The 72,089-nt window shown below is 36.5% G+C and overlaps 3 protein-coding genes across 3 annotated transcripts; 1 reads left to right on the forward strand and 2 right to left on the reverse strand.

Annotated features, from left to right (window-relative positions):
* Positions 1 to 14,413: 14,413 nt before the first annotated feature.
* Positions 14,414 to 23,281, forward strand: LOC141719069 (uncharacterized). The gene is made up of 3 exons (XM_074521452.1): positions 14,414 to 14,887; positions 15,102 to 15,604; positions 22,661 to 23,281. Exons 1-3 carry the CDS (start codon positions 14,527 to 14,529, stop codon positions 22,757 to 22,759), a joined length of 963 nt encoding a protein of 320 aa, XP_074377553.1. The 5' UTR covers positions 14,414 to 14,526; the 3' UTR covers positions 22,760 to 23,281.
* A 17,850-nt stretch (positions 23,282 to 41,131) lies between these two features.
* Positions 41,132 to 41,503, reverse strand: LOC141718871 (uncharacterized). Its single transcript, XM_074521246.1, has one exon. It carries the CDS (start codon positions 41,501 to 41,503, stop codon positions 41,132 to 41,134), a length of 372 nt encoding a protein of 123 aa, XP_074377347.1.
* Positions 41,504 to 48,143: 6,640 nt separating this feature from the next.
* LOC141716855 (patatin-like protein 3) lies at positions 48,144 to 50,359 on the reverse strand. The gene is made up of 5 exons (XM_074519028.1): positions 50,016 to 50,359; positions 49,729 to 49,910; positions 49,229 to 49,385; positions 48,981 to 49,142; positions 48,144 to 48,878 (listed from the first exon to the last, which is right to left on the reverse strand). The coding sequence occupies exons 1-5, from the start codon at positions 50,202 to 50,204 to the stop codon at positions 48,351 to 48,353; spliced, it is 1,218 nt and encodes a 405-aa protein (XP_074375129.1). The 5' UTR covers positions 50,205 to 50,359; the 3' UTR covers positions 48,144 to 48,350.
* Between the last annotated feature and the right edge of the window lie 21,730 nt (positions 50,360 to 72,089).

Consider the following 72,089-nt stretch of genomic DNA (forward strand, 5'->3'; position numbering starts at 1 on the left):
GAGGTTTGGTAATTTATAGTGATACTTCTCATTAGGAAATAGGATGTGTGTTGATGCAGCACAATAAAATTATTGTATATGCATCCAGACAACTGAAACCTTATGAGCAGAAGTACCCTACTCATAATTTGGGACCAGCAGTAATAATATTCATTTTGAAAGATTGGGAAACATGATATGTATGGGGAAAGGTGTAAGATCTATATGGACCATAAGAGTTTGAAGTATGTATTCACGAGGAAAAGCAAATATAGTGGCAAGCGATAAGCAAAAAGGAGAGAACGAACATAGAGACTATACCAGAAGAATTGACTATAGGATTTTGGAAGTTGGAATTGGAAGCTAAAGTTCATAATCCAAAAGGAAGAAAGATGGATAGTATGACCTTTCAATTGAAGTTGTGGAGGGAAAGATAAGGTGTCAAGAAAAGATAATGGATCACAATGTTAGCAGTTAGTAAAAGGAAATATATGCGCCCAGGAGAACGATCACGATATCTCCAGGTTTTCTTTCAGCACTTGGATGCTACAAGTAAAAGAATTAAGAAATGAGATCCTACAGAGAATGCACAATATAAAGTATTTGATTTGCTGAAGAAATTCCAAGATATACGAGAATTTAAAGAGAAATAGTGATAACCAGGTACAAGAAGGAAATTTCAAAATGGATTAGGAAGTGTTGGATATGTCAAATAATTAAGGCAAAGTATCGAAGGCCTAGTGGACAAGGCAGACCAAAGAGTGGTTTTACAAGAAGCGAATCGTAAAGTGTACCAGTAATGTTGATGGAGAAAAGGAATGAAATTATGAGATTATGTACTGATTATCGGGAGTTGGACAAGACAACAAATAAGAATAAGTGACCCCTATAAAGAATTAATTACTTACAAGACCTAATTCAAGAAGTATATTATGTTTCGAGGAGTAACTTAAGATCCTACCTGAGAACATATTAGAGATTACGATTAAAGTAAGTTATGAGCATTGCAAGCTCCGGTAATATCATGTGAAATAACAAGTGTATCAGTTGTTTATAAGAAATTAAGGAGCATGTTGTATAAGGAGTACTCAGATAAGTGAATTGTATTTATTGATAACATCTTCAGCTATTCAGGGAACTATACGTTGAGTCTTCAAGAATGAAATTTTGACTAAGGTTAACAAAAGATTCTGAATTAATCCGTTAACAACTACCTAAGCAAAGCTGTATGGTAACAGATGCCTTAGACCGACAGAAAGGATTGGATGTAATTAAGATCACCGAGGAGTTAATAAACGAATTGAAAAGTGTGGAATCTGAAATTCAAATACTTAAAGGTGATAATACGTGATATATGAGATTACTTTTCAGCCTTAACTGATGAAAAAGAGTAAGAGATGTTTAAATGTTTAGAAACCAAGTTGAAAACAAGCACCGCCTATCATTCTTAAACGGAGAGTCAAAATACGGAAGTGATTTAGGAAATGTAAGATATGTTGAGAGGTTGAGTTTTAAAGAAACACTGGAATGATCAGTTATCATCGATGTCAGCTTTGGAATGCCACTTTATCAAGATTCATGTGAACACAAGTGCAGGTCCCCATTTTTATTGAGATAAAGTTAAAGAAAGAAAGTTGTGAAATCCTACATTAATTCAGCACATCGAGGGCATAATGATATTGATTGAAGCAGCTCGGAGTAGACAAAGAAAGAAGGTGAATTGTATCGAGAGAGAGAGAGTAAGAATATAGAAAGAGGACCAGTGGTGTTAGTACAAGTTTCATCTTGTAAGGGACTGAATAAGTCTGAGTAGAAAGGACAGGTTAAGTCCTAAGATTAGTAAACCATTCGAGGTATTGATAAATATAGATAAAGTTATTCATGAGTTGATGTTACCATCATAACAGCGTGTATATGTAATATATTTGGCCTGTTATGGTTTAAACGATAAGTATCTGATTTGAATTAAGTGATTGATTAGGAGCCAATGGGCTCTTGTCCAAGTTTATTTTGCATATAGTGAGCAATCCAAACTCTTGATCGTTAAAGGCGAGTCATTGAAAATGAGTGTATACCTATAGTAAGTACGCTTGAAATCCTCGAGTAGAAGAGTCTACTTGGAAACTAGAGTCAGATATGCTTGACAAATATCCTCACTTGTATAATTAGACCGGATTCTAAGGACAAAATCTTTTTAGGGGGAAGTATATAACGACTCGTGTATTTTTGAATTATTTAAATATGTGACTATTATGGAAATTATTAAATAAAATATGTGTATTGGTTTTGATCACTATGTGTTGTTTGATTAGTAGCTATGTGTGATTTATGGTGTACCGGATTGTCCGCGTGATTAATCCTGAAGCCGTGTTGAATTATTTTCACTTTCAAAAGTGGATTTAGTGCAAATTTATTTGCATAAATATTTAGAATGTCACTAAAATTTTTTTTATGGTTCTATAATTTCAATAATTATTTTTAAGACTTTATAAAATTGAGAAATCAAATATTTCATTAATTATAAATTTATAAATGATTTTCTGAGTGTGTTTAGTGGTAAAATCCATATTTAATTATGGAAATCTTCAAAAATCATGAAACTTATATTTTAGTAAGTTCGTATTATTTTGAGAATTTTAAAATTATTTTGGGAATTTTCGAAGTTAGTTTCACCCGCACATCGATTCGTTTAATTGATAAAAGCGGGTACAAGTTGCGTTTTAAAAATTGTTTAAAAATTTCAAAATTTATGTTTTTATAAACTTTGGGTTATTTCTAACATTTTAAGACTGTTTTCGTGATTTTCTGAATTTCTTTTAAGTGCAGCTCGGCTCGTTAATTGTAAAATACGGGTAAAAGTTGCATTTCGGAAATGCTTTAAAAATTATGAAAATTTTATTCTATTAGTTTCGGGGTTTTTAGAAAATTTTAAGATTGTTTTCGTAATTTTATAAATTTATTTTATGAGCAACTTGGCTCGATAAAATACGAGATAGCGAACCAGAAAAAGGATTGCAGTATGTTTAGTGATATATATCCCAAATTGAGAGACACGTGGCAGTCAAATAATACTGTGAGAGCCACGTGTTGGCTGCAGATTAGTTAATAATAATAATAAAACAAAATAAAACTGATACACACAACCGTGTGTAACCACTGCCTTCATCAATATGTAGTCTTCTCAATTTATTTCTCCATATCCTCCTAATTCCTCCTCCTCTTTTCTTTCTTGCTGCCAATCTCTCTTTTCTCCCCACTCTTTCCCTGTGTCCACTCGCCGAGCTTCGTAAGCCGCCGGTTTCTTTCTCTTTTTCTGGTCTTCTGTGTTGTTCCGGCCGTGTTCTATGGTTGCAATTCTGTTCTGTTGTTTAACGTATATGTATATGCACTTAGGGGTATTATATATATGTGTGTGATACTGGTGGTTTTGTTGCCTGATCTGTGGTGGTCCATTCGTCGCCGGTTTATTTTCCGGCTTGGTGGCGGGATGCAAGTCCTGTGCGTAGCGCGTGGCGCGTGTGCCATGTTGTTGATCGTTTATTTCATTTACTGAGTTAACTTTTTATTTTGCAGATTCTTTGATTAAAATTTCGTGAGATAAAAATGATCTGTGCGGAATAAATCATATAAATTAATCACAAGATTAATTTAATCGATAAAATTTATTAGGACACCCGAATATTTTCGAGCACCAATAAATCTTATCGCCGTCGGCGATGAGCCTCGGTGAGCCGACGGTGGACCGTGATGATTATATTCTGAGTCCTAATTTAATAAATAAATGTAAAATGCGAATAATAAATAATAACAGTATTGAATTGGCGTTTGAGAGATTGTGAATGTTGGTTGTTGTGAATTGTTGTGGTGAAGTGACGTCAAATTGTTTGACGGGTTAGTCCGATAAATAAAAGAGGTGCTGCCCGGTTTCCGGGAAACTGAACTACGTAAATACGGGAACGTATCCGATGATTATCGGGACATCGAGTGACTATATATATATATGTATGTACGAAACTTGATTGTACGATATGATAAAATATTTTGCCAAATCGATAACCCTGATTTCATAAAATAAAGAGTTTATGTATTTTTTAAAATCGAATACCGAACCGATGTTCGAGATTGTGAACCCTACTTGTTACGTGTGTTATTATAATATACATAATTACGAGTCGGGTTTAAAAATCGTTGGGTAAGAATTAGTATCGAGGATATGTCAAGCATACCTAGACGTCTAACGTAGGGTATTTCGACCCTGTAGGTTATAATCGGAAACCTGAAAGTGGACGATGGACTAGAGATGACCTAGTAGTCAGTCGACGAGCTCAATAGAGTTTCAACATAAAATTTTGAGTATCAAAGTCGAATCCAACGGGAACTAGTGATCGAACGTTAAAGCCTGAGTGACAGAGTCGGCTCAGAATTGATCAGTAATAGTTGTAAAGCCCTGTAAGGCAAGTATTTTTGAACTTTTCTTCAAGATATATTACCAATGTTTTTGAACTGTTTCATAACATGTCGCTATTATTCAAAATAACTCATGTTTTATATTGCAAGTGCTTTAACTATTTAACCTTGAACCCTGATTTTCTTGATCTTGAGCCATAAGCCTTATTCTTTATAAACTGTCCTTTGTTGATCCTCAGACACCAAACCATACAAATATGATACTACTTCCCAAATGTATAACTACCAAACTCCAAATACTGGAAGAGAATTTGTTTGAAAACATATAAAATTTTATATTCCAACCATTCCTAATAACATCAAAGAACTATACCTTGAAAAATCAGTATTCATCCAATACCTGATCATTTTACAGACTGAAAACCGTTTCTTATACATACCTTGATATACCCTTGAGATACCCATGAGTTTCTTTATGTTTTTATGCAAGTGTTTAACCATCATTGATTATGATCTTGTTTATCGAATTATATTGTTTATCATATTGAACTGCTTTAGAATTTGATAGTTTTTTTATATGTGGACCAGATTCATGGTCAGACCATATCTATGGTCAATTTAGGCCAATGTGTGTCTTGGATCCAGTAGTTAGAGCAGTGTTGTGTGCTTTGCTCGGGGTTAGTGCGTGACTGATCAGCAGCCTAACCTTGGTTTTAAGAATTTAAAATGAATGTCCAATTCTAATGATTGTTTAGAAATAAACTTGATTCATTTGAATCATCTCACTTGATCATTGTTTAACCTCAGTTATCGATATTAAGACTTGCTAAGCTAGTTAGCTCACTCTTGCAAATCTTTTTATGTATTCTACAGTTAAAAAGGGGTACGGTTGCTATCGAGGTTTCCCAGTTCAATGTACGAGCTAAGACTCCAGATTGAGTTGAATCGAGCTAGCAGGAGTTTATGGCGGTAGTGAGATAGTAAGATTGTAAGAATAATTTTATTATCAGTTGTAAGTTAAATTAGTTGGGATTTGGTACGTTGTAATAAAAGTTAAGGTCGTGCATGGCTTGTTTTCATACTTAAACCTGTTGCGATCCCTGATTACATAGAGCAGGGTCATTGCAATTAATATTTCATACACAGGTTGATATATTGTGTTGTGGACCCCAAACTTCTGACCCGGGTTTGGAGGGCGCCACACATAAGTTCAATCTTCACTTGGTAATATACCCAGTCTTAAATCAATCTTATAAAAATACCTTGTTTCCTTTATTTGATCAAACAATCATTGGTTCAAGGTAACAAATATATGTTCTTGAGCGTAAACTTGTTGAGTTTTCGCTAGTCAACACATAATCTCACACTTCCATCTTTCTTATTAACAAATCGTGTCGGTGTACTTTAGGGGGTACGCTAGGTCCAGTTGCTTTATCTTCTAATTATCTCCTGCGTTTGCTCTGGTAACTCCTTTATTTTATCTGGGGCCATTATGTGCGGAGCTTTGGACACTGGCTTCATTTCAGGTGCTAAATCAATCTTAAACTCATTTTCTTTATCTAAAGGAAATATTGGTAACTCGTTTGGAAACATATCTTGAGACTATAAAATCTTCAAGTTCGGTTTGCTCCTGACTTTTATTTATAATCGCCATAGCACTTACATTTTGGTCACTATAATCTTAAATCATTGTTAACAAGTTCTTTACCTTCCTTCGTCCTCTCTACTTTTTCATATTCTCATTTGGCATCTTCAGAACTATATTTCATCACGACGGTCTACCCGGGCCTCACACTTGAATAGTTAATCCATTCTTTAGAATAATGTCAAATCCTCTTATCTCAAATGATATCAATTCTTCACAATTTATTGCCAGAAATATCGATTCCGCCATTGGTACTTACTTATTCAATAATTACACGTTCTTAACTTGCTAGTCCTTTAGTCATAATCTCATTAATTTGACAGGAACAAAACCTTGAGAGATATACGATCAAGTTGCTCCCACATTTTTCAATACTTTAACGCATAAGGTATCCGCAAGAAATATCCACGTCATCACATCCATATTCTAAATAACATATTTCTCAGGAAAATCATAAATTCTCGTTCTCGGAGACATATTCCTTATTGAAGTAGATTCCCTTGACTCTTAGTGCATCCCTATCTAGGGCTAGTGATTTGCAATCCTCGCCATATGCCCTTGTTTCCTTTCCATGCAGGAGAGGTAGATGGGACTTTGCCCGCTTGGTGTATAATATATTGACTTTTATTTCAAAAACCCTTGCAAAGAACGACTGCATGATGAAACAACTAGAAGGATTCAGAATTTTAATGAACTTAGAGTTGAAAAGGAAGGAAAAGTAATGATTTGAATATGAATGAGACAACCACATTGGTACTTGAGATGGCCAGTCTTTCATACCGTATGGCATACAGCGCATGATTAGGTGGCGTCCCACCCGACTCTTCGTCATTCCGACAAAGTGTCTCATCATAACACTGTTTGTCCCAATCAGAAAGCAAAACTTGAGGGAAACAATTTAATTTGAAAAGAATGCAAAATCCTCCTTTTTGATATCATCAGAAAGAATTTATTAAGAAAATGAGTTCATACATTTTTAGGAATTAAAAAGGAATATACTCTGTAATGTAGAGGACAAGAATGATACCATTGGTCACTATCCACATTTGACTTGTATTCATCTTTCGAGCTTGTTCGATCATATCCCAATTGCGTCATATAACAACTTTAGAAAGTATGTTGAAATACCTTTGCAACTAAGCATTATGGTAGATTCTTACTTGTTAGGTCTTGCATCTTTAACATCGCACCTATACGTATAGTACTTTAACAATTCGATCGTAATGGCGTCCTTACCAAATAACCTCGAGTTTCCTCTTTCAATTTAGAATAACCCCGAATCATTTAACATAGCGATCCTTTTGTTAATAATATTCTTCTTTTAGGAAAATCTGGAAATCTTCTCAATCTCCTTCAGTCATACTTAGGCTTTTATTAGATCAATGAATTCTTTGAACTTGGATAGTCCTGTAATTGGATGAGTAATTGCTCCATACGCTGATTCTGTTTTTAATCTTATCAAACAATATCTGTACCTTTCTGTTAGGAATAACCAACTTCTTCATAATCGCGGATCACTTTATCCTTCCAGGTAATCCGAGTCTTTTGACAAACAAGAAACTCAAGTAGTAACTTGACAACCAAATGTTTAAAACTTATTTTTATTCAAAAAGGCGTTTAAAAATTTTGTAAGGAAAAAAAATCTTTTTCGAAAACTTGCTAAAATTTTGAAAATCATAAATTTGGTTGTCCTTACTGTATGAGTTGGTTGTTGTCCTTCCGACCTATAACAAAGTACCAAATTAAAGGAACGATCACATAAAGGTCCATTTACTTCAATCTACCTTATCTCCTTTATTGGGTCCATTTGCCTTCCTTAATCGATGATCACTTCAATTGTCGTTACATGTTATTGTATTCGTAGCTTCACATCAACACTTCCATACTAGTAATGCTCTCATCATCAACTTTGCAGTCGTAAAGTAGAACAGGTTATCCAATAGTCAACAAGTCCACTGACGACACATCCCATTGTTACTACAAATATATCACATCGTCATAACACCATTACCTAACTCCTAGGAAAGCTCCAGATCCATAATCTCCTCTAACTCCCTTCTCAATACATATCTAATCCATTCCACAAGCTAGTCATGGATGGCCTAATCACTAATGGCTTCTCTTAATCTAGTAACAGCTATCCTCCGGAATACTTGAATCTTCTTTCTAGACTTCTTCTTACCTTTACTTATATCTCAAGTACTCACCATTTACTTTAACTCTCGAATCCATCCTTGTAGGTACTATTGCTTCATAGGACAGGTTTTAAATTAGGGTATAGAACAGGGTGTAGGGTAAACTGAAAAGACACACTCACAACCAGTGTCTAGTAAAACTAGAATAAACAGATGGAGGTTTCTTAAATAGATCGTCTTATATCAAGAGGTAATAGAATAGCGTGGAATAACTTGGAGAGGCGTAACTGTCATAACAGAAGGTAATACCATTAATACCGATGGAAGAACAAAGTGCAAATCAAATCCGGGAGAAGATAACGATCCTCGAAAGGAAAGCTTCAAACGGTCAGATGATGCAGGGAAATCAGGATCTGCCATTGCCGTTGTTTGGAAATCACGTCGTAATCTAAGATTCCCGAATCGTAACACGAATCATGCCAGAGACCTACTATACATTCGCACTCAACCTCACGATAACTTATCTTTCTATTTCCTATTCCTAATCCTAACCCTCTACCCAATCCCGACAATCTAGGCTTGTTTCAGTGACTTATAACATATAGCTCTGATACCAATGTGTGGCGCCCTCCAAACCCGGGTCAGAAGTTTGGGATCCACAACACATACACAATATATAAACCTGTATATGAAATATTATTTGCAATGACCCTGCTTTACATAATTACGGACCGCAATAGGATAAAGTATAAAAATAAGCCACAACCTTAACTTTTATTACAACGTACCAAATCCCAACTAATTTAACTTACAACTGATAATGAAATTATTCTTACAATCTTATTATCTCACTACCATATGAAGCTTCTGCTAGCTCGATCCAACTCAAACTGGAATCCTAGCTCGCACTTTGGACTGAAGAACTTTACTATCATCCATATCCTTCTTAACTCTAAAATATATAAAAAGATTCGCAAGAGTGAGCTAACTAGCTCGGCAAGTTACAATAGCAATAACCGAGGTTAAACAATGATCAAACGAGATGATTCAAAGGAATCAAGTTTCTTGTTAAACAACCAATAGAATTGGATATTCATTTTAAGTTTTTAAAACCAAGGTTAGGCTGTTGATCAGTCACGCACTAACCCCGAGCAAAGCACACAGCACTGCTCTAACTACTGGATCCAAGGCACACATTGGCCTAACTTGACCATTGATATGGTCTGACCACGAATCTGGTCCACATAAAGAAAACTATCTAATTCTAAAGCAGTTCAATATGATAAACAATATAATTCAACGAAACTGGATCATAATCAATAACAATAAAATATTTGTATTAGAGCAAGGTGAAAATTCATGGGTACCACAAGGGTATGTCAGAGTATATGAAGGAAATGACCTCCAGCCTGTAGGAGAATCGGGTATTAGATGAACAAAGTTTTTACAAGGTTTTAGTTATGTGATGTCACAAGGTATGGTTAAGTATAAAAGTTTATGTATGTTTAAATAATTCTCTTCTAGTGTTTGGTATATGATGGGTATATATTTGTGGAGTAGTATCGTATTTGTGTGGTTTAGTATCTGGTAAATCAACAAGAAATGGTTCATAAAGAATAAGGCTTACGGTTCAAAGATCAAATGATGTGGCTCAGGTTCAAGGCTGAAGGTTTCAAAGCATTTACGATATAAAACAGAGCTATTTTGAATACTTAACAATATGTTATGAGAAAATTTAGAAATATTTGCATTATATCTCGAAAAAGGTTTAGAAGTACTTGTCTTATCACAATCGATTCCAATTTCACTTGTATTCGTCAAATGACTATCTTCAACAACCACTCGTCTACTTTTCCTATGCCTCGATTCTATTTTCTGATCACTTTCTATATTTTTTACATGTCGATTCCATTTTCTGATCACCTGCTTCCCTTTCCTACGCCTTGCTTACTCTGCTAGGCATCATAAGTATCTATCAATATTTAACTCATACGATTCTATTCGACATACACTTCGATCTACCCTTCGTTTCACCCAGATCCGATTAACGGATTGAAAGTTACGCTATAAACAAGTAATCACCGAACATATAGACCGACGGTCAACCAACAAGTCACATATAACACATAACACGTCAAATAATCAATGATATATCATTTATAAAGAAGTCTCGGGTCATAAACAGGCTTTCGGGTATTTAAAATGATTTTTAAAACATTTTTCGGAATTAAAACGGGTCGTTGGATCACTTTAGGAGTAATAAACAAGGTTCGGTTAGCCAAATCTGGCTTCAAAACAATTTTATAATAATTATCGAGCCTTGAAAACAATTTAAAATAATATTTTAAAGCTCGAAACTTTTTTTCGGAATTTTTAAATCCAAGAAATAATTAAATCCAAATTAAATAATCAATTAAAATTAATTAATAACTAATTAAATCAATTAATCAATTAATATTTAAATTAATTGAATAATTAATTAATTAGATATTAATTAAGATTAATTAATCAAATAATTCAGATTTATTTCTGATTTTTTTTAAATAATTTAAAAGTATTTTTGGAATTAAAATAAATAAATAAAAATAATTTTGAAAAAAAATAGAATTCCCAAGGGGTAAAGTGTAAGTTTTCAAAATTTTTAGTCGCATGGTTAAAACCGTACAGTTTGCAAACTTTTGGGGTTTAACTGTAATGTTTGTAAAACCTTGGGGGCTAAACGGATATTTGTCCGCCGCCACCCCCAGGTCGCCGGGAACGGCGTCGGTGGCGTTCGGCCACACAGAAATCACTCAACAACTCCAGAAACGTTCTACAGCTCGCAAAGATCTTCCCCATGGGTCTGTAATGGACTGAAAATAAGTTATATGTCCGGAAAAACCGAAGCAACTTCCCGTCGCCGCCGTGTTCGTCCAACTCCGGCGAGCTCGAACCGGGAACCCTTTGTACATTAAACTGGGATCAATCAATTCCTCTCCTTACGATCTATAAACTGGTAACATCTAATTAAACCAATAACCTTAAAACAAAAATCCCTAATTTCCAATTAAGAATATTCAAAGTATATAAACCCTAGTTTCTTTAATTCGAGAATCAAACACTTATTTGAACATGTTATTGAACTCCAAATCAATCATATAATATATCAAAATCATATAATAGATTTCAGTAGCTTCGTTTTGAGTATATGTACGCCAAAAACGGATATCGATAACGCTTCCGAATTTGTGTTTGATTACGAAGAACAATTTATAATTATAGTATTTTCTCTGTAAAAACTCTGTAAATATTGTTTGCAACTGATTTCTGGTACAAAATAAAATACTGTAGAGGCTATTAATAATTACGGAAAATTAGTATCCCATTGGATCATTCTGGATATAAAATGGTACGTTTATTTATAAAAACTGATCCAAACGGTACCGGTTTTCAGGATAATTATCCAAAATCAGTACAATTTGTACTGCGGTCTTGGTCTCAGCGTCTGGTTACACGTATTACGAGTTGATAATTGTGATAGTTTAATAAAAAGATCATGTTTATCAAAAATATGAGTTTTATTGATTTACCGAAACGAATAATGTATCGAAAATGTTGCGTCGGGACCCGCATAGGACAAACCGTACTCCGGATCGAAAATGTCGAAACATGGAAAATGCTCGGAATATTGCAATTAGGTTAGGAAGGAGTTCTCGGAAGAGTTTCGGGTTATAAAAACGTTAAAACGGATGACGTCGGTTGGTTCCCGATTGTATAAAATAGTTTTTAAATACTGGGAAAAAGATTTTATAAAATCCATATATTTCCTATAAAATCATAAATCAACATAAAAATAAATAGGAAGATATGATAATTATCTATATTTTATTTTGGACATATAAAAATTAAAATACTCAATTAATATTATTTTTAAACATCCCAACACATATAACACTTAACAAATAATTCACAGAATAGATAATGAACATACATAATAATTATTTATTAGTAAAAATAATTACACGATATATCCCGAATATTACAAGTTTCATGTTTCATATCTTGAAATTTTCATGCTTATTCCACAATATACCTACCACACTGTCTATCCTAAAGATATTTGTTGGCTCTTGAATTTACAAATGTTTTCATACTATATCCAAAATTGCAGACAAGTGTTCCCAGTATATCCGACGGTGCAGGCACTCCAGGTTCAGCTCTATCGACTAGCAAACGAGGTAAAAAGGTCAATAGGTTGTATAATTACCCATCATTATATGTGATTTATCATGCATAACATACGTACAGTTTGTTATTTCTTCATATTGCAGTAACATCATATTATATTCCATTATGCAGGAAAAGTAAAATGTTTTTGTAGCGGACTCAAGATTCATCGCTTCCTTTCGAGGAATATTGAATGAACATTATCTCATTTTTTCATTTCAGAACTTCAATAATTTAGTTTGATTTTTATTTCCATTGTTGTTTACTGTTTTGCAAACATAAACTTTTTGCTTTGATACGATGAAGTTGAAACTTTTGGATGTTCTTTATATTTTTGTAAATTTTTAAATTAATGGACCAATAATTTTTAATGGCAGGTAGTTTATCCTGTAATTTGATTATTATCCTTTTCGTTATGTGGTTAATGTTTAAACTATAAACGTGCTTAAACTATATACAAAAAGTAGAACTCTTCATACTATTTGACTACAATATTATACCATTTCTTTATCAGAGATAGAAAAAGGGAAGAGACGTTATCGAATGATTCGTTGTTAGTGTTTACACATGATGATATTGGTATAAAAATGTTGGTACACATTATCACAACTTCATGAATATATATCTTTAAAATATAAAAAAAGATCGTATATAACTAAACTCCGTGTGCGTAGCACGGGCAAGATAACTAGTGAAATATATAAGGGAGAAGATAACCACTTTTGTTCCAAACAGGCACAATGTCACAACAAAATGCAGTTCTGATTTAGGTTGAAAATTAAGCAAAGCAAGCTTGCTCGTGGGTGGGGTCCTGCCGGTAATGGAACTACTTTTGGTTACTTAAAAAAACGCAAGTCAAATATGCGTTTACTGAAAAGCATCATGAGGGCCATATGTTATCTTTTGCCCGTTTGGAAAATTTTAAAATAAATAATTTATGATTTTAAATATATAAGTGACTTTCAAGTAATAAGTATATGAATTATTATAAGTTATATAAGTGTTGAGATAATTTTATTTATAAGTCAAAACTTTTTTTACTTAAATAAATTAAAATAAATCATTAATAAATATAATCATCTTAATCAGTGAATTTTAAATTAGATTAACATTTAAAAATACATTTTTTAAAATCTTAAGTTAATAAAAATGCGAAAAATCAAAATAAGTTAATAAAATGTACGTCGTTACTAACAGTTAACTTATCACACTTATCACCTTATAATTTAAAGATCCGACTTATAAGTTGGTTAAAAAATATTGGCGATAAATACTTACGGATTTATAAGTAAATAAGCAACATATATATTGTTGGCCAAATAGGCTTAGATTTTTTTTGTTTATAACAGAAAAGGGGAGTAAAGATTGCATTATTGGAATAGAAAACCGTAATATATAGGGGTGACCAACGGGTCAGAACCGGACCGAACCGAACCGAACTGGAACCGAAAGAATCGAGAACCGAAATAGCAATATTTTTTAAGAACCGAACCGGAACCGTTTATATGCAAGAACCGAACCGTAAATTTCGGTTCGATTCGGTTCCGAATCGAAAGAACCGAAGTTATATTTTATTTCATATTTATTTATTTTGCATATTATTTTATATTCTAACTTTTTAAATTTTGACTAGTTTGATTATTTATTAAGGGTAATTTAGTAAAAAAAAAATTATTAGTGGTGGATCATTTTAAATTCGATTTATTTCTAATATTTAAGAAGAATATTTATAAAAATATTTGAAACTCCATATATATTTAAAGAGATGAGTAATCCAATAAAAATCATATTTTTCTTAAAATTTATTAAAATATTATAAATAAGAAAACATAATACGTAATATAGATATACATATATTTATATATATATATATGTATTTATCCATTTATATACTGTTCGGTTCGGTTCTTACGATTCTAATATGTTAAGAACCGAACCGAACCGAAAACCGAAATTTCTAGAAAAATAAGAACCGACTAAATCAGAATTAGTTAAAAACCGAACCGGAACCACAATTTTTGATCGGTTCAGTTCGATTATCACATCTAAACCGGGAAATGCTCCCTTCTACTAACATATCGTAGACTGAATACAGATAGGAGTTGATCTTATATTTTCAATTTGGCGGCGAGATACAGCTATCATCTTGCAGACATGTCATCTTTCATAGATTTAATCGAAACATTTGAATTACATACTATGACGAGCAAAATTTACGGTAAGAAAATAGACGATCTACTCGAAAGATATCCCAGGTTGAATTCTTATCAGATATTTAGGATGGCTTTACCGCAGAAGTTCCCTAAAACAGCTGATGATTACGTCTCAATGAAATTCTGTATAATAGGGAGATTTCCTGTATATGGAGTATACACCAAGAACAACTTGCAGTTAATTGCTGTTTGTGTTGAAGGAACTTTGTTTGCTATAGATGATTGCGATTTGGATCCTAATCTTGTTCCAGATCTAACATTTTTCAGAGTCAATTTGGGGATCCGACACTCTTCTCTAGCAGGTAAACCCTCCCCACTCTCAATTTAAACATTTCCAAGAGCATTCACTTTTGGTTTCCCAAAACTCTCCCAATCTCTGTAATTTGGGGGAATTATGTATTTTAGCTAGAATATGAGTCCCCAAATTTTAATATGACATGGTTTTACTAAAGAATTTCAAATAAATTTCAAGTTCCCAAACGGGCAATAAACTCTTTTACCCTTAATGGCTTGCAGTCTCCCAGAGTTTAAGCTACACAAAGAAAACCATGTGTTCTGCAATTAGTACGTTAAGCCTCGGCTACACGCTAGGGAAAAAAGATGAATGGACTGATGCATTTGTGCTACTTACGGGAATGACTACCCAGGCTGTTAGGTTTTGTACTATGCATTCTCATGTTCAATATGGTTTCCTCCACATCGGTGATGCTGAACATATACCCCACTCAATTTGTTTAAGTCTTCAACCTAAATGGAAACAAGTTTCAAAGGCCATTAGGGAAGGAAAATTACCCTATCTTTACAAATTTTACGATCCTTTTGTTCGCAAAATATGTTATGCTGGAGTAAGCAAATTTTCTTCCGCCAACTCGGTACAACTGATCGATTATGGAGACAGAGACAAAGCAGAAGGAACGAAATTCTCGAAACATGATGGTTCGGATGGACAGATTGAAGGAAGCAAAATCAAAAGTAAATGTGAAAATATTACTGGGGCGGCTCTTGGGGCTACTCAAAACGTATGTCAATTCATACTCTCATGTGCATATGATATATTCCTGAAATATCGATTAAATTATCAAATTCGCCTAAACCTATAGTATTGTATGTTCTATTTAAACTTTACAATATATATTTAAACAACTTTCTTTAAACTTTACAATATATATTTAAACTTCATAATAGCTCTCGCAAATTAACATATTGATAGTAGGACTTAATATGCAGTGTAACATAAGGAGCGAAGGTAAGTGAGAAAACCAAGTTCATAAATAGGGAATAGTATTTAAATTTCAATCAGAAGGTTGTTAAATGTAGAGGCTGCAAGTATAAATAAATTCGTAACTATAACATGTTATGGTCCCTGGCTGTGGATCTCGTCACGGGTCTATTACCAGGAATAGATGGATTGAAGAGGAACTTATCTTTCAAAATAAGAGTTTTACTCGAGAGAACTCTTCAACTCTCCTTACACAATTGTTTACTGAATGAGTAGTCCTTTTATTTCATTCAATCGTCTCTCCATATATAGGAAAAGAACGAATAAGGTAACACACAATTAAGGGAAATACATAAATAGTGATTCCCACAATCAGGGAGCTATCTTTGACTCTACCTATGAGGAACACAACCAAATCACATAGCCATAAAATCAGCTATGACTTATTTGACAAAAAGATTTACTTAAAAACAAATCCCTGAAAATATTTTAGAAATAAGAATGTGATCATATCTCTGAAATTACTCCAACAGTTTGCTGCTTTCCTTTATTCTTCTTTTGGTACTTTTGACCAAAGAATGCATCCACAACATTACTCCCCTCCTTGATAACAAGCTTGTCCTCAAGCTCAAACTCAGGATAAACTTCTTTAAACGTATGTGCATTCTCCCAAGTAGAATCAGATTCTGACTGACTAGCCCAATTTACTAGTAGCTCAGGTACACCTCTATTGACACGAAAACGAAGGACAGATAGTGGTTGGGGAATTACTTTTCCATCAATAGTAGGAGGTAAAGTGGGTTCTTCGGCAATTTTCACACCCTTAAACTCTTTAAGCACTGAAACATGGATAACATTATGGAGTTTGCAATCAACAGGAAGCTCAAGTGTATAAGCAACTGAACCTACTCGATTCAAAATCTTGAAAGGGCCGTAGAACTTGGGTGCTAACTTGGGACATGATCTGTTGCCTATAGAACGTTGCCGATAAGGCTGCAAGCGAAGCCACACAAGTTGACCTGGGCTGAAAGACAAATCTCAGTGGCGTGCATCATGAAAATGTTTCATACGGTCTTGAGCCTGGTGTAGATAAGCACGAGTTGTAGCCAGAACTTCATCATGATCCTGCAAACAACGATCTACGGCGTCAACGCGCGTTGAACCAGGTTCATAAGATAGCAAACGAGGAGGTGGCCTGCCATAAACTAGTTGGAAGGGAGTGGTACGGAGAGCTGCGTGGAAGGATGTATTATAGCAATATTCTGTTCAAGGAAGCCATTCTACCCATTTTCTTGGTGTATCACCCACAAAACAACGCAAATACATCTCAATTGTTCGATTAACTACCTTTGTTTGACCATCTGTCTGAGGATGGTAGGCTGAAGAGAAAGATAATCGATTACCACTCAAGCGAAACAATTCTTTCCAAAATGTACCAGTAAACACAACATCCCGATCACTTACTATTGACTTAGGCAGACCATGTAAACGAAAAATATGGCTGAAAAATACTTGAGCAACTGAAATAGCTGTGTACGGATGTGCAAGAGGAAGGAAATGAGCATACTTTGATAAGCGATCCACCACCACAAATAGCACAGATTTCCCCCCTATCTTAGGCAGACCCTCAATTAAGTCCATTGAAATATCTGCCCAAATATTTTCTGGAATTGGTAATGACTGCAAAAGACCAGCTGGATGAAGATTTTGCCACTTATGTTGTTGACATATCACACAACTTTGAACGAAATTATGAATTGTAGTTTTCATCCCCTTCCAATAAAAATCAGCCTGCACTCGATGAAGAGTTTTCTGAATTCTTTCATGAGTTGCATTGTGAATAGCAGATACAATGGTAGGAATCAACTGAGAAGTGGGCAATAAATAAACTCGATTCTTGTAAAATAATAATCCATCACGGAAAGTAAAATGTGTTTCTGCAGTACCTTTGTGAATGAGAGTGATAATTTCTTGGATAGATTTTGTGGTTACGACCTCCCTTTTCAAATCTTCTAAAAGTGTCAAGCGAGGTTGTGAGATGGCGAAAACAACCCCTACCTCATCTTCCCGACGTGACAAGGCATCAGCGGCTTTGTTAAGCGTCCCGAGCTTGTACTCCACTCGAAAATCAAACCCAAGCAACTTACTAACCCAATGTTGTTGAGGAGCAGTGGTGAGACGTTCCAACAACTATTTCAAGCTGTAATGATCAGTTTTAATAAGAAAAGAGCGTCCCCAGAGATATGGTCGCCAATGTTGCACTGTTTTGCCCAATTCAATCAGTTCTCGCTCATAAGCCGGAAGTTTTAAATGTCGATCAGCAAATTTGCGACTGAAAAATGCAATTGGATGGCTTCCCTGGTGTAAGACGACTCCAATGCCTATACCAGAGGCATCACATTCTACAACAAACTCTCGATCAAAATCTGGAAGTTGTAACATGGGTGCAGTAGAGAGAGCTTTCTGCAGGTCATAAAATGCTGTTTCAGCAGCTGGAGACCAATTAAAGGAATCGCGCTTCAGTAGGCTTGTCAAAGGTGCTGCTATAATTCTATAATCTTTTACAAATTTACGATAATAACCTGTGAGCCCTAGAAAGCCGCGCAAAGCTTTAACAGACTGAGGTAAAGGCCACTCAATTATTGCAGAAATCTTACCGACATCAGCTGAAACCCCATTTGCATGAATAACATGTCCCAAATAGGTGACATGCTGCTCACCAAACGAACATTTAGATTTTTTAAGGAATAGTTGATGCTTTCGTAAAAGCTCAAACACCTGACGGATGTGTTGCATATGCATGTCCTGCTATAAATTAAGATATCATCAAAGAAAACGAGAACAAATTTACACAAGTAAGGTTGAAAGACCTCATTCATCAATGCTTGGAAGGTTGAAGGAGCATTTGTAAGACCAAATGCGAGTACCAGAAATTCAAAATGGCCGTGGTGTGTACGAAATGTTGTCTTCTCTATATCTTTTGGATCCATCTGCACTTGATGATATCCCGAGCGTAAATCAAGTTTTTTGTAAAATTTTGCACCATGGAGTTCATCCAATAGCTCATCCACCACCGGAATCGGAAATTTATCCTTTATAGTCATAGTATTGAGTTCTCTATAATCAACACAAAGACGTGATGAGCCATCATGCTTGGGAACTAACAATACCGAAGAAGAAAAAGGAGACCTGCTACAACGAATTATGCCTTGCACAATCATTTCCGCACATTGTTTTTCAATCTCATCCTTTTGACGATGAGGATATCGGTAAGGCCTGACAACAACAGGGCATGAACCAGGCAACAAATTGATGCGATGATCACATCCTCGTGCAGGTGGCAACCCTTGTGGTTCCTGAAAAAGGTCAGTTTAATCAACCAATAATTTTTCCAAGGTTGAGCGCAATGTTGCCTCTTCTTGCAATGTAAAAACAGTAGCATCCCCTCTTTTGACAACTTCCCCTTTCCAAATAATGTGTTGATCGTGTAGGTTAAACCTCGTGGTAAGGGTGCTGAAATCCCATAAGATAGGACCTAGTGTTTGCAACCACTTCACACCAAGTACCACATCAAATCCTCCAAGAGTTATAACATACAAATCCAAATAAAAAATCTGATTTTGAATGCATAATGGAACAGCAATACAAATACCTGGACTAGACACTTTCTCACCATTTGCTACAGCTACTTGCAATGAAGAACGACGGGAGATAGGTAATTGTAATCGCAATGCAGCCTCTTCACTTATGAAATAATGTGTGCTGCCTGAATCCACCAACCCTAGAATCATTTTTTCAGCCACCTGAATCTTAAGCTGCATCGTTTGAGTTGTTTTGATTCCTGTGATAGCATGTAGGGATATCTCAGGCTCTGTTAAAAATTCATCATCCCCATCAGAGTCTTCTACCATTAGACAAAATATTCTTTTACATCGATGACCAGCCGAGTATGATTCGTCACAATTGTAACAAAGCCCTTTTGCTCGTCGTTCCGCCATTTCAGCCTTGGAAAGCTTCTTAATAAATGGACTTGTCACGCTCCCCACACTTGATGCCTTGGAAGTACCCAAAAATGCCTTTTGTCCCGTAGTCTTAGCTTCTTGACGAGGTGTTGCCGACAAGCTTGAAAAAGCAGCCTTGCTAATATTCCAGGAAGAAGTAGTACGTTGCACACTACTTTTGTTGGTGATTTGTGACTTTCTTTCAAAAGCACGTGCTAGATTCATTGCAGTTACAAGATTAGGAGGGCCCTGCATCTCTACATCGATATCCTTCATTTAATCCAACAGTAAACAAATCTACTTGTTGATCAGTCCTTACCGTGGTTGCTCTTGCTAAGAGTGTTTGGAATTGTCGTTGATACTCCTCCACGGTGCTTTCTTGTTTAAGATTAACCTGTTCTCCCAGAGGGTTTCTGCTTAATGGAGGACCAAAACGAAGAAGGCAATAGGATTTGAACTGATCCCATGTTATTTCTGGTTCCTCCTGCTCCAACTTGTATCCCCGTAGCTGAGCTTCTCCAATTAAATGAAAAGCGGCTAGCCCCACCTTATCTTTATCTCCTGTTTTCTGGTTGACAAAAAATTGCTCACATCGATACAACCAACCCAGAGGGTCTTCAGTACCATTATAGGATGGAAATTTCAATTTAGAGTACCTCGGAACAATCCCATGTTTGTGATTCTCATCCTTGGTTTCTGATTCCGTTTCTACACCATTAGAATTTGCTGAAGTTTCTCCCACAAATTTTTCATTTGATCTCTGTTGTACTGCTAATGCGCGCTGAATTGCTTGAATCCCTTCCCGTAACTCTTGAATCTAGATCTTCTTGTCCAACTCTTTTACAATGGACATCACTTGTTCGGTATCTCCCATGACGTGAGGCTCTGATACCAAGTTGTTATGGTCCCTGGCTGGGGATCTCGTCACGGGTCTATTACCAGGAATAGATGGATTGATTCTCCTATTCTTAGAGGAACCTATCTTTCAAAATAAAAGTTTTACTCAAGATAACTCTTCAACTCTCCTTACACAATTGTTTACTGAATGAGTAGTCCTTTTATTTCATTCAATCGTCTCTCCATATATAGGAAAAGAACGAATAAGGTAACACACAATTAAGGGAAATACATAAATAGTGATTCCCACAATCAGGGAGCTATCTTTGACTCTACCTATGATTGAGGAACACAACCAAATCACATAGCCATAAAATCAGCTATAACTTATTTGACAAAAAGATTTACTTAAAAACAAATCCCTGAAAATATTTTAGAAAGAATGCTGCTTTCCTTTATTCTTCTTTTGGTACTTTTGACCAAAGAATGCATCCACAACATAACAACTGTTATCAAATTAAGCCTGCCCTCAAACTTTTAATACTAAGAGGAGAGCCTTGCAGATAACCTGAACGCCTTTACTTTAGGGAGAGATTCTCGTGTTTAGTCTTGTGGGCGTTATGGATGATTTTCTATCAACTGGTTGTAACTGCAGGACATTCATGTTTCTTGTATAAAATATCCACCAACAAATGTTAAATAAACGAATAAAACCATACATAGATCTTCACATTAGACGTTTTTGTTTCCTACTCAGGTAGTTGAAGTTCTTATGGATAAAAGTAGGACTCTAAATCCCATCTAATCTCTGAATTTGTGTTAAAATGTTAAACAAAATTGTTAAAAAGGACTCTATCTTCTAAAATGTGTCTAGTACTGTAATTTAGGAGTTAAAAATTTGCAAAAAGAACCCAAATATCTTTTAATGTGATGTTGTACAGATTAAATCAGTAAATGATGTAGAAAGGTCCTCCTGGTTCAATAAGCTATTAGTTCATCCTCCGTATTTTAGGTTATTGATTGAATTACTGAAATAGAAATTCCATTTGAGATGTGTTTTAATCTACAAAATTATAAAACCTAAATTTATTAAACTGGGAGAAGAGAGTTAACATACCATCAATGGGTGTTCAATATGAGTTTTGTCAATTTCTTCTCGGCACCATAGAGAGATCTTGATTTGTCATCAAGCGGGTCATTATTCTTTACCAGGGTGCCTGACCTCTCTAAAGCCAGTCGCTCTGTAATAAACCATTTAATATCTTTAATAGATTCCCAAAATTGCCTTGTCATCCTCCGGAATATACCTTGTAAGTCTATCTTCTTCAAGACATGAAAAAAATCACCCAGATTAGGCGTACTTCCTTCAACCATAATATTCCATATTAAGTCCTTGAACTCTTTAGCTGAATCCTCATAAGGGTCTGCCATATCCTTGGAAAATGTAGTGTCTGTCTGATAAAAGATTGAGGGAAGTCCAACATGCAGGCCGACTAATGTTTACTGCCTGTCCAGTTTTTCTACAATTCTTAACGTATCCAATAAGCTCATATACCTTGCTACTACATAGATGCTGATTTGCGTGACTCGATTAAATTATACCTCAATAGTGTTGTATGTCCTATGTAACTATGGGGACTGATCTTAGGATCGTATGCTTATAGTATTTTGAACACCAATAGTGTTGTATGTTCTATGTTCATGATCTATCTATTTATTAATTTATTTTAACACCCAATTATCAGTTCAAGTTCGTTCATTGGAAAACCGTCTGCTAGTTCTATGGTACATTTTACGTGACTTTATATTTTATAATTTTGTTTGGTTTACAATTTGAATTTAAAAGATTGTATAACTCTAATTATTTTGTTGTGAATAATAGTTTTTCAGCCATGCGAAGAAGTCTTACAGTATATTTATACATTTTCTGGATTAAAATTATATTTGTTTCATATCATTTTTAAAAAAACTGAATACCTTATAATTTTTTGCTTCTGTTGTATGTCTTGCCAATACAGCTTTCGGGAACAACTGGTCGGATAGGGCTTCTCCAGAATTTAATTAAAGCAGTTTCATCAGCTAGGGGTGGCAAAAAGTTTATCCGGCAATTGATATGATGCTATGAGTTATTATTTTACACATCACTGCTCTTTTTCCTAGGCTCGTATATATACCGACTGTTCATCATTCTCCATTGATTTAATGCAAAAAATCCTAACTTTAGGATTGGACTAAACTAAGACATGACCGGTGAATTTGGATTTTAAGGGAGTAAGATTTTGAATTTTGAGGGAGGGAGAGACGTGAGGCTAGAGACGTGTTTGTGAATTGTTATTAATTGATGAAACAGGTGTATAATATCTTGAAATATTATGTAAGTTGTTGTCATTCAAAATTCTGGGTTCATTATACCAGCAGAAGCACAATGTTTCAGACAGATGAAACAGGATGATAGCGGTTGAAACAGATGAAACAGGATGATAGCGGTCCTATTACTAGTTTCATTGTTTTCAAAGTTTGCCTGTATTCCCCCCGTAACATTGAAGTTTGGCATGCACTTTGAGTCCCTAACAATATAAATTGTCTTGAAAGTAACTATTGATCTGCTCCTATTAGTATGTTTATAACTTCCTGATTCATATGCTTCTCACTATCCCCTGGACCCTGGTTTATTCTTGATTATGTTGCTCAGCCCGCTTCTGTTTTCCTTTAATCGTCGTTATGTTTCTTAACTGCCGTGTTCCCTCTGTGCAAACCAAGCTTTCTGTGTACACCATAACTTTAAAATAAACTGAATGAAACTCAGAAATCATATCCTTGATGTGATTATATTCAGCTTCAAACAGTAACATATTCTTCTCAGAATCCCTGGTTATAATGTCACCATTGTGGAAATGATTCCTTAGTGACATCAACACGCCTGGATATTATTCTAGCACTTCATATTACTCAGTCCAGGCATTCAGATGGCAAGCTCTCGAACTCATCATTATAACTTAAAGGGCACTTAAACATTCAGATCAGAACCTAATTAAAAAAAGGCCTACTAAATTTGATTCTAAACCTTTATGTGCTGGGTAGTGCATGATCTCTAATTTGTTTAACCCTCCTGGGAGAGGATTGTAATCTTTTGACACATTCATAACCAAAATCCAGAATCCTCATCACTTTTCCCCCCTCAAATGTTAGATTTTCGAATTACTTTACAAAATTGTGTAACTGGAGTACATGTATAAAGTATAAACCCATTCCCGGAGAATAAAGAAATAAGCTTAGAACCAACTGAACGAACTAAAATTTGACACCCAAAACATTTAAGTCATCTATATGAGAAATTTGAAACATGTTCTTGAAATATACATCAAGTTTAGATTATTTGTACCGTTGTACGTGGTACGACTATTAACAAAAAAAAATTGGAATTTTTTACGATAAAAGAGGTGATACTAAACTTGAAGTCGTGAGGCAACTGTTAATGTTGCTCAAACTCCTCTGTGCTCAACGAAAATCAGTGGCTAGAGGACTCTGCTGCATCCCATAGCAATTACTCTGAACATTGCAAATATTTCCACACATCAAAAACATGTTGGCTCTAACATTCTAACATTCTACATCCATCACTATTTTATCTTAATCTAATCTGAAATTTGTCACTAAAAGTCACATTACAATTATCAATGTTGTAACCAATTGAAAAACAATCTATGTGATATCATAATAAAGAAAACATTGTTAAATAAGTTATCGATACGATTTATCCACTCCTTCCAATTACACTTCTTTTTATCTATCTTTTATCAATCCGATTACCTTGTTATAATTCTGAATTTGTAAGTCTAGCAAGATATTACAGAAGCTTAAAAAACAGGGCAATTTATAAACAAAATCAGGAGTTAATTACACTTTGCAACCCACACCTTTCAATTAAAATCAAAATAGTATATTTATTTTGTAAAACACAGTTTGCAACCCTTAACTTTCAATATTAACTTTAACATGCATCCCTTCCGGTTATAAAATTGAAATTGAGATGTTAATATTAATAATTTAAATTTCAAATCAATAAAAATATTTATTTTAATGCATATTTTATATGAAAAAAAATTATATCCCACTCGTTCTTTACTTTGGTGACAGAAAATCAGCACGATTTTTGAAATTTCCGTAAAGTATGCACAATTAAATAATTTTAATTATTTTTTCTTTTAAATAAAAATATAATATTTAAATTTTTACATAGAAAAAGAAAATTTTAAAAATAAATTATAGAATATATTTTATAGTAGCCTTAATGCGTGCCAAGTACGAGGAAAAAGTAAGTAAAAAATGAGGGAGTAGCTATTTTCCATTAGTAATGCTCTAAATTAATCATAATCCTAAATACTTAAAATATATTTATCAAGCAAAATATATATTTTTATATTAGAGCATAAAGTTTCTAAATATATTTATATTTTTAAAATTTTAAAAATTATACTGAGTAAAATTTAAAATAATTGATATTAAAATTAATTTGAAATTCTAACTTTTAGTTTAATTAAAAAAAATAAAATTATTATTTAAATATTTTGTTAAATTTCAATTTTACTCTTCAAAATATAATTTTTTTAACAAAATGGTTAAAAGGATGCATACTGTATTTGATGTCGAAAATTAGGAACTGCAAACTGTATTTTTGAAAGTAAGTATATAGTTTTGTTATTGAATGAAAGGTAGGGGTTGCAAAATGCCATTAACTCCAAAATCAGAGGAAATTTTTCATATTTGGTAACATTCAACTGGACATTAATAACCTATGTTACTCCACTTTAGTTTAAACTAATAGATCATCATCTCATTTATAACGAGACAAAACCCTATATCTTAACCTACAAGTTATCCATATTAGAATTGGATCCAAATTTTAGGCTCATTACTCTAATTCAATTTTAAATCCCAGTCCTTTTCTAATTTTAATATTTTTTTCTATTATTCTATTATTGATCGAATTCTAAAAATTACGGGATATTACACGTGGTATCAGAGCCAACCCGGCCATGTCAATCTCATCAAGCTCGGAAACCAGCTTCTTTGTTTTGTTTAACCTTTTTCCAAATAAGCCTCAGAATTCAGCACAAGCTAGTTCTAACCTTCCAGAATCTCTCTCTCTCTCTCTCTCTCTCTCTCTCTCTCTCTCTCTCTCTCGCTCCCTCCCTCCATAAAACCCCACCTCTCTCCCTTCAAAAAGCAAACACCCTTTACTCTCCTCTCCCACATTTCTCTTCATTCTCCCCCTCTAGCAACAAAAGTTTAAATCAAATAGTTTGTTTGCAACAAACACAAACCAACAATGCCATCAGAAACAAGCGTTCAACGATCAACAAAACCAACCCAAGTAGGAGCACCACCACCTGAATCAGTGTTGGATTAATCTAAACTGTTATTTAGTTTGCTGGTGTGTTTTGTGATGACGTGGATTGTCTGATTTGTCTTGCAACGTGCAAGAGTTTTTCTAGGACCAGTTTGAATAAGTCTCTGTAGCTTTGCAGTAGTAGTAGTTGTGACTGGGAGTCTATGGCACTTCCCTGGTTTATAGCATTAGTTCGTTCTATTATGTTTCTGTCTTAGTATTAATATGCTGTAATTTCTAAGTGAATAAAAGGGATCAATATCTTAGTTTGTTTTCTTTCTGTTTTCAAGCTTTACCTTTTACACATATACACATAGTAAATCAACTAGTTTCACAGGTTTAGTTATCATTTTGGTATCAGAGCCTGGTACATCGTGTGTATGCCAAAGTACATGCCCAAGAAGGGAGTAATGGAGAAAAGCAAGATAGAGATGAGAAAAACAAGGGAGGGAGTTGGTCTCAGATATCCGATGTTGGCACGGAGCAACTATACGACGTGGGCAATAAATATGAGGGTCTTTATGCAAGCCCACAGAGTGTGGGATGCTATTGAACCCAAGGACCCAAAATCGAAGATGGAGGAGAGAACATATAAGATTGCGCTTGCAGCCATTTATCAAGGAATACCCGAGGACATTCTTTTGTCCATTGCAGAGAAAGATACGGCAAAAGAGGCGTGGGATTCTATAAAAACCATGTGTCTTGGAGCTGATCGAGTACAAAAGGTGAAGGTGCAGACTTTAAAGTCAGAATTCGAAGCCTTAAGGATGAAAAACACGAAGCAGCTTGATGACCTTTGCACAAAATTAAGTGGTTTGGTAGCAAATATTCGAGCTCTTGGTGAAACTATTAGTGAAGAATACGTTGTGAAGAAGCTTCTTAGAGCAGTGCCTACAAAATTTCTGCAAATTGCATCCACCATTGAACAGTTTGGACAGTTGGAAACAATGTCAGTCGAGGAAGCAGTTGGGTCATTGAAGGCCCACGAAGAACGCCTGAAAGGTCATGATGAACCTAGAGGAGGACAACTATTACTTACTGAGGAAGAATGGTTGAAAAAGGAGAAAGAGGAAGGCCAGTTGTTGCTCACACAAGAGGAATGGCAGAGGAGGTCAAATCTGAAAAATAAAACAAATGATGGAAGAGAAGTAAAACAAATGATGGAAGAGAAGGGAATCGGGGTGGACGTGATCGAACCAAAGTATGATGCTTTAATTGTTTGGGTTACGGTCACTATGCAGCGGAATGCCGCAAACCTAAAAAGGATAAAGAACAACATTTGGAGATCAATATGTCTCAAACACAAGACGACGAGCCAGCTCTATTGATGGTGAAGTGTCGGGATGACAGAGTGTTTGTAATTTTGTATACAAAATTACAAACATCTTTCTGCCCCATCTGTCCATCACTTAGCCCCCGCTTCAAATTATTCCTTTTTATTACCCCCCTCGCCAACTAATCCTTTTTTTCACTACGGGTAAAACCTAACTTGCAACTACCCTCTCTCTTAATTTCTCTCTCTCTCATACAAATCTCTCTTCTTAATATCTCTCTCCCCTCCCCTCATCTCTCTCCCTCCACTAATCTCTCTCTCTCTCTCTCATAAATCTGTCTTATTGATCTCTCTAAAACTCTCTCTCCTCGTAGACGGGGGTGATATATAAGAAGAGGGTGAAGAGGCTAGTAGTTACTAGTAGTACAATGTAGGTTATAGTATATGTCAGAGAGTGAGTCAAATTTGGTCGGAGATTTCCCGGGATTCTAACTGCCATGCGCGTCCTTTCTTCTGTACCCTCTGCCCCATCCCCCATCCACATATATAATTATATATGTACGTATACATACATATGTGATTACAATCTGCGATTAATACATATAAATCAAATAAGTGTGTGCGTGAGTAAACGAAATCAAACAGAGAAAATAAGAATATAACCAAATAGAAATCCTCGAGTCCAGTTGAAACTGTCTCCTTAAAGCTATTTCGCCTCTCACCGTATGTGCGAGTCGATAGCCTCCCAGGATAAAACGAGATACCAGTATAATCGATAGATCGAATATACTCTCAGCGAACTTAAACTAAGCCCGAGAACTATCACCGGAGTATTGGAAAATTTAAGACTAAAGAGACCGAGAATGAAAGAGAGGACTCTTATTCCCTTGACTTAATAAAACTGATGCCCTAAGACTCTATTTATAAAGAGAGGCTTGAAAGGACTTGTTTTTCTTTTCGATGTGGTACATGGTATTTATAAGAAATCTAAGGAATAGGTTTGTGCTACTCTCGATGTGGTACAAAACCACTTTTCATATTAAAAGGTAAAACTTTGGAACATCAGTTCTAATTCACCTTTTACTCATTTTGAGCGTGTAAATATGCATTGGAATCCCCTCGAAGAGGAGAATACGTTCCAATAAATACACATCACTAACACATAATGTGTCTCACTCATATAGAGTCTCAAAATGATTCACAGCTTAGTCTAAAATACTAAGTTTGTCCAACAATCCCCCACAAATGAGATTGATGGTCCAGTAGCACGCACCACATAGACAGACAGACGCAGAGCTTGACTTGGTGATAGTTCCGGCGGTCAGATATAGCATACGATAGGTAGAGAATGCTCCTTGAACCTTTGCTCGAATAAGTATATCGACTTTACTGGTAGACAGTATGATGCGATATCCTTGAACTGTTCGACCGTTTATGTAAACGATGACATACTCATCACTATATCTTTCCTGACTCATTCAGTTCTCATGATTATTTTCATTTTGGCCATGGAACATCGTCCTGGTTCTGCAGGAGTTTTTAAAGAATTGTGCCTCACAATTCTCTTTTGAAGCGGCCCCACTTCTCTCCCACATAGGTGATCTTTATCCTATAGAGTAACCCGTGTTTACTCAACTGAATTCCATGCGTTCACTCCTGAATTCCATGCGTTCACCAAAGATCATTAAAAGCTCAAAGCTTAACCTCGTACCTTACGGGTCTCACTGTTTCCTCATCATAGGAACAGGCCAGGGGTTACCCCCACAGTGATTTGGTCATCATGATTTAGTTGTCCCATTGAACCAAGTTCTTGGGATCTCCAGTCAGCAATGGTTCAGTGTCCACCATGATGCCGTTAAGCAATAGGCTTAAGGCCCATCCCTCTCGATAATTTCTCAACCACTTCTTTTGATAACCCTTTGGTTAGTGGATCCGCGATATTATCTTTTGACGGTATATAGTCAATAGTGATAATTCCGGTTGAGATCAATTATCTAATGGAACTGTGTCGTCGTCGTATATGACGAGACTTTCCATTATACATCGTGCTCTGCGCTCTGCCAATAGCGGATTGACTATCACAATGAATCCCTATTGCAGTTACAGGCTTTGGCCATCTTGGAATATCCTCCAGAAACTGACGTAGATATTCAGCCTCTTCGGCGCATTTATCTAGTGCCACAAACTCAGCTTCCATCGTGGAATGAGTTATCACTATTTGTTTTGAGGATTTCCATGATATTGCCGCTCCAGCTAATGTAAACACATAGCCGCTCGTAGACTTAAGTGCTTTCTTGCTAGATATCCAATTTGCGTCAGTATATCCTTCTAATACTGCAGGGTATCTGCCATAGTGCAGTCCATAGTCTCGAGTTCCCCTCAAGTACCTTAGTACCCTTATGATCGCTTTTCAGTGATCAGCTCCCGGATTACTCGTAAACCTACTCAACTTGCTAATTGAGTATGCAATGTCTGGTCTTGTACAGCTCATGAGGTACATCAGACTACCAATTATCCTCGAGTATTCCAATTGGGAAACAACTACACCTTTGTTCTTGGATAGGTGCAAATTCATATCCACAGGTGTCCTAGCTTTCTCAAAGTCATCCTTAAGAAACTTCTCAAGGATCTTGTCAATATAATGTGGTTGACTTAATGCGAGACCCTCTGATGTTCTAGAAATTTGAATTCCCAGAATTACATTTGCTAGTCCCATGTCTTTCATGTCGAATTATGATTTCAACATGTTCTTGGTAGATTTGATCACTTTATCATTGCTTCCGGCAATAAGTAGATCATCTACATATAGCGTCATCATGACATAGCCACTCTCGTTATCCTTGTAATAGGCACAACTATCACATTCATTGATTTTGAAGCCATTAGCCAGCACGACCTCGTCAAATTTTTCATGCCATTTCATAGGCGCTTGCTTCAAACCATACAATGATTTCACCAATCTACAAACTTTCCTTTCTTGTCCTGGGACAACAAACCCTTCGGGTTGTTCCATATAGATTTCCTCATCTATGTCCCCATTTAGGAAGGCTGTTTTCACATCCATTTGATGTACAGTTAGATTACGCATTGCAGCAATATCAAACATCATCCTTATGGACGTTATTCTCGTTACAGGAGAATATGTATCAAAATAATCAAGGCCTTTTTGTTGCTTGTATCCTTTAATCACAAGTCTGGCCTTATACTTATCAATAGTGCCATTAGTTTTCAACTTCTTGAAAACCCACTTGCTACCTAATGGTTTGCAACCAGTTGGCAAGTCCACTAGTTCCCAAGTATGATTCTGCATAATTGAATCAACTTCATTCTTGATGGCCTCTTTTCACATAGGTCCATCAGGTGAGGTAACCGCCTCCTTATAGGTTTTTGGGTCATCTTCTTCGAGCAAATAGGTCATAAAATCAGACCCATAGGATTTCTCCGTTCGTTGTCTTTTGCTCCTTCTCACTACCCCACATTTTCGTCTTCACTTTCGTCACTCTCATTATCGTCATCTACAGACTCATGAGTTCGTTTAGACGTCGTAGGTTGTTGGTTTCCTGGATTACAGGGAAACATTGTCTCAAAGAATGAGGCATTCCTTGATTCCATAATGGTATTCTTTTGAATATCAGGAATCTTGGATTCATGAACAAGAAACCGATATGCAGTACTATGTGGAGGATATCCGATGAAAATACAATCCACAGTCTTAGGACCTATCTTCACCTTCTTCGGTGTAGGGATCAGTACCTTTGCAAGGCACCCCCACACTTTCAGGTGTTGGTAACTTGGTTTCTTTTTCTTCCACATTTCATAAGGACTTACATCCTTATTCTTGCGCATCGTAATATTTAAAATATTATTTGCGCTTAAGATGGCTTCTCCCCACATCGATTGTGGAAGCCCAGAGCTTAACAACATCGCATTCATCGTTTCTTTCAGAGTGCGATTCTTCCTTTCAGCCACACCATTTGACTGAGGGGAGTATGGTGCAGTGACCTCATGGATTATACCATGTTGTGAACAGAATTCTCCAAATGGTTCAACATATTCACCTCCACGATCACTTCGTATCGTTTTGATTTTCTCAGTCTGTTGTGTCTCAACTTCTTCCTTATAGATTTTAAATTTATCTATAGCTTCGTCTTTGCTTTTCAACAAATATACATAGCAGTATTTTGTACAATCATCAATGAATGTAATAAAATACTTGTTTCCTCCTCTTGTTGGAGCAAATTTTAAATCACATATGTCGCTATGTATTAGGTCTAGCACTTTGGTGTTCCTTTCCACACGTTTAAATGATGATCTCGTTAATTTTGCCTCAACACAAGTCTCACACTTATGTTTTGAATCGATAGTAAGTTTAGGTATATATTCTTTTGCACTTAAACGTCGTAAAGTGTCATAATTTACATGTCCTAATCTAGCATGCCATAAATTAGGAGACTCAAGCAAGTAAGCAGAAGAATTCTTCATTTCATTATCGTTCTTAACGGACATTACATTGGGCTTAAAAAGCCCATCGATTAAATAACCCTTGCCTACAAACATACCACTCTTAGACAAAATTACTTTATCTGACTCTATTACAATGCGAAAGCCATGCTTACTCAACAGAGAACCAGACACAAGATTCTTGCGAATATCAGGCACATAAAGTAAATTCTTCAAAGTCAGATTCTTCCCAAAGGTCATCTTTAGGATCACCGTGCCTTCAACCTCAATGGTAGAAGTTGCTGAATTCCCCATGTAGAGCTTCTCACCAGCATCAGAAGCTTTGAGGCTAGAGAAAATCGCCTTGTCTGAGCAAACATGCCTAGTAGCACCAGTATCAATCCACCATTCACGTGGATTAGAACCGACCAGGTTCACTTCAGAGACCGTAGCACAGAGGTCTATATCACCCATATCCTTGGAGATATTCTCTACCATGTTTGCTTCTTTCTTCTTGTTGGGCTTCTTGGGCTTCTTGCAGTCAGAAGACCTATGACCAACTTTATCACAGTTGTAGCACTTCCCCTAAAATTTCGACTTCGAAATCCCTCCTTTGGGTGCCAGCTTTGCCCCTTTACTAGAATTAGTCTTCTTGGGCTTGGAGCTTTGAGCGTGCTCCACCATGTTTGCCTTCTCAGTGGCAACATTAACTTTCTTCTCGGACCCTCTGTTGTCTTCTTCAATACGAAGTCTAACAATAAGATCCTCCATAGACATCTCCTTTCGCTTGTGCTTAAGGTAGTTCTTAAAATCTTTCCATCCAGGTGTAAGCTTTTCAATAACAGCAGCAACTTGGAAAGACTCACTTATGACCATTCCCTCAGCATGAATGTCATGAATGATCACCTGCAGTTCCTGCACCTGACTGACCACAGTCTTAGAGTCTGCCATCTTATAATCAAGAAAGCGGCCAACAATCCACTTCTTTGCCCCAACGTCCTCGGTTTTATACTTATGGTCAAGTGACTCCCATAAGACCTTAGCTGTTGGCTTCGCGCTGTATACGTTATACAACGAGTCAGACAAACAATTTAACACATAGTTCCGACAGATATAGTCGGAGTGCTTCCAAGCATCAGCAGCATACACAGTCTGCATGTTACTCTCAGCAGTGAGCAACGGTGGTTCTTCCTTAAGGAAGCGATCCATATGCAACGTGGTCAGATAAAAGTGCATCTTTTGTTTCCAACGTTTGAAGTTCGTTCCGTTGAACTTCTCAGGTTTTTCAGCATGTGCAGCAGGCACAGTTGGCATAACAGGTGCAGCAGGCACCACAGGTGGAACAGATGGTACGTGCGTCTGTACTACAGGTGTATGCACACCAGTAGGCACCGCAGGTATGATCGGAGGAGTGAATCCTGCCGATATATGTCCAAGAGGAACACTAAACTGTCCAATGACAGTGTGTCCCACAGGCACATGTCCCGAAGGCACATGTCCCCCCATCAGATCGTACGATCCGTGCGTTAGGGTTAATCGGTTGCTGGCGAACCCCATCAGATCCAGTGATCTGTGCGTTGGGATCAGCCGTCATGTTCATCGAATCGTTCACAGTTTGGTTCTCCATCGATCTGTTACTCAACAAAACAAGCAGATACAGATGTATCAGTCACAGATGTATATAAAATAAGTAGCTTTAAGATTGTGATTACTATCTGCGATTAATACATATAAATCAAATAAGTGTGTGCGTGAGTAAACGAAATCAAACAGAGAAAGGAAGAATATAACCAAATGGAAATCCTCGAGTCCAGTTGAAACTGTCTCCTTAAAGTTATTTCGCCTCTCACCGTATGTGCGAGTCGATAGCCTCCCAGGATAAAACGAGATACCAGTATAATCGATAGATCGAATATACTCTTAGCGAACTTGAACTAAGCCCGAGAACTATCGCCGGAGTATTGGAAAATTTAAGACTAAAGAGACCGAGAATGAAAGAGAGGACTCTTATTCCCTTGACTTAATAAAACTGATGCCCTAAGACTCTATTTATAAAGAGAGGCTTGAAAGGACTTGTTTTTCTTTTCGATATGGTATATGGTATTTATAAGAAAAACTAAGGAATAGGTTTGTGCTACTCTCGATGTGGTACAAAACCACTTTTCATATTAAAAGGTAAAACTTTGGAACATCAGTTCTCATTCACCTTTTACTTATTTTGAGCGTGTAAATATGCGTTGGAATCCCCTCGAAAAGGAGAATACGTTCCAATAAATACACACCACTAACACATAATGTGTCTCACTCATATAGAGTCTCAAAATGATTCACGACTTAGTCTAAAATACTAAGTTTGTCCAATAACATATACGTATACTACTAATCCATTCTTGTGAAGGGTCATTTTCGGTTGGATCGCTTTGGCCGCTGCACCCTCTGCTCCCACACAAATATTATGTTTGTACTTGCTTGCTAAACACACATTCACTACATTTCTTGTGTCTCTGTATATATATATCTAATTATATTGTGTCTGTGTGGGCTACATTTTATTATTAATCTCTCTGTGCATCTTCTTTTTACTGGATGTTCAGTAATTTTGCCTATTACAACCAGACATGTAGTAACATGCGCCCTTCTCTTTTGTTTCTTCCTCTTGTTTCTCTTTCCTTATCTTCAAATTTTGTTTGGTCATACTAGCTTGTTTTTACAACCATTCTTTGCAAGCTAATCGCACCTGCCTGCTTTCATTCTTCTGCATGCAGACATCTATTTTACATGTAGTAACTATTTTTTCTACAAGTTGATAACAAACAAACTAATATATTGATCAACTACTCTCACTGGATGAAACAATTAAACGTCATTATTTTCACAGTTTTTATTCCAAAATTAGTAGTCTTTTTATGAATCTGTCCTGATCCAAATCACACTCGTTTGGAGTAACGTTTTATTCTGGATTTAAACGTGCATTGCAAAAAGTTTGGAGACTCCTCACAATAATGTTCGTACTCTCCAGGAATACTCATGATCAGGAATTATATAAAATAACTAAATTAGAATTGTAATAATTTTAATTATTTAATTAGAATAATTATATCAATTATTCTAATTCTACTACCTCTTTAATAATAATAAAAATATCTCTTTAATATGAAGTACTAGTACTGTTAGTTTCTTATTTATATATAATATAACTATTTTCATCAAAGAGTTTAAAACTTGTAATTACTACTGAAACTATATTAATACTGAAACTATATGAAACTATATTCTTTTCTATGCAGGGGCTAAAAATTCTTTTATCGATAAGCAAATAAATTGAGAATATAACTTATTATAAATTCTCACATATCAATAAGCAGCGAATAAACCGAAAATGTTTCTTAAAAATGTGAAAATTACCTATGGTGATATGTATCTAACCAATGGGATCACGCAAACCAAGTAACAACAATTATCGTATTCGTATACATGAATAACATAACTATGCAAATAGACAGTGTACGAAATAAAATAAAGGAACGCAGAGACAAGAAAAATAAAATTCAAGTCTGGTACGTGATTGTCTCCTTAAACTGTCATTTTTCAAAATAAAACAGATTACAATTAAGCACATCGTCACTTTTAGCAGTTTAAGACGATGAAGAACCATCATAGACAATGAAAGTAGGGTTGAGTAAAACCGAATCGAAACCGAAAAAATGAATCGTGCCAATTCGATTCGGTTCAATCATTAATTTTCAGAATTTCGGGCTATTCAGTTCAGACCGAATAGATCGAAATATATTCGGTTCGATCATAAATACTATAATTTTTTTATTATATACGTTTAGAAGTATCCTAAAAATTTTAATCATAATTTTTTAATTTAGAATTTTAATTATACACTTTTAGAACCCTCTATCTCTTATTACATTAATGATATTTTAGATTTTATAATTTTTGGTCTGAACCGACCGAAAATCGAACCAAACCGACCGAATGTGAATAAGAGATAATAGAGTTTTTGATGTGAGCACTTGTATTTGATACAAAACCCTAATATCTATCTATATCTCTCCAATATTACAATAGACCATGCATTAAAAGTTTGGTAATAAATCGATCGTTACTTGCTAAAATTACTTAATTACTCTTATTTAAATATTTTTTATTAAACTGGATCATTTATAGTTACATAACCATGTCAACAAAACAAACATCTTCACTCACTGATCTCATTAACACCCTCAAAATACTTCCTCCGCTCCGCTGGGAAACTAAATCATTTTCCCGGAAATAAACTCTAAATATTGACTTTCTACGTCTCAATCTTTTATTATCCTTTTTTATTTAATTGGTATTGAAAAAATTATAAACAATTATTTGTGGACATAACCTCTTAAAATATTTTACCTGTTGTACCAGTTCTCCGACGTAAATCAGTATCTCCAACTTTACCGGTGTTGATCGAACAATATCATTATTTTTACTCAATTATAGTTACTTAATTGTTTTTAAAACCTATTTATTTTAAAAATGTTAGGTTGTTAGGTATGAAATGCACATAGAGGAGGGTGAATGTGTTTTCTTGATTTTACTTACTTAAAATTTTTGTTTGAATGTTTTCAAGATAATCAATTTAAAGATATTTGGCTACTTGAACTCAACAGACTAAATATTTGTAGTGATAATCAAATAACTGTAAAGACATAAATACAATTATCAAAACTCGCTTGATTTATATTAAAATCAAATTAGTTGTGCTACAAATCCCTGTTCATTAATAATAAGAACTCAGCTACTTCTTTTGAGAATACAAGATTTCTAAATCTGTTTTGTTGTTTTTTTAACTAAGGACTTGTGACATGCTTTATAAATTAACATGCACAATTTACAGAACTTGTACTAAAATAGACTAACATATTTTCTAAAGTCATTTTGTCTATATTCATTTTAAGTGCAACAAATCTGTATATAATCTTCTAGGTCTGTGACCATCCTTTGCCCAGCTCATCTTGTCCCTTGATTTTGCACTCTTCAAGCTATATTTGTAGACTTTCCATTTCAGTGATAAAACGGTTTGTTGACTGATAATCTTGAATCTTCAAGTTGGTTGTATTCTGTATTTTGAGTTGTTATCGAGATCTTCATTACTGTATAGAGATGTCTCATATCAATATGTAGATTGACTTATCGAAATCTCCACTTCTCTATAAGAGTTATGACTTGTCGATATCTCCAGTCCTCTATATTTAGTTTGACTTGTCGACATATCCAGTACTCTATATGCAATTTGACTTGTCGATATCTCCAGTTCTTTACATGCAATTTTGATTTATCGATATCTCCACTTCTCTACATGTAGTTTTGACTTATCGATATCTCTATTTCTATACATCTACTTTTGACTTTTCGATAACTCCACTTCTTTATATATATTTTTGACTTCTCTACAAGTAGAGTGACATCTCTACAAGTATAATGACTTCTTTACAAGTAGAGTGACATCTCTACAAGTATAATGACTTTTCTACAAGTAAAGTGACATCTCTACAAGTATAATGACTTCTCTACAAGCTTATCTGACTTCTCAATAGACCTCTCGATATAACTTGATCTGTGACTTCTTGACATTTGACTTAAAATATTTTTCAACCCGCGACATTATTCTTCACCAATCAGTTTATCTTCATTTTGAGGCATGATCAGGTTTGATCTTTTTCCAGACATTAATTTATAGCTTGTTGGTTGTTAACTGAAAAATACTTCAGTCTAGTCTACTTAACAATTTTACAGACTCAAGAAACATCATTACAGAATACATAGAATTACAAGTTAACTAAATCTTGGGATTGTCAAAGTGACTTACTCTTATTATGTAAAGACATGTCTTGTACAATAATCTCCCCTAATTTGTGAGAAGATACTTGTCACAAATTCATGCCTGGGAACAAGATTAATCTCAAGCTAAAATTTGAAAGACAAACAAAAATAAAAAGATACAGACTTCTACACATGAATGTCACTTAACAATTATAAAGAGATTTGAGTTTACATAATTAGCTAAAGTCTTCATAACCAGGCTGAGATCGAATTAAATCCTTAAGTCTAACAAGACACTTGACTCTGTCAAAATATTTGACTGTGTACCTTGAGAATCTGTGAGTCTTGATATTGAGAAATATACCATCTGGAGAAAATCTACTCAATCCTCTAGCTTTCAGCTTATTTGATCTTTTCTCAAATATCTCCATCTTCTTAGCCTTTTTGATAGCATTTTCTTCTCTCTCGTATAACAAAAATATATTGAAAATATTATTTTTACGAGTTTTAACGAGCCAAGCTCGAGTCCAACGAGTTCGAAACGAACATACTAAAACTCGGCCCAAGAAATTTAGCAAAGGCTCTATATCAGGATGTAATTTAAGGGGATGAAGCAAGTTCTTGGGTGAAATCTAAAAAGAACGTTGATAAGATAATAGTCGACGATGCTTTATTTGTTGAATACTCCGAATATGATATTGGTTTGTTAGCTCGGGATGATGAAGGACATGTAATTCAGAGTCATTCAGAGGTGTATGATGGGATTATCAGGCCGAAGTTTGCAAAGACCATATATGTTAAAGAAGCATTATGTTAGGTCAAGGCAAGCAACTAAAGAGAGATGGTGATAGAATCAGAATGTTCGTCAGTAGTACAAGCCATTAGAAGTACGGTCAATATGATGTCACCCTTTGGCAGTGTTACGCCCATATTCCTTCGGGTGTTTGAACAGGCTTCGGCTTCCGTGAAGATGGCTTCGGCTAGTACCTGAAAGTGAAGAGAATGCGAGGGTTTGTACCCCCGATTCACCTCCGGCATGAGAATAAAAATCTGATTGTAAAGGTGGGTAAAGAATACAAGAAAAGTAAAGTGTTTTAGAGAATCTGTGTCTGTGTTGTCTTACTTTCCAAGGGTTTTATACCCAATTTTTCCATTAATGTACCTTACGTTACTCATCATTAAGGAGGGAGTGAAAATGGGGTGTTATGCTTCTTCTCCTTTCCAATGGTCCTGAAGAAGAATGGGCTTTGACCTGAGGTTCTCCATGGGCCTTCGGCTTATGGGCCTGGTAGGCCTTCGGCCCAATGGCTCTATCGTCCGACGGGCCTTCGCTCAGAGGGTTTTATTGGGCCTATAACTAACATGTCCATGTCCTTCGGCTGAGCCTTCGGGCGGTCTGAAGGACATCAATTCAGGCCCATATTGGGGCGAAGAAACCCTAGGGCGACCGCTTCAGTTTCACCTCGATCTTCGTTCGTACACGTGGCAAGCTCTTGGGAACTTGTGGTGCATTAAAGTGACAGCTGTTGGCACGTCATTTCACGGATTAAGAGGGCCGTAGAAGAGGCGGAGAAGAAGAAGGCTGCTGATGGAAGGGCCACGCCAAATCCTTTGAGGAGACGGAGGAGAGGCCCGAGGCTGAGAGGGTCTCGCCGCTTCGCCAGGCCCCAGCTGCTTCCGGAGGGGAGGAGGAGGATGGGCTGGTGGTGGTCAGGGAGGGGAAACCCTCCAAAAGGACCCGTAGCCGGGAGGGGATCGTTCAGTCTTATCTCCCCGAATGGGTTGTACTGACGTCTGACCACACAGTCTACCCGGCGAGGCAGTCCACGAAGGAAGTGGCTTCGGACTTGTGCCATGGCCTCCAGCTCCCGGCCGATCTGCCGACCTTTGCTTCGGCTTCTCTGACCGAGGCTTGTGCTGAAATTCTGTCCTTTTTGTCCCTGGTATGTTTTTAATTTTGTTTCTATTTTCGCTCGTCTTTTTCCTTCGGCTCCTTTCTCTTCCTTGGTTTAATGCTTTTGCCTTGTCTTTTTTGCAGGCTGCTCCTTGGGCTGCGGCCGTGGAGAACAAAGTCGGGACATGGAAACTCGGATGGCTGAGGTGAAGGAGCTGGAGAAGAGGGCCACGGAGGTCGAGGAGGAACTCAAAAGGGTGAAAATCCAGAACGAGGTCCTGGACGGTCAGGCCACTGTGCTGAAGGGAGACAAGGCCATGCTGGAGGAGGCCCTCGAGAAGGCGAACCGGAGGATCTCCCACCGGAATATCTAGCTGAAGAAGTCCCGCAAGGAGCTTCGGAAGAAGCAAAAATAGCTGGACCAGACGGAGGAGCACTCCTTCCAGTTCGGCACTGACTATGTCTTAGAGAAGGCCCGTGGCCTGAACTGGGATTATAAGCATCTGCTGGATGACAGCCTGGAGGATCCTATCGGCCGGCCAGCAGTTGAAGCCCCTCATGTGTCCTCCGGTGAAGACGAAGAGCTCTCGGATGAAGACCCCCCGACCTAAGCTTCCAGCACCGAGGTGCTTGACATGACTGAAGATGATCTTGTATCGAAGTTTGTCGTTGGTGTTTCCATGGTCATACCCAACCCTTGCAGCGACTTTCTTCGTTCATCTTCTTGTAATTTTTATTTTTTGTAATTTGTACTCCTGCCTTCGAGCTTTTGTAATTTAACTAGCCTTCGGGCTTTTATATTTTAATGCATCTTTCGTCTTTTGTCAGCATTATTTCTTTTATTTTTACCGTGTATTCAGCCTTACTCATTTGCCTTAACGATTTTAATAAAACGAATCGCATCTTCGGCTTTATTTGCCTTAACAATTTTGATAAAATGAATCGCATCTTCGTCTTTATTTATTAGCTTTAAAATTTTAATAAAACGAATTATATCTTCGGCTTCATTTTCCTTAACAATTTTATTGCCTTACTACCCCTTATGGCCCCGAGTGTTAAAGGCCGAAGGTGACTTCGGGCTGTTAATGCTTTAAAAGGCGGCTGTTGGGCGAAGGAACAGTGATGTTGATCGTTCTGTGATTTCCCCTTGACCAGCATGACTTCGTTCATTCCGCCAATAAGGAGGAGCGGCCGGTCTTCTTCGGGATCGCCCCTAGACCGGGTCGTCATCGTTCTTTATATGTTTTGAATATATGCGTGATTGAGGCCAAAGGATCATGTCTTTTTTGGGATTGCCCCTAGACAGGGTTTTCTTCGGACATCTTTAATATCATTAAACAGTAAGGAAGGCCCTTCATTCATCCTCACCATGTGCTCATTACAAATTAAATAATAGTGGTGGAGTGAAGGATGTTTGATTTAAGTGGGATTGCCCCTATGATCTTTGTTATATATGCTTTATTAATAAATTGGACAAAGGCGGCGGCCGGAGAGTTTATCGTCTTCGGGATCGCCCCTAGATAATACTCATGCGGCCGCGTCTTTGGTACTTAATAAAGAAATGTGACAAAAGAAAGTGCATCTTTATTAATGATTGAACTGCTTACACTCCTCATATAAAATTCAAGTACAAACAACTTTAAAAAAAATTCTTACTAATAAAACTTTCGAAGGTGACTGGCATGCTAGGTATTTTTGATTGCTTCGCTTGATAGTGTTTCAAGCTTGTATATTTCGGGACGAACGACCTCGATCACCTTATAAGGCCCTGCCCAGTTAGGCTGAAGCTTTCCTTGTTTGGTTGGCATATATGCAACCAGCTCCCTCAGGACTAGGTCTCCGACTCTAAAAGACCTTTTCTTAATATTGGAGTCATAATGATGTGCCGCTTGTAGCAAGTATTTCATGTTCCTTTGGTGGGCGGTTTCTCTTTCTTCCTCCAATAAGTCCACGTTCGCCCTTAGCCCAAAGCTGTTGGTTTCCATGCTGTAGACCTCAGTTTGGTATGATTCCAATCCTACTTCGACTGGGATCAGGGCTTCGGTTCCATAGGCCATTCTGAAGGGAGTTTCCCCTGTTGAAGTCCTAGGGATCGTTCAGTAGGCCCACAAGATCCAAGGGAGTTCTTCTGCCCATCTTCCTTTAGCCTCGCCCAACCTCTTCTTTATCCCTTGAAAGATTACTTTATTAGCCGCTTCTACTACCCCATTCCCTTGTGGGTGGGCGACTGAGCTAAATCTTTGTTCGACTCCGAAGTGGTGCAGAAACTTACAAAATTTGTTTCCAATAAACTGAGTTCCATTATCAGAGATACAAATCTTCGGAATTCCGAATCGGAGAATAATCTGTTCCAGGAAGAACTTCTTTGATGCTTCTTCGGTTATGGCCGAAAAAGGTCGGGCTTCGACCCACTTGGTCATGTAATCAATGGCAATCATGCAGTACTTTGCTTGCCTCATGCTTGTTGGGAGAATGCCATCTATATCCACGGCCCACACGGCGAACGGAATGGGACTTAGTACGGAGGTCATTTCTTCTGGGGGTTGCCTCAGGACAGTGGCAAATAATTGGCACTGTACACACTTCTTGGCGTATTCGCTTGCATCGACCTTCAGGGTTGGCCAGAAGAAGCCCTTGCGAAGGATTTTAAAGGCGAGGGACCGATTAGCCAGATGCTCGCTGCAAATTCCTTCATGCACTGCCTCAAGAGCTTGACGCTGTTCTTCGGTGTTTAGGCACCTCAGGAGGGGCTGATTGACTGATCGGTGATACATCCTCCCGTTGATGATGCTGTAGCTCGACGCCCTATAATTGATCTTTAGTGCCTCCCTTCGGTACGGAGGTAGGATACCTTTCTCCAGAAAGTTCCTTAGGGGAGTCATCCAATCGTTCCCCTGGTGAATCTCAAGACATTCTTTCTTCTCGATCGAAAGCATCTTGTCTTCGGTGAGGTAGATAGAACCATTTAGGCTCTGTGTCTCAGCCAAAGCTAGCCTGGAAAGGGCGTCCGCCCGTCCTTTGTTTTCCCTGCCAATTTAACTTAGCTCAAAAGTTTCAAATGACAGAGAAGCATCTTTTATCTTGGAGGCGTAAGCCTTCGTCCGGGGGTTCTCTGCTCATATTCTTCAGAGAAGTGCTTTATCACCAGCATAGAGTCGCTGAAGGCCCTTAGGTGCTTCGCCTCAAGGCTTCGGGCCAGCTCCATCCCTGTGAGGAGTGCTTCGTACTTTGTTTCATTGTTTGTCAGAGGGAAATCAAATCTTATAGCCTGGCATATCTCGAATCCTTCGGGGCTGGAGAGAATTAAGCCGACCCCACACCTTTTCCTAACAACTGACCCATCTACAAAGAGTTTCCATTTTCCTGGAGTCCGAATGAGTTGTTCGCCGGGCGTGAGATCATGCGGCCCCGTGAATGTGCAATCGACCACAAAGTCAGCTAAAGTTTGGCCTTGATCGCCGTTCTGGGGACATACTCAAGATTAAATTCCCCAAGTTCGATGGACCAGGCAACTACTCTTCCCGAGGCTTCGGGTCTTGTTAAAATCTTCTTCAAAGGTTGACTGGTGACAACTTGAATCGTTCGGCCTTGGAAGTAATGTCGCAATTTTCGGGAGGCCATAACCAACCCATATGCAAATTTTTCGGCATTGGGGTACCTCGTCTCTGTATCCTTGAGGATATGGGACACGTAGAACACAGGGTGTTGATTGTCTTCATAGTTTTTCACAAGCACCGCCCCTAGGATTCTGTCGGACACGGTCAGATAAAGCTGGAGAGTTTCCTTCGGATTGGGTCTCATTAAGAGTGGTGCCTTAGTAAGGTATTCTTTCACTTCTTCGAATGCCCTTTGGCATTCGGGCCCCCACTCAAAATTCTTTGACCCTTTGAGCACGGCGAAGAAGGGGAGTGCCTTTTCGGCTGATCGGGAGATGAAATGCCGAAGAGCGGCAAGCCGACTGGTCAGCTTCTGGATGTCTCTGATGCATTTAGGGGCTTCCATATTAATGACTACTTCGATCTTTTCGGGATTCTCCTCTATTCCCCGGGCACTGACCATGTAGCCCAGGAACTTGCCACTGGAGACTCCGAAGGTGCATTTGTTTGGATTGATCCTCATGTTATTTCTCCCGAGCGTCTCGAATCACTCTTTCAAGTCTTCGGCATGATCTTGGAACAGTGATTTTACAATCATGTCATCCACATATGCTTCCATGTTCCGACCGATCTGCTCTTTAAAGACCTTGTTTACCATTCATTGGAATGTGGCTCCAGCGTTCTTTAGTCCGAAGGGCATTTTGATATAAGCATAAGTCCCCTTCGGAGTTATGAACGCTGACTTGGGCACATCCTTGTCATTCATAGAAATTTGATGATAGCCATAAAAAGCATCCAAAAAACTGAGTACCTCGTATCCTGCCGTAGTGTCTATCAGCTGGTCGATGTTGGGCAAGGGGTAATGGTCCTTCAGACATGCTTGATTGAGGTCCGTATAATCCACACACATCCTCCACTTCCCATTTGACTTTTTGACAACCACCACATTGGCTAGCCAGTCGGGGTATTCAATTTCCTCGATGAATTTGGCTTCCAACAGTTTTTCTACTTCGGCTTCTATAACCTTCTGTCGTTCGACTGCAAACGTCCTCTTCTTTTGCTATACCGGTTTGGCCTCGGGTTGCACATTCAAGCAGTGCTTAGCCGTCTTGGGATCCAATCCGGGCATGTCTTCCGGCCCCCAGACGAACACATCATGGTATTGCCGAATGACAGCTACTACCTTTTCCTTTAGATCTGCCCCTATGTTTTTCCCAATCCGAACCACTTTTCCCGAATGGCCTGCGTACAATTCTACCTCTTCGGTTTCCGCCGCGGGTTCGGCTATCGAGCTCGATAGATCCGCCCCAAATTTTTCCAACTCAATATTCAATATTTCATGGCTTACGCCGGGCTCGGATTCGGCCCGCTTTCTTTTTCCGGTTTCGTCCTGTCCTTCGTATTCCTGATCCTTCTCCAGATCTTCGAGCATTATGATTCCGGCGGGTTTTTGATCGCCCCTCATTTCTCTTACCCCTCTTTCGGTTGGGAACTTGAGTTTAAGATGCGGTATAGACTCCACCGCTTCGAAAGTTGATAAGAAAGGTCTTCCAAATATGGCATTATACGAGCTCTCAATCCGAACCACGAAGAACTTCACTGGCTTCTCCACAATGTATGGAAATTTGCCCACGAGAACATGGAGCATGATTGTTCCTTCAAACTGAATGGGATGTCTCCAATGACGTAAAGGGGATCCTCATTGCAGGGTTCTAACTGCTCTCCAGCCAAGTTCATTTTGCAGTAGGTTTTGTGGAACAGTATGTTGGCCGAACTTTCAGTATCTACCATCACCTTCCATATTTTATTCTGCCCGATGATAGGATTTATAATAAGAGGGTCCTCGTGCGGGCTAATGACATCCTCATAGTCTTCAGTGCTGAAGGTCATGGGCATATGGGGCTTCGCCTGACCGAATTGATAGAGATTGTACACTTGTCGGGCGTACTTTTTCTTGGCTGTCTTGCTATCCTTATCCAGGATGCTGCCCCTAGATATAGTTTTTACTTCACCCCTTATCCTATCCCTTCGCTCTGGCTCCTCGGCCTCTGCCTCCTCCTCTTGATTCTCCTTCGGCCCAAGCATGTCTCTCAAATCTCGAACGAACTGATTAAGTTCACCGTCTTTGATCATTCGCTCAATGAGCTTTTTGAGGTGATAGCACTCATCGGTGTTATGCCCCTTGTCCCTGTGATAGTCGCAGTATTTTTCGGGGTTCTTCTTGTGGTTTGGGACCTTCATTTTAGCCGGACGGACGAATCCGGGTTTTCCCTTGATCTCATGGAGAATCTTGGAGATCGGCGCATTCAAAGGGGTGAACACGGCCGAACGGCCGAATCCCTATCTCGTCGCCGTTCGGCCCTCGATCCATTTCTTTTCTTCCTTCTTTTCTACCATCCCTTCGGCCAGCGCCTGATCTTGAGCCTTCGTATCTGTCGGCTCGCTTTGATCGGTCATCCCTTCGGGAGTCCTTATATCCCCCAATACTTTCCATTTTTCGATGAATGTTCTCGCCCCTCACATATATATCATTCAGGGATTTCGGGGGAAAATCGTAAAGAGATGAGCGAAGCTTTTTACCTTTATAGGGATCCAGCTTCATCGTTAGGAAGCCCATTAATTTGACCTTGCCCAGATTAGTAACCATTCCGGCTTCCTCCTTAAACCGAGCAAGATAGTCCCCCAACTCTTCGTTCGCTCTTTGCATGTAGTGGACCAGGGCTTCAGTGTCCTTCGCCTTTCGGCATAGGTGAGAGTAGTACTTCAGAAACTTCCTCTTCAGCTGCTCGTAGGATCCAATGGACCTGGGCTTGAGGGATTTGTACCACATTGAAGCTGACCCCTTCAGATAGGTCTTGAACATTTTTCATAACATGATATCATTGTGACCCATCCCAATCATTAGTAGCTCGTACTTTTCGCAGTGGTCTTCAGGGTCTCCCTTCCCACTGAACTCACTCATCTTAGGGAACTGCCTTTCTTCGCCTGGGGGGTCGATATTGCTCAATTTCTTGGGTCACGACCGGTTCTCTATCGGCCCTCCTATCACCGAACAAGGCATTTTTTAGACGATTGAGCCTGAGGCGGGATCCATCGGGCTCTTCATCCGAATTAGAGAAAAAGGGTTGTTTGGTCCTTTTCCTTCAGGAATGCGAATCAGAGTCAGACTCATCTTCTTCGTCATGCACCCTACGTTCTCTTTTATCCTTATTCGTTCTTCCGGGCTCGTCGGCCTGCAACGCTTCGCGTAAAGTTCGTTTTTGTAATTCAATCTACTCTCTTTGCAGCTACAGGGCCTTCAGCCGGAGCGCATCAGCCTCTCTTCGCTTCGCTCGGGCTTCTGCTTCCTTTCCAGCTTGATCAGTTTTGGCCTTGCCCTTCTCCGCGGCCTTTTCTGCCCGGATCTTTGGGAGTAAGGCCTCTTCCTCATGAGTCAATGTGATGACCCCATCTTCGTCCACTAGGGTGGATGGTTGTCCTTTGTCGGAAAAACCAGGTGGCGGTGAATGCTCATGAATTATTTATGTCATGTTCTCGTTATCTCGGCTTGTAACTCTCGTAGTTTCCCACAGACGGCGCCAAATGTTACGCCCAGATTCCTTCGGGTGTTTGAACAGGCTTCGGTTTCCGTGAAGATGGCTTCGACTAGTACCTGAAAGTGAAGAGAATGCGAGGGTTTGTACCCCCGATTCACCTCCGGCGTGAGAATGCGAATCTGGTTGTAAAGGTCGGTAAAGAATACAAGAAAAACATAGTATTTTAGAGAATCTATGTATGTATTATCTTACTTTCCAAGGGGTTTTATACCCAATTTTGCCATGAATGTACCTTACATTACTCATCATTAAAGAGGTAGTGAAAAAGGGGCGTTATGCTTCTTCTCCTTTCCAACGATCCTGAATAAGAATGGGCTTTGGCCTGAGATTCTCCGTGGGCCTTCGGCTTATAGGCCTGGTGGGCCTTCGGCCCAATGGCTCTATCGTCCGACGGGCATTCGCTCTGAGGGCCTTATTGGGCCTACAGCTAATAGGCAACATAATTATGGAGAATCGTAGGATACTGTTAGAGTAGACAGCATAATTATGGAGAATCGTAGGATATTCTTAGAGTTAAATATTGAATTAGTATTTTTCATTAAATAATCTCTTACCATGGCCGCTCACTGTATAGCGAGAGAGTCATGTTATTTTCCATGTCGAGTTTTTGATAAGAGATTTGTTTCCCGAGTTGGACATCCAATTACTTCGATTGGGAGTCAAGTTTGTTGGCTGATATGTTTGAGTAATATAAATTCTTTTTTACCGTCGAAAAGAACATCAATTTGTTTTTAGATGTCATGAACTTTCTCTCTTCTCCCCTTAAATTTGGAATCATACGAGGACTTGATAGAACTTATCACATTTTCTTGTGCCAAATATACAATACTACTTTCCTCATCCGTCTCATAATAATTGCCTGCTTTTAAAAAATTCACGTATATTAAAAATACATTAATATTTTACTCAATTTACGTTAATTGTTTTATGATTTTTAAAAGAGTAATTTAAGAAAATATTCACATATCTACCTTGAAAGTCGGAAACAAACACCGACGATGTTCTAGAAAAAAAGTGACGAATAAAACCAGCGGAATCTTCAATTTAATTCAAGACTTAGACCATCATTGCTGCTTCAATTAGAAAGTCCAAAATGCAATTGTTTTTAATCGGTTTAATGAATTTTTGAGTCTCAATATTTGTATTAATATAATCATCTGCCCATGTGTTATTGGATCGTTTGCTTTTATCCCTGAAATTTCGTAAATGTACATTTTTAATTTTAGATCGGGAAAAAAACGAAGTGCCGAAAAAAACCGGGCAAAAGAGGCGGTTCAAGGTTAAAAAGATAATTTCCGATACTTCAAGAGTAAAAAATAAAGTTTTAACAAATAGGTATATTGATGCAAAATTTTAGATCGAAAGAATGATTGAGCTTTTTTAAGAGTAATGTTACGTAACCCAAAACTCGTACCAAAATAGTTACAAAGTGACGTTGTATAACACGTGTTTAAATATAATTAGTGGGTACATATGAATGCACGCGAGGTCCCATATTATTACTAGGAAAGTTATCATTTATAAATTATTTGAGAACAATTTTTATAATAATATTTGGGATCTCTAGCATTTTCCCAATTTTTAATCTATCACACGGGCAGAAACAGAACAGAAAGAATTCATGTCTATTCTCTAAAAGTACAAACGTAAGGCAAAACATAACAAAATTTAGCTGCAATTTTCTGTGAAGCAAACAACACGCATTTGATAGTCTAATTAGCTAGCCGGGTCTTCCTCTCATCAGAAAGTAGCTTCGCAAAGCGAGTTAAAGCACGAGCATTCGTACCTTGTCCCACCACAGGCTCAAATAATCCTACATCTATATTCACCCTGGCTACTGACTTCTTCAGTAACTTATTTCCTACCTTAGCAAGTGCCGCCATATTCTTGGGGGTTGCCATATCAACAGATGATGTATTCCCTACAAGACTATCATCCTGAATACGTAAATAATTTTTTTCAGCTCCCAGAGCTTGAAATAGTGATGAAACTTGAATGTCAACCATATCTGTGCTGGAAGCACTATAAACGTCGATCAAAGGTGTGGCACCCTTGTCAAATACCCAACCAATCGCATTCCATTGAGACGCTGTGCTTGCATTGTACTTCTCTTCTTGTTTGGCCGTCCCAGTACCGAGGGACAACACTAATATTTTTTCGATGTCCATTGGCTTAATATCAACAAACTTGAATTTTCCTTTGAAGATTTCATTGAAAACATGTGTTATCGCCACCTGAGTCTGCATGAGGATTAGTTTCAACAAACAATATATTAGCTGTAGACTAATATGATATTGTAACTCATATTAATGAAACTAAGGTTGACGGGTATACTGAATTACAGGGTTGTTTGCAGAAACTCCACCATCGATAAGATTGAAGCTGCGTGTCTTCCTGTCTTCAAATTTAGTTTCAAAGTAGTGTGCTGGAAAAAATGTGGGAGCTGCAGATGTGGCTATGCAAACATCTGCTAGTAATGCATTCTTTGAACATTTTACTTTGGCCTGCAGAGAGAATTTAATAACCGGCAAATTATTTACTATGAAAACATATTTCAAAAAATGACTGGTTTGTAAAGAGATCAGCGTACATCGGTTGTAGAAAACATAATTGGTTGAAGGAGTTTGATGTCAAAAGTAGGAATGATCACATCTGTAAGGGTCTGGCACATGGTGGTGTTGCCTAATAATTTCTTTATTATCGATCTCAAGTACTTCCCATTGTACTTTGGCCCTACAGCAGAAGCACTGTAATATTCAACCAAATTGGTTTCATTAGTAATCCAGTATATCAGTTGTAGCAAACAAAGGAGAAAATTAATGCATTCAGGCTAAATTCGATGCAAGTACTTCAGTTATGCGTAAATTAAGTCAACAAATCATCTGGAAAAACTTAGTTATCAAGTCTTTCTACTAAATGGAAGTTATAAGTATCGAGGTGTGAATTGTGATGGTTCTTACAATTGGTTATGATAAGATAACTATTTAGAAATCACATTCGAATCACTTTATACAATTACACTTTAGTATCAGAGTATTCTTTCTAAGATTTTTTATTCACACCGCACAATATTTCACATGCTAAGTGTACCTGTCCTGTGGGAATATTTTGGGTCCATGCTCCAAATAAAATTTGTTAATGTCTTTGGCAGCAAAGAGAGGCTGGTTATCTTGATCAGGAGCTGTGAGCATTGCAGTTACCAGGCCACCTGTGCTTGTACCAGATATCACATCAAAGTAGTCTGCTATTCTTGCATCTGGCCCATCCAGTTCCTGTACATATATGATGTCCATAATCAAACTATTAGTCTTCGCATTTACTAGCATACTGCATAACATAAATGTAGCATGCAACTTGTGAAAAAAAAACAAAAGAACCTGAAGCTTGGACTCGAGAAACGCGAGAATGGTTCCAGGGATGATGCCTCTAATGCCACCTCCATCTATGCTCAGCACTGTCACAAACTTCCTTTTTGTTGTTGGTGTTTTTCTATATGGTTTTTCAGCACATTCAAGTATAGTTACTAGTGAAGCTAGCAATAAAATGATTAGAAAACATGTCTTCATCTTGTATTCTCTAGAAAACTGAGAAGTGAGAAACACAAAGAAGATTATGTACTGAAACAAATGGAATAATCAAGCAGGCAGCTAACTGCTACTTTGTATTCATATATGTGTATGGTTGTGTGTTTGTATATATGTGGCCGGTATGAACCGACTTTTCTTGATTGGATCAAAAGTGAACGTCCTCCCATATTCTCTTTAGGCAGTTAAAGCAACTTTTCTTTTACTTTAACTTATAGTCTGTTCACTTGAAAGATTTGCCAGACGGTTGTACTTCAGATTTACAAAGCTTCTTACTCTACAATACACAATATGCTTAATTCGTGCATTTCTTTACGCACTTGATTTAAATGTAGCTGTGTACAAAGTTACATTGTTTGAGCCCAATATTTAAGTATCCAAGTGATCAAGACTTTTTGTTGCAGTTTGAATTATGAAATTAACGAGATGCTCAAGCCCGCAAAACACTGATGAAATTTTTAATATACAAGTTTTATTCACACTACTGTTAAAATGGCTGAACTTTTAGTATTGTACTGCTAGCTTACCACCCGAGACAACGGCGCCCGCGGGTTAATCTTTTAGGTATATTGTTAATATTTTTAACAATTATGCATAGATTTTTGTTTTCATTTTTATTTATAAATTTTTATTTTGTTCAAGTTTAATATTGAATATCATTATGATGATGTTGGTTCCAATTTTAATATTGAATATTAAAATTTTATTTATGCCAACATCCGAAATTAATTGTGTGAACATTAATTATAATGTTATTAGTTTAGAGTGTATGGTGTAGAGATTGTACTTTTCAACAAGCAATTTTATTCTTATGTAGTTGAAATAATATTTATACTCTATATTATGCAATTTGGAAACAATGAGACGAGACACCTTATTGTTTCTCACCTAGATTGTATTGCTAGTCTAGAGGTTTGTCAAAAAAAGAAAATTAAACTTCTTTAGCAAACAAAAAAAAAATTAAACTTCTTATATGTAACAAATGATTTAAAAAATTGGTCATCTACTCTTTTTCGTCATTGTTTGTATATTAATGTCACTTGGCATTGTAGAGAACAAAAGTTTTCAGCCCTAAACAAAACTTTTAAATCGTTTGATGTCAATTAAACGTCAATGGCTCAATTGTGAACATGAATAAAAATTGTTAATGCTTGTTTAACTTCGTTCATAAATAACAGGTATGTTTAAAAATAATTGTATACTACTACCTTCAAAAATAAATAACAGGTATGTTTAAAAATAATTGTATACTACTACCTTCAAAAATAAATAACAGGTATGTTTAAAAATAATTGTATACTACTACTTTCGTGACCTCATTTCTTTACAAAAAATTTTACATGCTTGACATTTAAGGTAATTATAAAATATATTTCCGTAATTTATTTTTAAATTTTTTTTTGTATAAAAGTTTGAACATTATATTTTTATTCAGGAGAAATTTTTTTTATGCAATTACATACATTAAAGTGCATGTTGAACCCTGTTAGGAATATGTTGTATGTTTGATGATAACTTAACAAAACACTCTAAGTTGATAAGTTAAATGATTTATGTAACCACTTTTAGATCTAGTAGCTTGTACTATACAAGTTTGACAAGTTTGTAGCACAATTCTGTATGCAACAAACAGCTTAACAGTTTAGAAGTTATAGTGAACTATGAGTCATGTTGACTACTAGAAAGATATACAAAATAGGTTGGCTAATTGTAAATAGAAGATGCCTAGTAATTTTGTATAAGTGAAATAGTGTCAACTGCTAAAGAATTCATCATCAACGGATAAACTTGAACCTTCAACAAAAGAGTCAAGACACTTTCAACGGATAATCTACCTGAGACTCAACGGATGACTCAAGAAGCATTATCAACGAATAATGCTGGAGTCTCAAATGATAACAGATTCAAATAGCAGTTGAAAGTGATTTGACAGTCACATGGGTTGATTATATACAAAAGGAATGTGGCAGTTTGTTTGCAGGTTTTAGAGAACAAAGAAACATTTTCATTTTCATTCTTAACTGAAGATATTCAAAGATGCTGATAGAGAAATGAAGCAACATGTGAATAGAACTAGATTCTTGTATTTACTGTTTGTCTTATTCATATGTAACTTGGTTGTATATAAACCAAGTGTAGCAAGTGTTTATTAAGAATCAATCAAGTGAAAATAGGAGTTGAGTAGAGAAATAGAAAAAGTTACATCTGTTAGGAACTCTCTCTGCTCATCTTTGTAAAAACAGTTGTAAGCAGCTGTGTGCATTCTTCCATCACAGAGTTCTCGAATATATATATATATATATATATATATATATATATATATATATATATATTGTGGAAAGATCAATCCATCAGAAAGTTGTTGGGAATATGTTGTGAACGTGATGATTTCATTAACAAAACACCTTAGTAGATTCAACTTAGTGAATTATGTAGCACTTGACGGATAAGGAATATAGTCCTGATGGATGACTCAATATAGTCCCGACGGATGGTGATTTGATATCCATCGAGTGAGTAGCTTATGTAACAATAAGTCATGTAGCACATTTTTTCAAACACCTTTGTATAGATTCTGTAGTAGCTTATGAATCATGTAGACTGCTAGTAGATGTGCAGAATAGGTTGATTAAATGTAAATAGATGATGTCTTGTAATTCTGCACAAATGAAATAGAGTCAAGTGTTAAATGGCTACCCGACGGATGATCAACAAAGCTACCCGACGGATGATCAACAAGGCTACCCGACGGATAACAAGCATGTACCCGACGGATGATCCATTCAAACATCTGTTGACAGTGACAACACAGTCACATACGTCGAGTGTTTGCAAAAAGGAATGTGGCAGCCTATTCAACTGGGTTTTTGAGAACAAAGAAGAATTGCCATTTCAATGCTATTATGAAGATATTCAAAGATGCTGGAATAGAGTAATGAAGTAGCATAGTATTAGACTTGATAGATTTTGTTTTATTATCTTGTCTTATCACTGTGTAATCTTGGTGATATATAAACCAAGAGTAGCAAGTAGAACAACAACAAGACTAAGCAAGTATTTTCTCAGAGAAACAATTGTATGCTTAATCCTTTAGCATTGATCTGTAAGTTTAGTTGTTCTTATTTGTAAGTAGTTGTGAGCTATTCAAACTTCACAGAGTTCTCTTGATATATATATATATATATATATATATATATATGGTGGATACATTCAAATCCACCAGAAAGTTTTAAAGACTTGTGTTTGTATTACTTTGTATTTTGATTCATATTTAACTTGTCATTCCGTACTTTGCAAATCAAAACACTGACATATATATTTTAAGTTAGAACATTTTATAATTCATAAAAAGTTTCAAGAATTTCATTCAACCCCCCTTCTGTAATTCTTGTTGCATTGTTAGGGACTAACAATTGGTATCATAGCAAGCTCTTGAAGAACAAAGAGTTTAAAGATCACAACAAACAGCAAGATGAACAAGAAGGATGTTGGAGTCAAGATTCCTTTTCTGGACAAAGATAATTACCATCACTGGAAGGTAAAGATGCATCTTCACTTACTTTCTCAAGATGAGGCCTATATGGATTGCTTAGAGAGAGGCCTTCAAGTACCAATGAGAGCTGCAACTGGAAATGAGTCATCAGTTCCCAAGCCAAGGCATGAATGGTCAGATCCTGATATTGAACAAGTCGGGAAAGACAAGAAGGCCATGAATATTCTGTTCAATGGAGTTGATGGTGACATGTTTGACAACATCATCAATTGCAAAACTGCCAAGGAGGTTTCAGATACAATTCAGATTATCTGTGATGGCACTGAACAAGTTAGGGAAAATAAGATGCAGCTGCTAATTCAGCAATATGAGCACTTTTATTGTGAAGATATACAAAATTGGTTGGTTAATTGTAAATAGAAGATGCCTTGTAATTTTGTATAAGTGAAATAGTGTCAACTACTAAAGAATTCATCATCAAAGGATAAACTTGAATCTTCAACAAAAGAATCAAGACACTTTCAACGGATAATCTACTTGAGACTCAACGGATGACTCAAGAAGCATTATCAACGGATAATGGTGGAGTCTCAAATGATAACATATTCAAATAGCAGTTGAAAGCGATTTGACAGTCACATGGGTTGATTATATACAAAAGGAATGTGGCAGCCTGTTTGAAGGTTTTAGAGAACAAAGAAACATTTTCATTTCCATTTTTAACTGAAGATATTCAAAGATGTTGGATTGAGAAATGAAGTAACATGTGAATAGAATTAGATTCTTGTATTTACTGTTTATCTTATTCATATATAACTTGGTGTTATATAAACCAAGTGTAGCAAATGTTTATTAAGAATCGATCAAGTGAAAATAGGAGTTGAGTAGAGAAATAGAAAAAACTACATATGTTAGGAACTCTCTCTGCTCATCTTTGTAAAAAAGAGTTGTAAGCAGCTGTGTGCATTCTTGCATCACAGAGTTCTCGAATATATATATATATCTTGTGGAAATATCAATCGACCAGAAAGTTTTTAAACTGCCTTGTTTAATTACTTTGTGTTTGAATACTTACAATCTTTTAATCCGCACAACTGCATATTCCTTCACTATTATATATATATATATATATATATATATATATATATATATATATATATATATATATATTCTAAAGAGATTTTAAAGTTTTCCAAAAGAAACCAGAAACCAAAATTCCATTCAACCCTTCTTCTGTAATTTTGTTGTTAGATTGTTAGGGACTAACAATTCGTATCAGAGCAAACTCTTGACACACTAAGAGTTTAGAGATCAAAACAAACTAACACGAGTAGAAAGGATGTTGGAGTGAAGATCATAATTCTGGATAAAAATAATTATCATCACTAGAAAGATATGTCGACTGCATAGAGAAAGGTCCCTATGTTCCTCGTAGAGCTGCAACAGATGTTGAAGGAGCTGTTGGAAATGAGCAAACAGTTCTAAAGCCATGGTCAGAATGGACAAATGAAGATATTGTGTAACACCCCCAAATCCGTGGTCGGGGATCCGGGTTGTCACGAGTTCCATTTCCCTTAATAACACCCAATCTTAATAAACAATCAACTACTCTGTACTGTGACCCCACAATAAACACACACACCACAAGTTATAGTCTCAGAGATGAATATCCAAAAATAACACGAGTCATTCTATTCCAAAATTATATGCCATTACACCTTAAAAGGGTTTCTGAATAGATTTACATTTCTTTGCCATTATTACAATTGATAAAGATACATAAGTCTGGTACATCAGAAGTTGAAAGCCTAGCCTATTGGTAGTTCCTACCTCAGCTACAGCGACATTAACGCCTATAGGAAACTGCGGAACGTTTCCTATCCGCTCGCGAATTGGGAGCTTGGTCATGTTCATCTTTTCTATCTGTTGTTGTGTGATGAAAAAAGAAAGCAAGGGTGAGCAACAAGCCCACCAAAATAATATGTATAATGATTTACAATATATGAGCATTCTCATAGTACTCATGAAAGTCTTGGTCAAGAAGAAATGAACCAAGTTTGATATCTTACCGCGACCAAGTCGCAAAATATTCAGTATATATGTACATATATACTTTTCAAAATCTTTGAAATCCTCTGACATGTATAATATACACAGAGTTCCAGTTTATAACTGTATAAAAATATCGTTGCAAGGTGATCTCATATATATAACCTTGTCTCAACGTTTTTCTGAAAATCTTTGCCATGCATAAGATAATCAATAACCAGATATAAGTTGAAAAGAGGAAGTTACAAGATACCCCAATATACTTATATCTTTCCCAAATACTACTTGAACTACCACCGTTCAAGTTATAATCAGTTTCAAAAGTTCATCACCCAGATGAGACTACAAGATAAGACTTGAATAGATTCAATCTTTGAAATATTATTGAATGAAATAAAGTTACGAGATACTTTATTTAGTCCTGATATATATATATATATATATCCACATATATATATCTCTTAAATATTTCCTGGAACCTCTGTTATGTAAAGTATGAATAGAGTTTGTAACATCCAATGAATTTTGGAAAGGAAAAGAATTTTGGCATAAACCCGATATCTTGCTGATCAGGCAAAGATACCAATAAGTAACCTTTTCTACTAGTAGATGGATGAATCCCCCACCGGTCATCACCCTGGCCACATAAGGACCTTGTGCTGGACCGCCACCCGGCCTCTTACGCGTTGATGGACTGCCACCCAGCCACTTACACTTTGATAGACCGTACCCCGGCCTGTCGCTTATGCCGACTCAATTAGATGGACTTACTTCCCGAACGTTGGGCAAGTAATCAAATTGTTTTCTCAAAACAGCAACCAAGTTGCGAATGTAAAATACACAACAAAGCCGGATCCCCCAGGTTTTGAGCGAGTATTTAAATTCCCTTTGAAAGGAAGATCTTAAATATAAAAATGAGTTTTGGGGTCCACTCTAACTTTAAAAATCATTTTGAAGACTCGAAAACATTTTTAAGAATGTTTGGAGTACTGCTGATTTATTAAAATAAATCAGTCCTGATATATTAGAAATATCTGAATATTATTATTTAAATAATATTCTCGTAAAGATAATCCTTATAAAAATAATCGAAGTAGAAGTTTTAAAACTCATACTTGAAATGAATATTAAATAACCAAAGATATACTTATACGAAAGTACTATCTGTATTTGAATAATCGAAAATAAGTTTAATTATCGAAACAGTATTCTTTAATAAAATAAAGAATATTATTAAATAATGAGTGGAGTCATAATACCTCGAATGAATATTATAAATAATATTCATTAAATAAAATAAACAGAGTCATACATCCTCAAATGAATATCCAATTAATAATCATTAAATAGAATAAACAGAGTCATAAGTCCTCGAATGAATATTCAAATAATATTCATTAAATAAAATAAAGTTATCGAATAAACCTTATTCGATCAATAGTTTTAAAAACTATATCCATATATATATAAATATATATATATATATATATATAATATACTCGGGAACATCGACTCCCGGTTTAGAAATATGTTCACCTTTGGGTCCCCTATACTAAGGGTATACGCAAATACTGCTTATCTCTAGCATAGGTATTATGCAACTAATAAGCATTTGAACCAACAGATATATAAATCAAGAATACGAAACAGGCATGCATATATACCATATCACATGCTCCAATATATCGCAAGAATTTGCTAATAACAAATATGCATTTATCACAAGATCATGCATATACACATATACATCACAACAACAGTTATACGGGTAGAAAACTTGCCTGAGCGACTGGGGGTTATAAATGGCTTGGGACGAGTCTGGTAACCTATAAACAACATATAAGTTGGAATTAAACCAAAGTCACTTGTAAATCTATACTTTAACCAATTTAGACTCTAACGCTCGCTTTGCGCTTAATGATTCTCTTAAGTCGCTCGAGTACCCTCGGCTCCACCATTTTTAATAAATTAACCATTACGGGTTTTAAGGCGATTCTTTCGCGAATGCCTTACCAACTGCCTAACACACTTTACATAAATGTTTCATACTCCAATTAGCCCTCTTTAGGTCTTTAACATATGTTTCAAAGTAAGGCGAGGGGTAATGATTCGTTCGCGAAACGTCGTTACTTAAAACGACCGTTTCTCCTAAACCGTACATCGGAAACAAACGAACCACATATCAAAACGAAGCTCGTAACATGTACTATCTAAACATGGCAATGGTCAAAACCTAGCAGGGAGTTCTCGGGTCCTAATGTTATGAACAAAAGCAGTCTAAAGTAAATCGGACATTACGACGGCTATGTTTACGCGATTTCCCAAATTTATACCATTCCAAATCAACCACCAATCAATCCCAATTCATTCATACAACCAACATCCATCCACACTACATCATAACAGCCCCAATCAACTCAACATTAACAATTTATACTTATTCTTAAACTTGAATTTAAACTATACTTAAGTCCTTTAACCAATCAATAAGATTTCAACATCCAATTTACCAAAACTCCAACCCAAACTCTAATTATGCAAGCATCAAGCTACTCTTTTACCATAACTATCAAAATCATCCTAATATACAAAGTAAAGCTAGGGTTTGGAGATGTTATACCTTCCTTGAAGTGATGTGAGTAGCTAGGAAGCCTTAAGAAGCCTTGAGATGTCTTAGGGATGCTTGGATCTTAAAGGAAAAACAAGAAAAATCAAGTTAAAAATCTTGAAATCACTATTCATTATCTTCTTCATTGATTTCTTGGAAGAGATTGAGAATGAATTGGAGGCATAAACTTATAGGATAGCCATATCTATGCATAAGGAGTACTAGATAATTACCTTACTAATTTAGGAAGCTTGGAACTTGAATTTTGAAAATTCTTCTTCTTGAAATGAAGAAAAGCCGAGAGCAATGTTGAAGAAAGAAATGATTTTATGTTTTGCTTTGATTTGTTTTGGCTAGCTTGGTTGTTTTTGTTTTTTTTGGTTAATTACCTTTCTAACCTTGAACTTTGTGTGGTTTTAAATCAACCACACCTCCTTCCCCTTATGTCATGCTTATGTCACTTTGTGATGTCATCATCCCTTACTTGACCTCTTCTTATTGGTTGGATGACCTCATCATCCCTAACCTCCTTGATTAACTTCCTAACTGTTTGCCTAATGACCGCTGATCTGTTATACGGTTCGCTTAACTTTCGTTCTCGTTTCTCGTTTGAGGGATCATACCCGGGATCTTATTACTTGGGTTTCCTTAACCTTTCTCAATACATTATAATCCTTTTATGATCCTCTCTTATAATCCTTTAATTTAAATCCTTTTTATCCTGTTACCTTATACTCAATTCTTTCCGTATCTAGTGGATTTCCGGGAAAAATCAAAGTGTTCGGAATTGGATTCTGACGATCTTTACATACACTTATATACCATAGATAGTACTAATAAAATCTCAGATAATCCATAACAGAACCCCTACATAGTGTGGTATGAAAAGTTTTCTTATTCAGCAAAATCACTATTCATAAGGGTAAAAAAAAATCCAAAATTTGGGGTTATTACAGTCTCCCCTCCTTAAAAGGATTCCGTCGCGGAATCAGATAGAAAATGAATAGGGATACTCTCTTAGCATTGCACTTTCTAACTCTCGAGTAAATTTTCCCACATTGTGGTCATACCACCAAACTCTGCCTAGTTTGATAACCCTTCTCCTAAGCACTTGTTCCTTTTCACTTTATAACCCTTCCTGGTTCCTCCATATAGGTTACGTCGGGTTGCTTGTCTATGCGCTCATATGCCCCTATTTATCTGGCATCCGAATTACACTTCCTTAACATTGATACGTGGAACACGTTATGAACTTGCTACAGGTTCGGGGGTAGGGCTAGCTCGTATGCTAACTTCCTAATATGTTTTAGTATATCCAAGGGTCCGACAAATTGCGGACTTAGCTTTCCTTTCTTTCTGAACCTCATCAATCCTTTCCAAGGGTTTCCAAGGGGATACCTTTAAAAATACTAGGTCCCCTACTTCCTATTCTTTGTCCTTTCGTGTCAAACCAACATACTTCTTATGTCCATCTTGGGCTACTACCAGCCGTCCTCTGATTAGATCTATTATATCCTTGGTCCTTTGGACTACTGCGGGTCCGAGCATCTTGCGCTCTACAACTTCATCCTAACATAAAGGAGATCGACATTGTCTTCCCTCAAGGATCTCATAAGGAGACAACTCGATAATGACATATGATCTATTGTCGTAAGAAAACTCAATCCGTGCTAAGTGATCATTCCAATTTCTTTCAAGAGTATTACACAGACTATCATTATAGCTTTTAGCATTAGAGCTTTTGTTTCTCAATACCCATTCTTTTCCAGTTCGTAATCGCTACTACCTTCCGTTCCTAATATTATATTGGTTATACTTTTGCTTGTTAGCATTTTATAACCTTTTAATAACCACGTCAACCTTAGTATCACGAATGTGTTTCCATTCCGAATACCACCACAACTTTACCACTCCTTTTTCAGTTGTTTCTATTTTCCAAAGTTTGATCAATCATATAGAAGTAAAAGAACTTATTGAGAGATCACTATGATCATGAACACTTGTTATATCGCATAGTTAGTACAGAAGGTGGCCAGCCTTTAGTACTTGACAAGCAATTAAACAATAGATGGTATCCTACTAGGCTTCTATCACACAGATAGATAGTCATTCGGCAATACCTCCCCTTCTGGAAGGGTTGTTCTTCTCAGCTTATAAAAAATGAAAAGGAGAGAAAAGAATGAATTGAAGAGAATTGTATATATATAAATTATGCTGCCACAAAATATCTGGCTTGGAATTTACCTCTGAACTATAGAGGTTTGTCATAGGAGAACAAAATATATGTATATATATATCAAGTATTATCGCATTGTATTTCACATGCTTAAATATTTTTGCTATTCCGTCCATCATTCTATGGACCCATGCTCTTCCTCGAGCTTATACTCAATCACCTTTGAAACTCCCTCGACATCGAAAATCGAATCTGGAATCTCATTTTATACATTATCGTTACTAGAATTCTATGCTTGCACCGCAACCTTCCTCGTATAGTAATACGACTCTCTATTGATAAGAAGGAATAAGTATTCAATAGGTAGATAATCTACTTAATTAGTCTATCAATTGATAACTTATACGTCAACACGACACGATTAGTGGTACTCAATCTCAACATCCATTCCAATACAACTCTCACGGTTGTAATCAGCTCATTACTCGCAGAATCATTGCTGCATTACTATGGTCCACCACTGACCTACTGCCGTCATTCACTTTCCATGAAATCTTAATATCTAACCATACGGAGTCCATACATGTAGTATAGAATTCTTCTAAGGAGTTAACATAATCACCATTCGTAATTCATGAAGAACACTCCTGATCCTAACATACATACATGACATGAAGCATATAAAATTGCAGAAGAGTTTCAATCAAAGCACTGATAGCAGGTTAATACCATTCTTAATCATATACCTTCAATAGAAGACATAACTCGTAGGTTCGTTTAGTCCTTTTTGAAACATGGTCCTGGATTATTCTCAGGATAGTTCCTTCTAAGATAGATAGCCCGCTCATGGCGATTTTTACGAATTAAACCTTTACCAAACTACTATTATGGTTGGGTATTGCACAGTCATCAGAAGGAATGTCAATCTTCCAAACCATAATACAACCTTCATAGCTTTTACCATCATCACTGTATTCCTTTGGCACAAGCGCCTATAATTATCCTCTTACCTTTAAAGTGTCGGCCACCTCTTTGGCCTTTCCTGATAGTAAAATTTCCTTACAATCAATGTCATCTTAACCACTTTCACTAAATTTTCTACCTCATTTCCCATCACTGATTGTGTGAAGATGTTTTCCTTAAAATCTGATGAGTAAAAAAAAAATATCACCATTTTTCCATAAGTTATTGCCTCAGTTTTTAGAGGTTAATCATTGTCACGACTGACTCTCGATCATACTTAGGACGTCTCTTATCTTGGGTCCTTCTTGTTTTCACCTTTCTTGACCTTCGTTGGGTTCAATCTATACTTTCTCGTGGTTTAACACGTGCCCCACTTGGCATCATTATAATTACGTCATATTTCCTTTATCAACATTTATATTCTTGAGAATTTTGAATATTACCTTTCTCCTTATAAAACCTCTAAGGTTATCTTTAAATCGTTCCTCCTGTATCCGCTAGATACAGGGCATATCAAAATACCATTTACTACTACTAGAACCATTGTCTATGTACTTCTGAAAAATTTCTTTACTGATCTTTAAAGGTTGTTATTACCTTGATCCTTTCCAATTCATACTTGTCAAAACTCATGCTGTCCCTATTAAGGGTGGATGCCAACCTTTATGCATTCCCCTAGGATTCATCTCAAGTTATCGAAGTTATATCCTTAATTCCACCTTTAAAAAAAATACTTGCATCCTTTCATGGATAAATCAAGTCATATATCCTTGATAGATTATCTTATTCATCATTCCCACCTCGATAGTCTATACCTAATTTCACAATAACATCTGTATTCAAAATAAGGTCAATCAATATGGCCTCCAAAAGATAACAACGGTTATCCGCTTTTCTTCCCTAATTTGGTAACGATAACAAGGATATCCTGGAAGATATTGGTCGTGTTCAACGTGAACTTCTTCTTAATAATTCCGTATTTACTTTTATTGTTTATTTCAACAGTCATCTCAATATTGGGATATCTTTCATACCTGGCGTCTCCCTTTCTGGGTATCAAGCCACCGGTCTTACAGTTCACATTCTTGAAGGTCACTTCCTTCATCCAATTTTCCTAATTTCTTACTTTCTCGTCTCCTTAGTCTATCCGCATTTTATTATTCATCCCTCGAACTATCTCAAGGTTTCCTCGGATCCTCCCAACTTACAGGGAATAAAATATATGTATCTCTTATGCCTTCAACCATCAATTTTTTAACTCATGGTGAATCACCCTCATCCTGACGATTACATACTTCTCTATTTCTATTGCTACGAGTCTTTAGGGTTTTCTCATACCCAACACCCTTATCATTCCTCAAACTCTATTGCTTTTATATTCCTTTCCACTTCAATTCCTTTCTCTTATCATTATTTCATGAACCAACACAACATAAGCATTGATTTCAAACATCCCGTCATTCTGGATTCGTGTCCTCATAACGAATCTTGACAACTTTTACAACTTAGGTTCATAATTCATCATACTCCTCCGCTTTTGTTCTGGCTCTAAAGATTTTACACTACCTCCATAACCTTGGGAAGTACTTTCCCGAAAACAATTGTCTGAACTTTAATCAATTTATTATGACCTCTGGCTCCGTGCCTTTCTTGGTCTTAATCTCTTCTCCAGTCATTGACTCTCTGCCTTCATTCATCACTTTTTCTTGGCATAATATGATCTTTTTCGATAATTTGGGCTGTATTGCAATCTCAAACAACGTTTCGGTACCGGCTCCGGTTACCTTCACTTCTATTTCCATTTTCTTAAAATCTCTTATCAACTCTCCCAAAGACATTTTCATCTTGAGTCTCTCCTTTATACTAAGGGCATTAGCCACCATTTTGGCTTTCCCTGGATGATAAAGAATCTCATAATCGTAATCCTTGATTAGCTCTAACCACCTCCTCTGGCGCATGTTAAGCTCTTTTTGCGTAAAAATGCACTAGAGCACTTATGGCTTGTGTAAATCTTGCACTTCTCTCCATACAAGTAGTGCCTCCAATCTTTAGGGCAAAACTATTGCCACGAGCCCAAGCTCATGGGTGGGGATATCGAATTTTATATTCCCTTAATTGTCTTGATGCGTATGCGATTACCTTGTTGTGCTGTATAAGAAGCACCCTAATTCCTTATGTGAAGCGTTACTACACATCATAAAATCTCCTTTTCCATCCGGCAATGCCGTCATAGGGGCCGCCACCAATCTTTGCTTCAGTTCTTAAAAGTTGTTCTCGCATTTCTCTGTCTATTAGAACTTCTCAGTCTTACGAGTAAGCCGCGTTAAAGGGGCTACTATCTTTACAAACTTGAACGAACCTCTAGTAGTGACCGGCCAATCCTACCTCTGGTAGTTGCCCTAACCATGGTCATCAATTCCTTAGTGGTCCTTTATTCATTCTTGTCAGGATCCTTCACAGGATCCTTCTCAGCGATAATCCCTTCTAGGACAACATCCTCAACCGCTACCTCCTTAAGACGAACTTCATCCGGTCCCGTGTTAGGACGCTCTATCGGATCCACAATCTGATCTCCAATAACTAATAAAACATCATCGCATTGTTGCTCCTCAACCTCAGGGTTCGGAGTCCCACTACCATATACGATAACGAACTATACTTCTATCACGATATTTATAAGGGTTCCCATAAGGGTTTTAACTGTCAGTACTACGTTAGGTAGTCCGACTATGAACTTGGCAAGAGTTCTTATTATCTTAGTGAACTTATTATCTTAACGTCACATCATCTCTGAGGTTTATAACACTTCGCTCTGATACCATTTCTGTAACACCCCCAAATCCGGGGTCGGGGATCCGGATTGTCACGAGTTCCATTTCCCTTAATAACACCCAATCTTAATAAACAATCAACTACTCTGTACTGTGACCCCACAATAAACACACACACCACAAGTTATAGTCTCAGAGATGAATATCCAAAAATAACACGAGTCATTTTATTCCAAAATTATATGCCATTACACCTTCAAAGGGTTTCTGAATAGATTTACATTTCTTTGCCATTATTACAATTGATAAAGATACATAAGTCTGGTACATCAGAAGTTGAAAGCCTAGCCTATTGGTAGTTCCTACCTCAGCTACAGCGACATCAACGCCTATAGAAAACTGCGGAACGTTTCCTATCCGCTCGCGAATTGGGAGCTTGGTCCTGTTCATCTTTTCTATCTGTTGTTGTGTGATGAAAAAAGAAAGCAAGGGTGAGCAACAAGCCCACCAAAATAATATGTATAGTGATTTACAATATATGAGCATTCTCATAGTACTCATGAAAGTCTTGGTCAAGAAAAAATGAACCAAGTTTGATATCTTACCGCGACCAAGTCACAAAATATTCAGTATATATGTACATATATACTTTTCAAAATCTTTGAAATCCTCTGACATGTATAATATACACAGAGTTCCAGTTTATAACTGTATAAAAATATCGTTGCAAGGTGATCTCATATATTTAACCTTATCTCAACGTTTTTCTGAAAATCTTTGCCATGCATAAGATAATCAATAACCAGATATAAGTTGAAAAGAGGAAGTTACAAGATACCCCAATATACTTATATCTTTCCCAAATACTACTTGAACTACCACCGTTCAAGTTATAATCAGTTTCAAAAGTTCATCACCCAGATGAGACTACAAGATAAGACTTGAATAGATTCAATCTTTGAAATATTATTGAATGAAATAAAGTTACGAGATACTTTATTTAGTCCCGATATATATATATCCACATATATATCTCTTAAACATTTCCTGGAACCTCTGTTATGTAAAGTATGAACAGAGTTTGTAACATCCAATGAATTTTGGAAAGGAAATTTTTTTTAGCATAAACCCGATATCTTGCTGATCAGGCAAAGATACCAATAAGTAACCTTTTCTACTAGTAGATGGATGAATCCCCCACCGGTCATCACCCTGGCCACATAAGGACCTTGTGCTGGACCGCCACCCGGCCTCTTACGCGTTGATGGACTGCCACCCAGCCACTTACACTTTGATAGACCGTACCCCGGCCTGTCTCTTATGCCGACTCAATTAGATGGACTTACTTCCCGAACGTTGGGCAAGTAATCAAATTGTTTTCTCAAAACAGCAACCAAGTTGCGAATGTAAAATACACCACAGAGCCGGATCCCCCAGGTTTTGAGCGAGTATTTAAATCCCCTTTGAAAGGAAGATCTTAAATATAAAAATGAGTTTTGGGGTCCACTCTAACTTTAAAAATCATTTTGAAGACTCGAAAACATTTTTAAGAATGTTTGGAGTACTGCTGATTTATTAAAATAAATCAGTCCCGATATATTAGAAATATCTGAATATTATTATTTAAATAATATTCTCGTAAAGATAATCCTTATAAAAATAATCGAAGTAGAAGTTTTAAAACTCATACTTGAAATGAATATTAAATAACCAAAGATATACTTATACGAAAGTACTATCTTTATTTGAATAATCGAAAATAAGTTTAATTATCGAAACATTATTCTTTAATAAAATAAAGAATATTATTAAATAATAAGCGGAGTCATAATACCTCGAATGAATATTATAAATAATATTCATTAAATAAAATAAACGGAGTCATACATCCTCAAATGAATATCCAATTAATAATCATTAAATAGAATAAACAGAGTCATAAGTCCTCGAATGAATATTCAAATAATATTCATTAAATAAAATAAAGTTATCGAATAAACCTTATTCGATCAATAGTTTTGAAAACTATATCCATATATATATAAATATATATATATATAATATACTCAGGAACATCGACTCCCGGTTTAGAAATATGTTCACCTTTGGGTCCCCTATACTAAGGGTATACGCAACTACTGCTTATCTCTAGCATAGGTATTATGCAACTAATAAGCATTTGAACCAACAGATATATAGATCAAGAATACGAAACAGGCATGCATATATACCATATCACATGCTCCAATATATCGCAAGAATTTGCTAATAACAAATATGCATTTATCACAAGATCATGCATATACACAAATACATCACAACAACAGTTATACGGGTAGAAAACTTGCCTGAGCGACTGGGGGTTATAAATGGCTTGGAACAAGTCTGGTAACCTATAAACAACATATAAGTTGGAATTAAACCAAAGTCACTTGTAAATCTATACTTTAACCAATTTAGACTCTAACGCTCGCTTTGCGCTTAATGATTCTCTTAAGTCGCTCGAGTACCCTCGGCTCCACCATTTTTAATAAATTAACCATTACGAGTTTTAAGGCGATTCTTTCGCGAGTGCCTTACCAACTGCCTAACACACTTTACATAAATGTTTCATACTCCAATTAGCCCTCTTTAGGTCTTTAACATATGTTTCAAAGTAAGGCGAGGGGTAATGATTCGTTCGCGAAACGTCGTTACTTAAAACGACCGTTTCTCCTAAACCGTACATCGGAAACAAACGAACCACATATCAAAACGAAGCTCGTAACATGAACTATCTAAACATGGCAATGGTCAAAACCTAGCAGGGAGTTCTCGCGTCCTAATGTTATGAACAAAAGCAATCTAAAGTAAATCGGACATTACGACGGCTACGTTTACGCGATTTCCCAAATTTATACCATTCCAAATCAACCACCAATCAATCCCAATTCATTCATACAACCAACATCCATCCACACTAAATCATAACAGCCCCAATCAACTCAACATTAACAATTTATACTTATTCTTAAACTTGAATTTAAACTATACTTAAGTCCTTTAACCAATCAATAAGATTTCAACATCCAATTTACCACAACTCCAACCCAAACTCTAATTATGCAAGCATCAAGCTACTCTTTTACCATAACTATCAAAATCATCCTAATATACAAAGTAAAGCTAGGGTTTGGAGATGTTATACTTTCCTTGAAGTGATGTGAGTAGCTAGGAAGCCTTTAGAAGCCTTGAGATGTCTTAGGGATGCTTGGATCTTAAAGGAAAAACAAGAAAAATCAAGTTAAAAATCTTGAAATCACTATTCATTATCTTTTTCATTGATTTCTTGGAAGAGATTGAGAATGAATTGGAGGCTTAAACTTATAGGATAGCCATATCTATGCATAAGGAGTACTAGATAATTACCTTACTAATTTAGGAAGCTTGGAACTTGAATTTTGAAAATTCTTCTTCTTGAAATGAAGAAAAGCCGAGAGCAATGTTGAAGAAAGAAATGATTTTGTGTTTTGCTTTGATTTGTTTTGGCTAGCTTGGTTGTTTTTGTTTTGTTTTTGGTTAATTACCTTTCTAACCTTGAACTTTGTGTGGTTTTAAATCAACCACACCTCCTTCCCCTTATGTCATGCTTATGTCACTTTGTGATGTCATCATCCCTTACTTGCCCTCTTCTTATTGGTTGGATGACCTCATCATCCCTAACCTCCTTGATTAACTTCCTAATTGTTTGCTTAATGACCGCTGATCTGTTATACGGTTCGCTTAACTTTCGTTCTCATTTCTCGTTTGAGGGATCATACCCGGGATCTTATTACTTGGGTTTCCTTAACCTTTCTCAATACATTATAATCCTTTTATGATCCTCTATATAATCCTTTAATTTAAATCATTTTTATCATGTTACCTTATACTCAATTCTTTCCGTATCTAGTGGATTTCCGGGAAAAATCAAAGTGTTCGGAATTGGATTCTGACGATCTTTACATACACATATATACCATATAGAGTACTAATAAAATCTCAGATAATCCATAACGAAACCCCTACATTGTGTGGTATGAAATTTTTTTTATTCAGCATAATCAGCAAAATCACTATTCATAAGGGTAAAAAAAAAATCCAAAAATTGGGGTTATTACATATTGAGCAAATTCATAAAGACAAAAAGGCCATGAATATTTTGTTCAATGGTCTTGATGGAGATATGTCCGTCAATGTTATCAACTGCAACACTGCCAAGGAAATTTGGGACCAAATCTAAGTACTATGTGAGGGAACTGAGCAAGTCAGAGAAAATAACATGCAACACCTCATATAATAGTATGAACACTTTCATTTTGAAGATGGTGAGTCACTGAGTGACATCTTCAGTTGATTTCAAAAACTGCTAAATGGTTTAAAGTTGTATGGGAGGATCTAGCAAACTAAAGATTCCAATCTAAAATTCCTGAGATCTCTACCAAAAGAATGGTAGCCAATGACAGTCTCTCTCAGGAATTCTCAAGAGTATAAAGAATTTACTCTAGAGAGACTGTATGGTATCTTAAAACCTATGAGTTCGAAATGGAGTAGGATGAGCTATTGGAGAAAGGAAGGAAGAAAGGTGGATTTGTTGCACTGGTAGCTGAACAAGAGAGGGGAATAGAGTTGAAGGTTGAAGTTGTGGAGTCTGCACCAAACTCAAGGGTTTTTGAAGGCAAAGGAAAAAGGCTAATGGCTGATAATGAAGATTATCATAGTAAAGATGAAATGCAAGACATAGATGAACATCTGGCTTTCCTATCAAGAAGATTTGCCCAGCTCAAATTTAAAAAGAATGTTGGAGCAACCAAGCCAAACAGAAACATGGTGGACAAGTCTAAATTCAAATGTTTCAAGTGTGGCTTGAGTGGTAACTTTGCCAATGAATGCAGAAAGTCTAATTTTGAGAAAGGAGGTTTGAGCCAGTGGATTATAAAAGAAATTTTTTAAATTGCTCAAGAAAATGACTCAAGAAAAGGACTGAGCAGCAGATGGTGAAGATGAAGATGAAGAAACAGGCTATGTGAACTTAGCCCTAATGGCCAAATTAGATGAAACAAAAGTCAGTTCCTTAAGCAACCAGGTAATCACTACAAACCTAGCACACCTTTCTAAAGATGAGTGTAATGATACCATAAATGATATGTCTACAAAATTATATCACTTGCGTGTTACACTTAAATCATTTGACTAAATAAAATAATAAAATTAAAGATAATAATCTGTTTTTAAGTTAGAGAAATGTTGTGTTAGAAACTCAATTCATTGAGTTTGAGAAACTGAAAATAGAGTGCAAGATTGCGAAGGATGAACTGATTGAATCTTTGAAAAAAGAGGAAATCTTAAGAATGCAGCTTGAATGTGAGCAAGGGGTAATCAAGGCTTGGAAATCATCAAGGAATGTAAGTGCTCAAATTTCCAATGTTCAAGGAATTAGGTCTTTCTCTGAAGAAGCCCGAAATAAGGACAAGAAGAAACTAGACCCTGTATTGATTGATGGCTTATCGACGGATGTGGAGTCGACGGATGATGAAGCTTATCCGTCGAAAGCTGAAAATGAATATCCGTTGAAAAACAAGGACTAACTTCTGTCGATAGAAAAAAAAAGCCAATCAGCAAAGCCAAGCTAGCTTAAGCTGAATGAGAAATATGGATCAGTTTCTAAGGACTTTGTGTAAGTGCTCAAATTTCCAATGTTCAAAGAATTAGGTCTTTCTCTGAAGAAGCCCGGAATAAGGACAAGAAGAAACTAGACCCCGTATTGATTGATGGCTTATCGACGGATGTGGAGTCGACAGATGATGAAGCTTATCCGTCGAAAGCTGAAAATGAATATCCATTGAAAAACAAGGACTAACATCTGTCGATAGAAAAAAAAAGCCAATCGGCAAAGCCAAGCTAGCTTAAGCTGAATGAGAAATATGGATCAGTTTCTAAGGACTTTGTTACAGAAGAATCGAGTCAAGTCAAGGAAACAAAGAGAGTAAATGTGGGGCATCTGTCAATGAAGCACTTGAGTGACGGATTGGAGAAAATTGAGGTCAAGGCAGATTCTAAAAGAAAGAACAACAGGAATGGGAAAGTTGAGATTAGCAAACATAACAACTACACACCTGATAAATATGCACCTATAAAAACTTATATGAAGTGTGGTAGTGTTAATCACCTATCTGTTAATTACAAATTTGTTATGTCTGTACCCATGTCTGCACCTCCCTATTTTCCCAACATGCCCATATTACCAATGAATGTTATGCCTATTGTGTCTACACAAAAATTTAAATGCACAATTTGCTAATATGCCATTTGTACAAAATCCTTATAATTCTGTATTTAATATACCACAAATGCCATTTAGTATGCCTTGCTGGAATAACATGTTTGAACAATCTATGCGATATCATGTTAATCAAAATGTGCATCAAAATTCTATAATTGATCATGGGATTCATAGTCAATTCCCTAGGACTAAGGATGATTCTCAATCACTTAAGTATGATGGTTGAAAGCCTAAGAAATCTAAGAAAAAGGCTAACAATGAAGGACCCAAGGAAATTTGGGTACCAAAATCAACTTGATTTGATTTTGATGTGTGTAGGAAAACAAAAAGAGTCTATGGTATCTAGACAGTGGATGCTCAAGGCACAAGACTAGAGACTCTATCCTGCTCACTGAGTTCAAGGAGAGAGCTGGCCCAAGTATTACTTTTGGAGATGACAGCAAAGGGTATACTGTGGGATATGGCTTGATTTCAAAAGATAATGTCATTATTGAAGAAGTTGCTCTAGTGGATGGACTCAAAAATAATCTTTGAGTGTTAACCAACTATGTTACAAAGGCAACTCTGTAACTTTCAATTATGAAGCCTGTGTTGTAACCTGAAGGAGAAACAACAAAGTGGTTCTAACCGGAGGGAGAAAAGGAAATGTATACCTAGATGACTTTAACTCATCTAATGCAGATTCTATTACTTGTATTTTCAGTAAAACAAGTCAGGATGAAAGTTGGTTGTTGCACAAGAAGTTGTTTCATCTGAACTTCAAGACTATGAATGAATTAGTTGGGAAAGAGCTAGTAAGAGGCATTCCTCAAGTTGAGTTTGCAAAGGATGGATTGTGTGATGCTTGTCAAAAAGGGAAATAAATTAAAGCATCATTCAAATAGAAGCTTGAATCAACAATTGAAGAACCTCTAAAATTGTTGCACATGGATTTGTTTGGACCAGTCAATGTGTTGTCAGTTTTAAAGAAGAGATTTTGCCCGGTGATTGTGGATGACTTCTCAAAGTTCTGTTGGACACATTTTATTAAGTTTAAAGATGAAGCTAGTGAAATCATTATCAATCATATAAGGCAAATCAACAATCATCCTGAGTTCAAGAATTTCGCAATGACTCGTTGTTCTGTGAAGAAAATGGAATCATGCATGAGTTTTCAGCAGCAAGGACTCCATAACAAAATGTAGTAGTTGAAATAAATAACAGATCCCAAACTGAAGCTGCAAGAACTATGTTAGAGGAATCAAAGTTACCAATATATTTCTGGGATGAAGCTGTCAATACTCCATGCTACACTCAAAATATTTCTTTGGTCAATCAAACAAAATGCATGTCTCCTTATCAATTGTTCAAGAACAAGAATCCAACACTAAACTTTCTTCATGTCTTTGGATGCAAATGCTACATTCTAAGGAATCAAACTGAGCAACATAAAAAGTTTGATTCAAAAGAAGATGAAGGTATCTTTGTTGGATATGCAGTTGGAAAAGCATACAAAGTCTACAATCT

This window comes from Apium graveolens, chromosome 4 (assembly GCF_009905375.1).
Source record: "Apium graveolens cultivar Ventura chromosome 4, ASM990537v1, whole genome shotgun sequence".
In the NCBI taxonomy this organism is placed as follows: Eukaryota; Viridiplantae; Streptophyta; class Magnoliopsida; order Apiales; family Apiaceae; genus Apium; species Apium graveolens.

Coding starts and splice junctions, on each gene's coding strand:
- LOC141716855 (XM_074519028.1), bottom strand. CDS start 50,204: ATGAAGACATGTTTTCTAATCATTTTATTGCTAGCTTCACTAGTAACT. Junction 49,911..50,015: donor TTCTCGAGTCCAAGCTTCAG/GTTCTTTTGTTT, acceptor ATATATGTACAG/GAACTGGATGGGCCAGATGC. Junction 49,386..49,728: donor AAAATATTCCCACAGGACAG/GTACACTTAGCA, acceptor TGAATATTACAG/TGCTTCTGCTGTAGGGCCAA.
- LOC141718871 (XM_074521246.1), bottom strand. CDS start 41,503: ATGGCCTATGGAACCGAAGCCCTGATCCCAGTCGAAGTAGGATTGGAA.
- LOC141719069 (XM_074521452.1), top strand. CDS start 14,527: ATGTCATCTTTCATAGATTTAATCGAAACATTTGAATTACATACTATG. Junction 14,888..15,101: donor CCGACACTCTTCTCTAGCAG/GTAAACCCTCCC, acceptor AATGGCTTGCAG/TCTCCCAGAGTTTAAGCTAC. Junction 15,605..22,660: donor CTCTTGGGGCTACTCAAAAC/GTATGTCAATTC, acceptor TTGCCAATACAG/CTTTCGGGAACAACTGGTCG.